The sequence below is a fragment of the Mytilus californianus genome, unplaced genomic scaffold (assembly GCF_021869535.1).
Source record: "Mytilus californianus isolate M0D057914Y unplaced genomic scaffold, xbMytCali1.0.p SCAF_1, whole genome shotgun sequence".
NCBI classification, from domain to species: Eukaryota; Metazoa; Mollusca; class Bivalvia; order Mytilida; family Mytilidae; genus Mytilus; species Mytilus californianus.
Window position 1 is genome coordinate 14239260 of NW_026262581.1, and position 72089 is coordinate 14311348.

General features: G+C 32.2%; 1 protein-coding gene across 1 annotated transcript; it reads right to left on the bottom strand.

Moving 5' to 3' along the window:
- Positions 1-2237: 2237 nt before the first annotated feature.
- Positions 2238-51753, bottom strand: LOC127737995 (pleckstrin homology domain-containing family G member 7-like). Its single transcript, XM_052249391.1, has 17 exons — positions 51339-51753; positions 37078-37203; positions 33273-33349; positions 31825-31976; positions 29433-29473; positions 21881-21979; positions 20997-21149; positions 19972-20067; positions 18819-18920; positions 16993-17109; positions 16261-16435; positions 13921-14036; positions 7171-7264; positions 5180-5265; positions 4632-4746; positions 3355-3452; positions 2238-2531 (listed from the first exon to the last, which is right to left on the bottom strand). The coding sequence occupies exons 1-17, from the start codon at positions 51444-51446 to the stop codon at positions 2310-2312; spliced, it is 1977 nt and encodes a 658-aa protein (XP_052105351.1). The 5' UTR covers positions 51447-51753; the 3' UTR covers positions 2238-2309.
- Positions 51754-72089: the final 20336 nt, after the last annotated feature.

The window sequence follows — 72089 nt, forward strand, 5'->3', positions numbered from 1 at the left end:
CAAGTATTTATTTATATTTTAGTTCCACACATGCAACAATAAAATCTTCGCCGATGAAACATTTCAAACCTTTTTACACCAACATGCCTTCACTGAATTCATTTGAATTTCGTGCTGACCATGATAGTACATTGCATAGTACATCTATATTCACGTGCACACATGGTACGATCTTTCGGGGACAATTTGCTTGTTTATGACACGTCATTTCTGAATGACCAAACGCTTAGCTTCTTTATTTTCGTTTTATAGCATGAAAACAATAAAAGAGGAATGTGCAACCCATCATAAATTTGAAATGGATCAGTATTATGAGATCCTTATTATAAGTAACTACGACATTGTCAGGATAATAACCTAGCGTCAATATGAAAGAAATTAAAGTGGTTCATACATTCATCCGTATAAAAGCGGCACATGTATTTTATTTTATCCTTATATTTTTCATAGTGCGGTACAAGTGCTGCATGCATAATGAATATTACTTAACACAAATTATTAGTATAATATTTCGACCCCACTATTTGAAATTCACAAAATACTAATTTATTATTTCGACCAAAAATCATTGTTTTTTACGTTCGTAGTAACGTAGTACATTCCATTGTCGGTCACCTGTGTCAATTCACGTGCACACAACAATTGTTGTTGTTTTTAAATCTTTCGGCCAATGAAGTGAGACGTTACAAGTTGTTTGTTTGTGATACGCCAGAATGTTATCAATGAATTATCAATCGCTAAACTTGACTGCATTTCAGTGTAAACGTTCTTTACTTGTGTTTTCGTTATGTTTTGATAATCAATTTTTATGACATCGCACGTTCTTTCAACAACAAAAAAAGGATTTAACTGGCTTTAAAAGTTACAATGCATGTGTTGATTATTATCTTTTTTTTCGGACGTCAAAGCGATTTAACAATTGCGGTTGCATGTCCAATTATGTCATCTTTTAACTTTTATCTGGTCAAAATTTTATTTTAGAACGAATGCATGATCAACTTTAAAAAGTGTGCGTACACAAAACATATAGACAAAATATACTTCTGTCCTGTCTTTTTCGTACTTGCAAGTTATTAGACAATAAAAAGGCTATTTGGATTAAGCCTTGTGGAATTTGCATTTACGTTTTTGAATAGGTAAAATGTATAGTTTGGTGAACTTTTCTGCTAATTACTATACTTGTGAAAAACCCTTGGCAACAGAAACATTTTCAGCTTTTTTTTTAATCGACCCAATTTACATAGTAATGGACGACTTCGTACATTTTTTGATCGCAAATAAAATATGTATATAATATACTGTGCACTGTAGTTCGTATATATACTGAAACCCTTTGGCAACCCCACAGTTTAAATGTTTATAATAAATACGTCGTGAGTTGTGGGCGTTACAGACGAACGTTCACCTAATCTGACCCAGTCAATGGGATATTTTAGCGCGCCAATCAGTGGTCTCGCCTACACTGTTTTGCACATGATTCTAATACTGTAAATTTTGGCGGCCAATTTGATAGACACACATTAACCGAAAATATTAATTGTAAATTTTCTTCACTGTTTTAAATTTTAAGGTCGTTTGCCATTTCGATCTATGTTGATAGCTTTCCAGCTGATGAAATTGGATCCGACATCAGAGAGTTCACATTTGTATAATTTATGTTAAAACAGATCTACTATGAAAAGTAGATGCATGCTCCTGATTAAAGACATGTTCAACAGGCAAGATAAAGTTCAATTTTATGGTATGTATGGACATAAAGTGTGGGTGTCCAGATGTAGAGTGAATATAACAAATTGTTTTAGGAACATAAATATACCCTAAAATTGTCTTAAGCATATATATTTTTGGATCCTTTCCAAAGTGGTATGCTATTTCGTGTTGCCACAAACTGAGTTCTAATTTAACCTATACAAAATAACAAACTTAAATATTAGAATTACGAATAAGGACAGGATACCTTATTTCGGTCCGACATTTAACGGCAGAAACGATTGTATATACATCGTTTTTGAACGTACATTTGAATTGAATTTATAGTGCATTGCCATTTTGGAAAACGTTGTCTGCTTTCTCTTTCAAGCAGTTGATTTGTTGTTACTTACTCTTTATTTCAATATGATTGAATCGAAGGATAAGCTTTCATCATAAGAGCACCAAACAAAACAAGTCTGAAGACCACCTTAAAAACAAGACATTTAAACCGTTAAAATATAAACCCTTAATTATTATCTTTTTATTTTAAAAACGAATACAAACAAAACATGTAAATATTCAACAATTTGATTGCCATAACAAATATCACAACAAAGTTATATGTACACCGTATCCATAGAAAGGGATTTCTTGTGATGTGTTTTCACCATTCTTTCCCGTCGTTGAGTTCGAGGAGAAACCTCTGTATCATCACTTAGTTGTGTTTCCATACTCGGAATTTTGGGACTTTTCTCCTTACCAGAATATTTATGAAAAATCATACAATGTTTACAGTTAAACTTGTCTTTTGCGTCCATAATTTTTGCAATCCACTGTTCCTGAAAATTTAATAAATCATGAAATGAAAGGCAACTTAATGCGGTTCTACTATGTTAACAATGTTTAATTTATCATTGATGCTATAAAGTGGTACGATACATACTTTTGTGTTTATACAAGTTAAACGAAGGTAAAAATTTTATCTGATTTTATAGACTAAAAATAAAAACAGTAGTTTTAATATAATAAATACGATGTCGAATAATTTGATTACTACAACAAAAAAGAATTATAGGTTAAATAACAAGTGAAAATTGAAAATACCTTAGTAGCGCAGGTTGCATACTAAAGGACCCCTGTATTTAAACAACGAACGACTTAAGAGTACAACATTTGCGGTACCGACTTGCTGGCAGTAATATGATAAAATTTCCAACTAAAAGTGTTTCTTGAATAATCTTCATCAAGTTCTGTTAACGTGGAAATTTTCGCTTACTTCGCGTAAAATGTCCGAATATATCACTTAGGTAAAAAAAAACCAAAACAAACGATGTTGATGGGAAAGGTGCACCAATTATTCGATGCGCAAATTAAGATATCTCGAAGAGTTTTCGCATATAAATCGCCGATGTTATTTCACGTTAAAAGAACACTTAGGAATGAAAGGCTTGTGAATCCAGATCCTTTTTGGAACATCCAAAACAAAAGCTGCCAAATTTAGTGAGAAAATTGCTACAATAGGTTTAGTATTTTATCAACTTGCCTAAAATATGCAATGAAAAACGAAATGTGTCAAAACTGTGTACCTATATTTGTCTCCCTATATCACCACTGCTATTATAATCTTAACCATAATGTGCTGTTAGAGTTATTTCTCTTTACCTTATTATTATCACAGCTCGCTTGAAGAGTATAAACACCAATTATTTGTTGAAACCGACTTATGTGCACCAGTACAAAAATGCATTTGAGTCCATTTACTGAAAAATATATCATATCAATAAATATCACACTTGGATATATGTCTGTTAATATCAATATTTATTATTGTTAAATACATTTTAAAATTTGGCAAATACTTTGCTTTTCATTTTTATCAAAATTGTCAACTTAGAAAAAAAAAATATCACTATTTAAATGGAACACGTATATACAAATGTTTATGGTCATGAAAATCTAACTTTGAGAAGAACCACACTTATTTCCGTAACAATTACTCCGAAGATGAAACATCATAATGTTGGACGTTTTGGTCGACAACATGTTTGTTGAGTTCGATGGAATGACATTTCAGCAGATAGTCGATATTCCAATTGGTCATTAATTGTGCGCGACTATTGGCCAATTAGTTTTCATACTCATATGAAGCAGAATTATTTCAGAATCTTCTCAAAGACAAAAAGAAAAAGCATCTTGCAACGTTCTTTATTTTCAGTTTCAGATATATTAGTGCTGTTCTGTCAATCAATAACCCACATTTCTATAAGTGCTTGCATCTCATATACCCATGTAAACTTGAAATTAAAGAGACTACCGAATTTACAAGGTCTGCTTCATATCTTGATCTTTTTTTTTGATATCGACTCACATTGACGACTCCAAACTAGAATCTATTACAAACGTGATGATTTCAACTTTTCAATTGTCATTTCCTATTTCTCATCAGTAACATACCCTCTGCCCTATCGTATGGCGTTTACATACCTCAGTTAATATGCTATGCTCGTGCATGTTCATTCTATACGGACTTGATTAACAGGAGTGTCTCTTACGCAAAAACTGCTCTAACTGAGTTATGAGGAAGAATGACTGAAATCGACACAACGTAAGTGTTACGGTCACCATCACGCATTAGTTGACCGATACAATGTTTCTCAACTCACTAGCGATATTGTTTTCTCGGTCATATTTTTAGATACCAGTAAAGTCGTCTGATCTGTAATTTTACCGATTATGTCCTATTCCCAATTGTGACATTTTCACTGGGTGCGAATTCGAAAGACGGGTGATACATGCATAGCAGGAGACGCTTATTCTTGTCTCGCTCTTTTGGACTTCATGCGATTCCCTCCGTTTCTGTTGGTTACCTTGATTTGTCTCTTCTTAATCGATTTGCGAGATTTGAACGTCGATACATTAATGTCTCCCTAATTTAATACCTGCTGCTTCTGTCGAACCGACATCATGCATGCTAAATCTATCCAATGCTATAGGTTGTTGATAAACTTCATAAAACGCATGATCTGTTTGATAGTCATCTGCATTCGACAATTTCTGAAAATAAACAGAATGTACTTTGTTGAAGCGTTATAGACAGATTCACAATGCAGAACATAAACGAAAACTCAAATGATCATCAATGATACTACTTTGATGATATCTCAGTGAAACAAAATATTCAATAAGATAAATCTAAAAGAAAAGAAACCAAAACTCTTATATGTTGTAAAACAGGCATTGCTATTTCATACAAATACGTTTCATCAACAGAGCGGAATATGATGTAATGAAAATAATTGCATACATTTTCATAACTGATATCGTCATATATTTAACGAGATGAAGGAATCATATATCTGGCAAAATTGCAGCAAGCACTGTCATTTATCAGGCGGTATAATTTTGAATGACCACAATTTACAATGGTACAAAGAAGATAAGTGTCAATATCTCATATATTGCTAACAGTTTCAATAATGTTGTTCACCTTTCTAGTTGGTCGACTTTTCATTTTGGTAATAATCAGGTTGTCATCAAATAAAAATAATTGTACTTCAACTGTTTTCGTTGATTCTGAAAACACAACAAGAAATAAAGGTTAATCAAGCAATAAATACTTGTAATTCAAATCTTTTGTGAGTTTTTACAACCCCTGGATTGATGCCACTGCTGATGGCGGTTTCGTGCGCAAGGGTATCGCCATCCTAGTAGTCACACGTCCTGTGCTGACACAAAAAATCATTTTATACGGTCATTTTCTGTAAATGTACTGTTCATAAACTTTAATATGATTCCAAATACTGAGATTTTCTACCCCAGTCTTAGGTGTGGCATTAGTTTTAAAAATGTTTGGTTGTTATTGCCAAACGCTCTCTAACGTTGTTATGGAAGTGTTTTTCACTTATAAACCAATTTAGATCTGAAACAGTCATTTTGATCTGAACAGCTTGAAAGACTGAACAGTAAATTATAACGTCATTTTCAGTCTTTCTATTAATTTTCAGACTTAGCCACTGCGGTTAATTTAGTAGAGTTCAAATAATTCACTTGCAGTCAATTAAGATCTGTTCAGTCTGTGTTCAAACTGTTCAGTAGTCGTTATTTACCTGTACACATCAACAACATACTGAATTGTCTGAAAAGCTACTCAACGGTGTTGGATTGACCGCAAGCGATATGGCTGAACAGCACTGAATTTACTGTAGTTGATAAGTCTGCAAGTTGGCTGAAAGACGTAACATGACTAAGTACTTTATTGTTCAGACTTTTCCGATGATTTTAAGATAAAAATGACCATTTCCGGCTAAAATTCACTGGATTGATGCCAAAACTGGTTTGTATTTCATCCACAATGATATCACTAACCCAGTAGTCAGCACTCGTACTCACAAGAAATATAATGCCTGGAATCTTTTGATAGAATTTGTTTATAGTCTAAGAGAACAAAAGAAAACTAGGTACTTTTAAAGTATGGTTTGATATATCGTCTTCAATCTTTCAACTATGGGATAAGGAAACTTAATATAAGTCATTGTCAACTCAGAAATAATGCTAGCAACCTAAAACCTCATTTGTTTAATCAATTCTTATCCGAGAACACTTTTTGTGCAAACTGTAATCACCCTGTTGAGGATAACCAACATTTCTTTTTTATTTGCCCTAAGTACAATGATGTAAGACAGATCCTACTTGATTCCATTTACTCCATTGCTGATAATGTTGACATAAATATTGAATTTTTACTTTTTGGAAACAGATTATTTTCATATGATATGAATATTGCTATTTTTAGATCTGTTCAGAAATATATCAGTGACACTCAACGTTTTGTTTGAAATTTACTCAATTTTTGTGTTATTTAGTTTTATTTTTCATTTTTTTTCTCCTCCACTTCAACACTAATTCATTTATTCCACTAAGTTAGCTTAGTGTCTTTTTTAAGCCATACATAAATATTCTTAATGACTTATAAAGGATATTTGCATGTTTCAAGGTACTTGAATAAATGATGAGTAATTGCCTATATACTTAAATATACTTTACATTTAATAAGTAACACTGTAAACATATATTTGCTCGTGTGTGCTCATAAGTAGCATGCATGTTCCACTATATTACATTATTTTAAATACGGTTGTTATAATTGAATTATACCTTGTACATGTAATGTGGAGAGAACTTTTATAGGCTGTGCCTGTTGCTCAATCCTTTTCATATCTTGAATAAAATATGTTTAAAATCAAAATCGTCTTCAATCTTATTCAATTGAGGAAATAATATTTTGGGTAATAACAGTAGTTGTAAATTTTATTTCAATGAACAGAACTGCTACAATAGGTAGTACAAATTGCAGTTGGATGCCCGTCTCGTTGAGTTATATCCACAGATATTTCATTTATTTGAAAATAGAAAACTTCCGTAATTTTGAAAAAAATTTGTTTTTGTTATATATTATTTTCATATCTTTTAAATACTTACGTATTAAAAGAAGTGGTCCTTCATGTACAAGTTGGCGATTTGGTGCATATAATAAGTTGGCTGACGGTTGACCTGTTAAACATTGTTTCAAAAACTGAAAATATAAATTGCAAGTTGCTTTAGATGCGTATCACACACACACACACACACACACACACACACACACACATATATATGTATATACATATAAATGAATATAAAAAATTTAATATTAAAAAAAACACAAAACATCACATTGTTAATCGAATATTGTTTCTGTTAGTGCGGTTCATCAGACAGAATTGACGTCGTTAATAGTAACGACTTGTGACGTTACTTAATAGTAATGTACATGTTGTGATTTGGGTGTATGCGAACAGATTAGCTATGCATCAACACAATTAAAAAAAAACCTAATTGAACATACGATTTTCAACAAAAAATGTCACAAGCTCTAAATCTACTCCAGTTTATAAAAGTAATGAACCAAATGTACCGTCTTCAAAATAACTTTATATGCTATTTGTTTTAAGTCGATGATTAATTGATGAAGTTACTTATTGAATTACGTCTTCATAACAAAGAAGCTTATTACATTGTATACGGCTATCTGATACATTCTCAGCTTAACCATTGTTTTCCGAATGAAATGTGTGGATGATTAACGTAATTTAACATGTAAATTTTTGTAGCTCTAAAATCAGACTTTATGCAACTGTATACATTTCTTGAATGAGAAGAAGAATACTTGAACTGTATTATTCAACGGTTATTCAAAGCATTGACGTATTTCTGATAATTTAACCGACCGAACATGTGGTATGATTGCCAATGAGACAACTATACACAAAAGACTACAGAACGAGAATGTTAAAAACTGTAGGTCACAGTACGGCTTTTATAAAAGAACAAAATCCATACCGTATTGTAAGTTATAAAAGGCCCATGCATGCTATGTGAAATGATTCAAAAGAGAAAACCAACAACCTGATTTATGATTAAAAAAGGGGTGAAAGATACCAGAGGGACAGTCAAACTCATAGATCGAAAACAAACTGACAACGCCATGGCCAAAAATAAAAAGACAAACAGACAAATAATAGTACAGATGACACAACATAGAAAACTAAAGACTAAGCAACATGAACCCCACCAAAAACTGGGCGTGATCTCAGGTGCTCCGGAAGGGTAATCAGATCCTGCTAAAAGACAATAGACGAAAAATAGCAGACAGCAACCAAAGACAACCACTAAACTAATACTCCTGTCTTGAGTCGGGCATATAAAGAGTACAACGGGGTTAAACATGAATGTGGAATTTCAACCCTCCTAAACTTTGACAGAGGTGTAACAGTACAAAATAAGAACAAAGGGAAAAATCAAGGGGAATGGGAGTGTAGAATGAAGAGAAATATAAACAATTTGATATTATTGCAAAACTGTAATGATTTTGAATGAAGATGTTTAAGTAGATTTGTAGAATTAAAAAAAAAAACCAATTCTGATTGACACTGCTTATTTAGTATAACTCAGACTTAAATGACGCTCGAATCAAGAAAGTTAAAAAGGCCGAATAAAGTACGGAGTTGTGGAACATTGAGGACCCAAAATTCCTTAAGTTTTGACAAATACAGCTAAGGTAATCCATTCCTTGGGTAGAAAATCCTTTGTATTTTGTAAAATTCAAAGTTTTGTAAACAATTAATTTCATTTCAAACTATGACCATATCTTAGATAATTCATGCAAACATACATAGAAGTGCTTACTACCCTGAATTAGAAAAGAAGAGTATTTCCATTCTCAATTTTATAATTATCATCTTTTTTCTATATCAATACCGAAAGAAAGAACGAAGGATTTGTGATGTGGTTGTTTTAGTGGGAATTTCAGATTTGGCCTGAATTTCAAGTTCCTTTTTTAAGGAAATAGAATAATTATTTTTGCATACAAAACAATCTTTTTAGAAAGCCATGTTCTAGTGGTATATATCAGTATTTGAATGCTCTTCTTAAAGCCTGATTGAATAGCTTTGATTCATTTAGATAAAGTTTCCAGTAATAGTTCATCTAGCTCGCGCTTGTGATGGCACATTCCTCCACTGCATCCATCAGTAAACTGAAGTTCTTTTTCCAGTTGATGGGCTTGGAAACTAGATCTCCGCGTCTCTTGCTAACACTTGTCCAGGCTAGTAATTATTTACGAAGTCAAAGTCCCTGGTTAAAACATGACTATCAGGCCTATATTTGTATGGTGGTGTTGAACAAGAGCAGTTGAGGTTTTAATTTTACATCCTTGAAAGTTAATTAACTTTCTGTTATACATATAACTTAGATAACAAAAAACATCGATAAAAGTAACAGAAAATTCATAATATCATATGAAATCCTAAGAGAAAGCTCAAAGTATTTTAACATGCTGTATGAAATTACACCGTACTACAATCTGATATAGGCGACTGCATTTCGGAGTAAGTTATGCGCCAAAAAAAAAGAAGATTTGAAAAAAAATCCTAAATGTGTTAGCTTTATAAATGATATCAACATATAAGGTGGATGAAAAATATTCTGAAAAATAAAAGCAAGAAAATCCAAATTTTATTGCTATAAAAATCATGAGAAAAAACCAAAACAGTTATTTTTATATGTGATATATATAATATCTCTGTTATTATGGTTTTCTAGTTATAAGAATACGTCGGATCTTGAAATCCAAGACGTTACTGCATGACATCAGCTAAAAAAAACCCAAAAAAACAAAAAAACACAAAAACAAATGAAAATGTTCAACAACAAGAAGGAAACAAAGGAACATCACCATCATGGAAAGGAAAAATAAGCTATAAGAATATAAAATTCGTCCAGTCTGTCATGCATTTTCGTATAAAATTGTCATGAGAATTTCTAGAACAATGTCTTAAATCCAACAATGATTACCTTTTAACGAGTATATTCCAGTTAAATATCTGCAGGTGTTTTAGTGAAAAAAATCTGTCAATTGGTGCTTCCGGTGAAAAGTAAAATAACAAAAATACCGAACTCCAAGGAAAGTTTAAAACGGAAAGCCCTTTATCAAATTTCAAAATCAAAAGCTCAAACATACCAAAACGAATGGAAAACAACCGTCATATTCCTGACTTGGTACAGGCATTTCCTAATGTAGAAAATGGTGGATTAAACCTGGTTTTATAGCTAGCTAAACCTCTCACTTGTATGACAGTCGCATATAGTTTGCCAAAAAACTGCGTTTCAGTAAAACATAAACAGAAAATGAATAGAAGGAATCCTTTCTATGCAATTATTATTGATGCATAATTGTGAAGGTAAATTCTCAAAAAAAATATAATGACAAAAACAAATATTATTTCATCAAAATTTACACTGAGTGACGCCGAAGTAGTAGGAGCAAAAAAACAAAACGACTACAGATATATAGATACACTAAATGCCGACTTTGTGGTCCTAGAAATAAAATATCTGATGTTTATGTAAGACTCAAATCGACATCAAAATCTGACGTCATATTGAAATAAGATTCCAAATTGACTCTCGATTCTATTCCCCTGTACTCGACGTCTTTTTTGGTTCTCAAATCACTGTCCAATATTTGGCTTCTCTAATCGACGTCCTTTTTACGGACTTGCCGCATTGACGTCACAACCCTATTTAATGAACACAGCTGTCTTATTCCTGATTGGATATAGACATTTCCCTAATGCAAATGGTTGGTTGAACATAAAACTAAAAAAAGATTTGATCTAAATCTTGTACAGTTAAAAAAATAATAGTTTTCAGCCATTGATCGACTGTACTTTTTTTATTCTGTTTAGTATTTGAGACTCTGTATTTCCTCTATATGTCTTTCAGTTATCTTTGTTTTTGTGTTGTTGTCTCATAGTCTTATACATGTATTCGCATATCATTTATTTATATGAATATGACAGGAACAAGGTATTTGTAAAGTATAAAGATATATGAAAACAATTAGTTTCTTTTAGTAGCTTTACACAAAGGCAAAACGATACAGACGATGTAAACAAAAATAGAATAAATGATTAAATGATTAAATGATATTGGACATCGATCGGGCGTCGTTTCGGTAATACATGACGTTTTATTGGACTTCGATTAGACACTGGAAAGTTTGAATATGTGTATGAATCCATTGGGAGCCAATTGGCTAAAGAAGTCTAAAAAGATGTGAAAAAAACCATTTGTGGTTAGTTTTGCATTACAGTGTTGCATTTTAGTCTAACGTTTGTTAATTATACAAAGTGTATCAGCTAATACAAAAAATTACGTATTATTACTTATTAATCGTATACAATGCCGAAACATTGACTACTACTCAGATGAACAGTCCAACAGTAAGATTATCGAGTTATAATCAATCAATAGTGAGATATCTTATTGAACCCGTAGTGGTAAATCAATGTTATAGTATCGACATCGATATGAAAAAGTACAAAAGTATCATTTTCGGAATAAATATTTATATTACGTGTACAGGATATTTAGCAGAAACCAAGAATGCCGTCTACAGAATAACTTGATATGCTATTTGTTATTTGTCAATGAAAGACTTGATGAACGTGTTATGATTAGCTACTGATTGGATTCTGTCTTCAGACTAGGAAGATTATAACATTGAATACGGCTATTTAATAAAGTCATTCCCAGCACAACAAATGTTTTCTGAATAATAAAAACTATAACAAAAATACCGAACTCCCTAATATGTGTGAATGATTAACTTAATTTAATGTTTGGAGCTCTAAAACGTGACCTTCTGCAACTATTATATACTTTTTCTTGAAGTAGTTAAAAATAACAGAACAACAAATAAACATCAAGGTAATCGTACCAGGGTGAAAATGCGCCTTTTCTTAAATTTCAATTATTTACAAAATGGAAAAAGTAAAATCACAAAAATACTGAACTTCGAGGAAAATTTAAAAAGGAAAGTCCCCAATCAAATGGCAAAATCAAAAGTTCAAACACATCAAACGAATGGATAACAACTGTCATATTCCTGACTTGGTACAGGCATTTTCTTATGTAGAAAATGGTGGATTGAACCTGGTTTTATAGCTAGATAAACCTCTCACTTGTATGACAGTCGCATTAAATTCCATTATATTGACAACGATGCGTGAACAAAAATGATTGGACACGAAAGTGTTCGATATTCAAATTACTTCCTTCCGAAGTGCCTTTGAAATTATCCCAATTGCTTCTAGGGTTCGCCTTCATCATTAGTTTTGATGATTTCACTAGTAAATCGATTTCGACCTGAAACGATCAATTTGATCAGAACAGCTCTTAAAAATCCGAACAATAAATTATTACGTCATTCTAATTTGTTTCAGTTTATTTTCTGACATATCCACTGCGGTAAATTCAGTACTGTTCATACAATTTGCTTTCAGTCAATTAAGATCTGTTCAGTTTATGTTCAGACCGTTCAGTAGCTGCTATTTACCTGTACACAACTACATCATACTGAATTGTCTGAATTATTACTGAACAGTACTAAATTGGCTGCAAACTAGATGTCTAAACAGTACAGAATATACCGCAGTGGATAAGTCTGTAAATTGACTAAAAGCTGAACATGACTGAATAAATTATTGTTCAGACTTTACAGATCCTGTTAAGCTCAACATGACCGCTTCAGACTAAAATTCATTCACTAGTGTTTGTTATTGACTTTATTTGACTTTTTGTACTTTTATTATGATAATTAGTATGAAGTTATAGTAACGTTGGCACATCTCATTTCCATGAAGATTAAAATTTGGTCCGTAATCTCAGTCAAGGTTATTTACCCTAAAGCTATTCTTAGTTTAAATGTTAAAACTTGTGATTGAATGAGTTTCAGGGGAACCACTAGTGGTTACTCAATGATATTTAATATGCAGTTGTATTCTTCTGTCAATGGATATTATTTGGCCCTGCCTCCTCAGTCTTGGTTCTTTGACTTTGGAATGTATATAGAAATAAGAAGATGTGGTATGAGTGCCAATGAGACAACTCTCCATCCAAGTCAAAATTTATAAAAGTAAACCATTATAGGTCATAGTACGGTCTTCAACACGGAGCCTTGGCTCACACCGAACAGTAAGCTATAAAGGGCCCCAAAAAATTACTAGTGTAAAACCATTCAAACGAGAAAACCAACGGTCTAATCTATATAAAAAACGAGAAACGAGAAACACTTATGAACCACATCAACAAACGACAACTACTGAACATCTGCATAGTTTACAAGCTAATGTCAGGATTAGGTCAGTTAAAGGAAAAACAGGTATAATACTAGTAAGTCAATGAAATTTAGCATGCAGTTGTATTTACCATTGGCACATCTCATTTTAACGGATATTATTTGGCCCTAAGCTAAGATGTTTTGCATAATTAATATGTAAAAGTATTCCCATTATAATATCAACATATGTGTGTAGCTAGCAAAATTACATCACTGCAAGACATATTTCTGTGTCAACAGTTTATTTTAATATGTCAGTCGTACAAAGAGATAACGCAGATTCCAACTGTATTTGGAATTATAGACAAAAAAAACAAAGGAAAGATTTTTCTGATATCTCAGGTATCTTCTTTTCTTGTTTTGTCGCACTTAAAAATATTTGAAAAGTTTTTTTTTATCAAAACATTACTCAAACTATTGTTTGTTACTATACGTAAATACGAGATTATTGGTGTTCTGCTAATGTAAGAAATGATCTTCTAAATTTAATTCCAATTTTATATTCATACCTCTGGAATGTATGCCTTCTGGTCAATATCCGTTATCGAGGGCCAAATGAGATGCTCTTGTATCTCTTGTATTCTTTGATTATTTCTCTCTAACCTGACCTTTTCATCCAGTTGATCTATAAAATGACAAATATCTCTCGTTTATTGTTATCTAATTACCCGATACTAATGCTGTCTAAACTGACATGATACAAAGTAGCTGTATCAGGATCTGGTGACTGCTGTACATGAAAATCATATTAATCAAGGGATAAATGTCTACGTTTGATTGCCTTTTCCAAATTGAAATTTTTTTAGTTCAAACGATATTTAGAATCAGTCGTTAGTGTCTTTTCTGGTAATAGTATTTGATATTAATCCTCCGATTCTTTAACTTAGATATTGATAAACTGTGTCATTCTTCTAAACTCTCCTTGAATTTATCAAAATGTAATTTTGATTCATAGCTCATTTAATTTTATACAGACTTAGATGTCGTGCAAAGTATACCTCAATTGATTTCAGAAATTGATAAAAAAAAATTCATTCTAAGAAGATATAAACAAAATCAAAAGTCAAGTCAAACAGGACATGACTGCCTGGCAGATCTGAAAAAATTACGGTTCAACTCAACATTACAACTTTATTTCAGACTTTATTTCAAAACATTCCTTAATACAGAATATGTGTAATGCCTAAGACAAAATACGGACGGACAAACAGATGGACAATGTCATTGCAGTATATCACCTACTCCGAAAGTAGACGTATATTTATTAAATGTTAAATGTCAACTTCATTAAAAATGTATGAAGTGTATTTAAGAATAGGTCCCTCGTACACCCATTAGTTGAGTATATCATATTGTCGAAGATCTTAAGTTACTTGATTTAATTGCCTCATTAAAAAGTTTTTTTTTACAGAAAATTGTAATCTTCTATGGTGGTTACACATAAGAGAGTTTACATAACACATGATAAAGAAACCAAATATGTTATGTCAGTGTAACATTTTCTCGATACGATGTCTTTTGGGAATATCATATTCCTCGTTCTAAATCGTGAAATGATAAACTGTCTCTAAATTTAACTTTTAGTCCTTAATTTCTACGCGGTTCCAAGACAGGCAATTATTCATATGAACATTAAGATAATTATTGTAAAAAGATATTACCATATATCAGGAAAACAATCTACTCTTGAATGTTCTTGACATAATGATTAGTATACCTCCTTCTATTAAAATTTATATATATCCTACTCTCCAGATATAAATCAAGTGGTTTTTAACACCAAAACATACATGTCTTTACCAGACAATATGTTGCTTATCTCTCCAGAATATTTGTCTTCAGTTACAGAATATGTTGCTTTTATTTATCTTTAAATCCCTGTTCAAAATATTTCAATTAGAAAGCTTGCATCCCGTTGTCCTGAGGCCGGTTTTACATGCGATAATTTGAAATTTCGATTTTTTAAAACGATCTATTAAGGGTTGAAACAATGAAAAGGTACTAGCATGTTATTTTCAAATGTTAAATGTGAAGTCCATAGAGGACACAAATAAATTTGGTGAACATAAACAAGTACAACTGCAAAAAAAACTTGCTATCTTGTCATAGCAAATCCATATATATCTGTAAAGACGAACAGCGTCAGACACGGAAGAAAGTATTTAATGCAATTTTTTTTTTCACCTGTTACATCAACCCTTAGTTGCCCAGGGAAGCAACAATGGGGTCCCCGATTTTTACGGGCTCATTTGTCGGGGAAAAAGCAAATAAGAAAAAAAAAACTCACATTATTAATAATTAACATCTATCTTTATAAATATCATCTATCTTTGTACAAATGTACATGTAGTATAATCTATCTATACATTTTTAATATCACACCAAATATAATCGCTTGAATAAAGTATTCATTCTATCGGATTGTTTTCTCTCAAAAGAGATACCTGTATTTATTAGGCAGTTTCAATTTTATGCATTTTTTTAATATTTCTTTTTCTTTTATTGTTGTTTGTAAGCATGTAATGCTTTCCCTTCTGGACTATATGAGTTCATCCACGAAAATGGGTGGTGTTCGTGCTGCATAATCCTCTGTTTTCTTCGTGGTGTTTTAATTTGTGAACTGTTTTTTGCCCTTTCATATGTTTTCCTTAGCCAGGATGTTTGTTTTTCTTCGACCTCTATTAAAGGTTAAAATCATAGCAACCTAAGGTACATTGCATCGTCTGAATTGTAAGCAATAAATTGAAATGCATCACTTTCCCTTCCCGCTTTACAAGTACTGTTGATTTCACAATGCAACATTAAGCTTCATGGTATACAATTTTGAAGTAAAAATAAGTTGTACTCACGCAAAGACTCTTCCAGCTTGCCTATTGCTTCTGTAAGCAAATTTCGATCACTTTCTTCTGTTGTGTATTTCCTTATTGGTGCTAGCAATAGCGGTAGTTTTGTCGTGTGTTGAAGTGGTGCTACTAATAAATCGTTTAATTTTAAACGGTTGCATCTAGGGTCCTGCTCACACCACTATTAATAAATAAAATGGCGTCTTTTATAGAGAACAAACAATTATAAACAGAAAAAAAATCTGACTTGAACCTCGTGATTATGGAAATTTAGGTACTTTTCCTTTGCAAAGGTAAGTTTTTTTAAAAAACTCAAAATACATACAAATCCAATCTACATTGAGAATTCATTTTAGTTTTAGAAAAAAATAGTTGTATAAATACAAATTCAGACATCAATAACAATAAAACGCTTATTTCATTGGAATCGTTTTTTTCTTATAGCCTCAGGAATATGTTTAATTGGTGATTGCTGAATAACTTACATTCTTCCAAAGTGCAAATTATATGTCTTTCAAAATAGTAGTGAGTATAGGATGAAAAGCTAAACGAATTTTCGAATACAATTTTTGTATATTAGCATTTTCAATTAACCTTGGTTAAGCTAAACGTTATAACATGTTAACATTATTATAGGTAGACATGTTCTTACCAAGACAAAGCTATGGTTTTATTTGGATTTAATTTCTTAACAATTTTAATTTGCTAAGATGTTGAAAATTATGTGTAGTAAAATACCTTTTCAAATTCACAGAAATCATCGTTCTTTCTCAGCTTTTCAAGGGCATTTGCTGTTTTTGAATAGTTAACACAGTTTGTGTGAAACACTCCTCCTTCATTAGATATCTGTGCAAACTGTTAATAGAAAAACTAATATTAATATAATTGCAATATGTACTTTTCAAAACAATAACATAGACATCCGAATTGTTTCTACGGGACATTAAGGGTTCCATGACATAATAGACTTAATAAATACTCGAAAACAATGGGGAACAAAATAAGATGATTAGACTATATGGTCTGTGGAAATAAATCGTTGGCAATTGTTGTAGACAAAGAGAATACATTAGTACTGGTTAGTTGATAAACTGGAATAAGAAAAAAATGCTCGAGATTATAGATAAGCTGTACATCAATTTTTATTACAATATCTCGTTTTCATTAGTGAATTATATGAAATAGAATAATATGGTTAATATATATGTTCTCGCTGGATGAGTGTTATATACATATAACTGATCAATCTCAATATTATATTAGCACCATTGGATTTATCTATGGAGATTGACTCTTAATATTTGTAAAAGATGGGGTTGAATATATGATGTTGACAATTAAAAACATAACAATGACATGCGCACGATAAAAATCGAGCCACAGCTACAACTTGATATATCATATTCCTGTAAATGCTCCAGAAAAGTAAACATTTCAAACCTCAAGTGTCCATCATCTTGTTAAGTATGATAGATTGCAGAAATAAGAATTATCCGGTGACAGGAAAATGGAATGATAAATGTACTTCAGTTATGATACTTCTTAATTCTTAGGTCATATCTTCATGTTTTTGTTATTTGGAGAATTTCGTGTTGTAGAATCGGGGCGATTGTTTAGAGTTTGACATGTTGTAAAGACACCTGTTTATTGTTAAATGGTCGTTTGTTGACCTATACATGTCTTTTGGTTAGTCTTGTCATTTGATTGCTGTTTCATGACGTTTAATCCACACATTCATGCTAAACTTGATGCTTTATTCATGTTTAACTTCAAAGTGTATGCAAAAATTTATAAAAAGTAATATATACAAGTATGCATACTACAAATGCTACCCATTCGAGTCACGTAGTCATATAACAAAATTAATAACACATGAAGTCATTGTATTCAATATAGAAATGGTCAACTTTTCAATTGTACCGTGAATAGTCTTTATGCAGTAGGGTCTTTGGTATCAAGAAAATTCTAATTGGAAAACACGGGATTCTCAAAAAAGCATCAACTAAGAAATTTATACTTGATAAATTGAAGAGCTTCCTTCTGAACTGATTTTCATTCTTAGTTCTCACCACTACGCCCTTGTGTCTATCCTAAGTTACACCTAGTCTGTGTTTATATTCAGAGTTTACCTATCTTCAAGAATTTGGTGTTGAAGATAGTTTTGAAAATTTCCGATAAATCTATTCACAAACTTTCTAAAATCGTGTTACGTAGAGCTTGATATATTGCATAGACACTTGTCGTTGAGTTGCTATCACATCGACGCAAATCCCACATCTATTTTAATTTTTCTCATTGGAAAATACTCTTTTGTCATTAATTTACCGGATACAGTCAGAATTCGTTAGTTACTCGTACAGACTTGAATATTAATTTTCTATTCCATTACCATAACGAGAAGATTCAAAATAGATTGCATGTATGTTTGTAAACTGTCAGAATGGTTAGATTTGTTGTACTGTTTGTTTATCTGTTTTTGCAGGACTGTGTGTGTACTGCCATACAAATATCAAAGCTTATAGGTATGCTTGTCGTTTTGTATGAAGATGTTTATTTTAACGTACCCTTTCCAAAGCTTCTACTAGACTTGATGTATTCCAAATAGTATCGGTTGTTAAGTTACGTAACAGAACAGCAATCAAATCTTTACAGAAAGTATAACTGATCTGCAAATATAAAATAACATATAACAAAAGTGGAAATAAAAGTCAAGCAAGTCAACTGTTAGATTCTTAGTTATTTTGTTTTACGTGTATCACTTAGTATAATATAAACATGTAAAAGTCAAATATCTCTGTAGCTCTATTGTCGAATCAACTTAGTTGAAGATACGTTTATTGCAATAACTGTGTCTGTCTTTATAAATTATCATCTTTTGTCTTCTTTGTGCACTTTCTACGAAACATTTTAGAAAAATCCCGCTTTCTTGTGTCATTGAGTTATCCAAAAGTTTTAGAATTTAGAATTTGACAAATGTTGACTTTACTACCATGTATAATTTGCTTTAAATTTACTTGGAACCTCATATCTCCCACGGGTATTACATTAGTTCGATTTTTAAGTATTCTAGGTTGTATTTTGTTGAAACATGTTATGACTTAGCTGTATATGGATCGTTGTCTATTGAGGGTTATTTTGTCTTCTGTTGTATTGCGGATTCTAAATGTGTTTGACTTTCTACCTTACGCAGTCGATTCAATGTAACGGAAAGGATATGAAAATTTCTGATGTGTCACATAATCATGAAAAAGTGACAAGTTTAATATTGATGTGGTGATATAAGTGTGGGTGTATCTTTTGCTCTCGTAATTTTCCCCGCTAGGTATGCCCTATAATCCTAAAAAAATCCTCATACCTACTAAATCCTTGTTGCTGCAACTTCTTCAAATATGCATGGGCAAGCCTTCTCATAAATTAAAATCAGTTTGAAATATTCCACTCAAACAACATTGTTAGTTTTATTGAGCATAAGTACTCACTCTAACAAATAAAATATGTTGAGTGATGTTATACGTTGCACATGAAGTCATTAAATAAAGGCAACAGTAGTATACCGGTGTTCAAAAGTCATAAATCGATTGAAAGAAAAAAAATCCGGGTTACAAACTAAAACAGAGGGAAACACATCAACTATAAGAGGAAAACAAAGGAACAACGGGAACACTGAGGTACAACAAAAACAAACGCCAACATACATAGAAACGAACTTATACTTACATAACACAATTCATCTAAGTTTCCAAATATTTCGTCCGGTTCTGCGTACATCAAATGACCTTCCACTTGCACATTTTTCAGTGGTTCCATGAAACACTTGAAAATGATTTAAAAAAGTATAAATTGTCTTTAACTGTCGAAGAAAACTTGATTACCATAAAGTAAGTTGAGTAACATAATAAGTATTGTTAACTTTATGATTTTTATAACAGTGACATTCTTTCTTTCATATTTGACCTCTGCTGGTAAACTACTAATCCCTGAGGGAAGTGTGTGTTCACTAGCTAGTGCTCTCGTGTTGGCATGATACAAATGATATATTTAGTTTGTTGAAATCTAGCACATAAAATTATGTAATTTTGTTGGTTTACATCTCTCTGGTAAAAAGCTTTTTCTGTGTAGGCCAAATCACTCGATATAACTTATAAATGTATTTTAACAAGAGTTTCATGACGAGTGATAATTATAGAGTTGGAACTGGTGACCCTTCTAGAGCACCCGGATTCACCACGGTTTTCTTTTGTGAGATTCGAGTTGCGCAATCTGTTTGGTCATGATGTCTTTTTTGTCATTGTGTTGTCTCCTTTTGATTATAATATTTTCAAAGGTTTTATTTTTTTCGCTTTTCAAACTTTTGGTCTCAAACATAAAAGATGAAGTTTATTCCGTAAAACACGATTGACTTATGTTTAGGTGGATAAACACCTGGTTAAAAAGACTGCATGTTGTCCTCAAAGTTTTGTTTGGTCATTTGTGTATACAGGTTGCTATATCATCGACGTATATCTCATATCTTGTTTTATTCCTAGGTTTTGTGCGAACGGAAATCAAATCACAAGGTTTTTTCAGTAATTTCAACTTCAATAACATGTGTTATGAAAATGTAAAGAAGAAACGGAGGAATTTAAAATTTGGAAAACGTGGTTTGACAAACTAACAAAGAAACGAAGAAAAATACTTGAAATTGAACTTCGGTAATTTATATATCTAATAAACAATCATCATAAGTTGAGCTGTATGCTTACATGTTTAAGTACCATCAAATGGTCAACTAGGAAGTTACATTCACAAGTGAACAATTCCCATATTGCCTCTCGTCTTTTCCGTTCTGTTTCTGATATCTGTATTGGTTTAGTATTGTTTTCTGTCTGGGCAATTAGATCTGTCCAGTGGACACTCTGTAAAACAACACGTTATTTTCATGTATTTAGAATGTGTATTAAAGACTATTAAAATCGGTATAATTTAACAAGAACAAAGAGCAATACTGCCAAACAAAATCTAATATTTCACTCCATGTGTCTTTGACCGACTCCCGTTCGTCTCGGGTAGTTTGGTGTAAACATCAATAGTAGTACTTGCAGGAGAAGTCCATTGAGATGTAGATAGAGCAAGGATTATAAAAAAATGAGGATCACTATCTTGCTAAATGTTTAAAAAAAAATCATATGTATTCTAATTTGATAACAGATAGCCTCCTATTAGCCTACAGTTGGGGTGATTAAATGACTAAAAGTCGGACATGTTAAAATAACAAGTACGGCGAAATATGGCAACATGCCAAATTTAACAACACCTTCCTAACTTCGTGGTCTTAAAAACTAACACAATGTGTAGAATGAAAACGCAGTCTGATTCAAACTAGCTCATAGAAGAAGAAAACGTTAAATAGATAACATTTACTGCCTCCAATGTCCTATCCAGTTAGTGAACGTATGATCTATTTCACCTAAAATCCTTTATTTCAACATGTACTTTTAATAAAAAAAAATAATTTTCCATATCAAGGTTGAAGTGCAGAGGTCAAACGATCGTTAATAGATTAAAAAAAATCAATCTCTTCCTCTAGCATTTATTACAAGTGAGTAAAAAAAATGATTGTTTTTAGGTTGTAATTATAATTATATACCTTATAAGCAGCCAGTTCGGCGTCCTGAAAATGGGAAGGCTTCAATTTTGAAAGAACATCTCCCAACTTGGTTAACGATTCTTTACTACGTGTTTTCATCTGTAAATAAGAAAATTTGAAAAAGGAATCTTTTTAAAAACATAAGTAACATAATAAAGTCAAAATTAAAGCTTTATTATTCCTACCTTTATACAAAAGTCTTGTGACGAACGTACCAGGAAAAAGTTAGCTAATGTAATGCGAACGAGATATCATAATTAAGAGTCTGATTGCCGAGAAAGATGTTTTATTTGCTGGTGTATATATGTAAAATATAATAGAGATAAAACGTATCTTTTACAAAAAGATAGCCTGTCCTAGATCTAGGTGTACTATTTATTACAGAAAAAAACAATACTGTAAAAATGCTCTCAATGTCTACGTATCTTTTACTGTTTTGCACACTGAAATAGCAAGCATAAAGCCATAGCTATTCAGACATAAAATTGCTGGCTTGATTGTCGATTTGTTTCCTAATTTTTTCCAAGAATATCCTGTAGCTCTAAATTACTCCGCATAAAAAATGGACATTTGTCTAGAAAAAAAGGATGTAATTAGGGTATTACAAATATCAAATTCAGAATTTGAACCATTAACAGTACGACCTGTCGAGAATTCAATTAGCCCTCAAACTTATATCTTCTGTTCTTTGTAATCAAACCAATAGACAAATAGGTTCCTAATTCATCAGTTGTCTGACGGAACGTTATCAATTAAATTTGTGATTGATACATCTATAAATTAATTAGTTTAATATTTAAGTGAGTCGTCTTCGTCATTATATTTTCGTGATTTATGTGTTAATCTTTTAACAAATTATATTTTAAGGACTATTATATGCTGCTTATAAAATCAATCTTAACCGTGTAAAAAATCGAAGAGTCCGAAATGTTGTTACAGTGAGATAATGTCATGGACAAGGTTAAGTAGTCATTAACTTCTCGATTCGGACTTTGTTAAGATTTGAAAAACAAGTCTTAATCTGTGTCGGTAGGTTGCATGAAATGTATTGAACTGAAAGACATCCACATCAAAGTTATCAATACCTTAATATTTTCGGTCACATTATCCTTTTGAATGTGAAGGTATCATAATAGCGTGCTCGCCTCGAAATCTGAAGTTCTCGCGTTTGATTCCCAACCAGGCAAACCAATGCTTCTCCGCCAAGTTGGCGGGGCTTTAGAATTAAACACAAATTTATATACATTAAGATTTGTATAAAGACGGATCGACTATGGATCAGGATACATGGTCCGAGTAGGGTGACGATAGCTGATCCTGCGGACTGTTTCCTTTATGAAAAATTGCAATTATTGAGTCAGAGAAATTAGATTAAACTATAGCTATAAAACATTAAGATTAATAACAATTTAAAGGTTTTTGGTTGAGAGATGAGGGCCAATGGTTAGTTATTTCATTTTCTCTTCAAAATTGGGACATCATAATCTGAGAAGAAAACTAAAGTTCAATGCTGGAATATAACAAATCTTATTTACGACGACATTATTGTTTCAGGATGTCAGTGACAAGACATTTGACAAGACCTTTCAAAAATGATCAAGTAATTAAATACGCTTTTTCACGTCTTGAAAATTCTTTAAAAATAATAAGTTTACTGCGGGATTTACTATCATGTTGACAAATAAAATGCATTAATTTAAAAAAAGACTGACGTATCACACTAATGTTCATTCTCGCGAGATGATGTAATTACATAGAAAAAAAATGGAGTTGAAAAAAAGAAAACATCTATTATTCTTTCCATGTTGGAATAGACAGAATACGAAAATTCAAAATGTTGTAACAGCCTGAAGACCACACTACAAGAAAAATATATTAAATGCAAAATTGGTAACGGTGGTACATTTATTTGTTAGATTTAAAGAAAAGTAAAATTCATCAACTGTGCGGTTATTACCAGTGCACAACAAGTACAAAGATTATGACCAGAAGAAAATAAAACAAAAAAGCAAAATTATGTATAACCGTACGTCAAACTGATATATTGACAACAATAGTTATTATTAAAACTAAGTTAAAAAAAATAACGATCATGATACTGAGTTATCAAAAAAAGGTATGCATCTGGCACGAGCAATTTTACATACATGTAGGTTGCAATATAGAAAGCCGGAAACAATTTTCCTGACACTGAGAAATGAAAACAACAAGTAAAATCTGTCCAGCTACTGCATTATATGTCTTTTACATCAGCTTGTATTCTTTTCTACATTGTGGTCCATAAATTTTGTAAAATCAACAGAGATAGGCAAATTTAGAAATATTATGAACAAAAATTAACAGAAAGTTGTGTTCAAAAAGTAAAATTCAGCTTCCGACCATAAGATATCCCAGCAAAAACTTCAACTAGTTGTTATCTAAAGTAGACGCAACAGTAGTCTTCCGATGTTAAAGTATCATACATTCATTAAGAAGATATACATTGAAGTATAAACAAAATCTGAGGGAATTGTATGAACTTCACTTTATTTGTGTACTTCTTGGTTTATAAGCTCTTCATCTTTTTAATCATTTTTGGATTTTCAAACATTTTGGCATCGAGCATCACTGAAGAGATATTTATTGTCGAAATGCGCATCTGGTGCAGAAAAAAACTGTACCTTTAATGTTCTGACAGACCTGCACTTTCATAGCATCAACCTACGATTTTTGAGATAGAAACATACAGTTACAAGAAGAAGAAAATAATACAATAACTTTAACTCGAGACTTTAATTTACAGACTTTAATTGACAAAAAAAAAAGCGCTTCGGACGCATAAAATTTAAAACGTGTTGTGTTCATTTTTTTAATTAGAGAGTTGAAAGAAAAAAGAATGAATTCACAGAATAATAATCTGATACAGCAAACCTCACTGAAACGGAAAGAAACTGGTGACATTTATTTTTAAAAGGATATGTGTTACAACTGTAAAGTATGTTCCATCGTGGCGGCCTGGTAATGTTTGAATTAGCAAGATCACAATTTTAAGGCCCACCAAATTACAGTCTACGCAAAAATCAATATCATAATGTTGAAAATTGCATTGAACAAATGTTCATGCACACTTGCGAATACACTCTAGTATTTTAAACTCCCATGTATTTTTACATAATTTAGTGGATTCACCAAATTGTCGTTATGGTGCTATAGAAACATCAAACTTGGCCTAACCCAGTAACTGTACTAACAAATGACTAATGAATTCTTTTGGTGATTTTTCCGTAGCGTTTTGGTGTAAATATTTTGCCCTTTTTGTCAGATTTGTTAACTGGTGAAAAAATAATACTCATTTGTATTTTAATATATTGAAAAGTAAAAGGTTCACGTCATAATATGAAAGTGCCATAGAAGCTTTCATTTAGTTTATTTTATCCACTTGGTTTTTTCTCAATCTACAATATAATCAATCTAATTTCGTATATCTTAATTGACAGAGCATGCTCCAAGAATTCATTATGTTTTATGTCATAATGTTTTTTTGGGAACAGGATATACTTGTGATAAACATGAAAGTAGTCGTATAATTGTTTTAGGGATAACACGAATAGAATATTGATGAAATGAAAAAAGGCAATTGAATGTGATCAATATTCAAACAATCATATTATGGACAAAAAATATGAATTACTGAAAACTAATTTAATCACTCATCTGAGCAAATAATTGAAAAAAGTACGAGTCTAGGATTCTTGGAAATACAAATTGCTTACTCTGTGATATACGACCATTTTAGAGGGATATTTTCAAATAAAACGTATTATTCATCAACAAAACTGACGTTTCACGCGATTATGTAGTCTGTTGGGATAAACCAGTAAGTAATAAGAGACTGCAATATTTCAAACGTGACCCAAATGTCTAAGAGGTATAATATCCATAAACAAAGGAAATATAATGAATTAGGGAAAATTACATTATTGTTAAGATACACTAAAAGGAGTGTAAATAATAGAAATGGGTTTGTTTCCGCAACAATTATAGCAGAAGGTAAACAAATTTGATAAACTCGAATAACAAAAAGATTACCGTAAAAAAAGTAATTTCATTGTAGACATTGTAGTGATGGCCTAATATCACAATATTTTTGTATATATATGTTTTTACAATTTGTACGGAACACCTGAACAGATCAATAATGCTTTGATATCAATATTGCCTGGATATCAATGCCAGTCCTAACAAATATCAGCTCAACTTCAAAAAAGGATATCACGAACAATTAATTGTAACATCATGGATTATATAATGAGAAAATTATTTTATAATTTCTAAACACGATTCGTTTACAGAATATTATTGCCATCAGTCTTAGGAATAAGAAGAAAGGACCTATTCGTTTCAATCCTGTTGGTAATCTGTTTTTGCTGTCCATTTATTATTTAAATAAAGGCAACAGTAGTATACCGGTGTTCAAAAGTCATAAATCGATTGAGAGAAAACAAATCCGGGTAACAACCTAAATCCGAGGGAAACACACCAACTATAAGAGAAAACAAAGGATTGACAGGAACACTGAAATGCAACAAAAACAAACGCCAACATACATAGAAACGAACTATTTGATAACAACTGCCATATTCCTGATTTGGTACAGGACATTTTAAGAAAAAATGGTGGGTTGAACCTGGTTTTATGGCTAGCCAAACCTCCTGCATATATATGACAATGCTAAAAAATATCGCTAAAATAACAACACAACGTGACAGAAATACAGCACAGACACACGTAAGAACACTCATCTCAGAGAAACGCACAAACAAATAATATAATAGTCGACACAACATGCAAACCGCAAAACCACAACGAACATCTTCCATCAACGACAGACACCACAGGACATCACAAACAGTGACGCACTTACGTAACGAACATGCATTATTTAATATATATGAAAAATGTACTAACAAATTACATTCTCATTTTCAATAGAATCAACATATACTTAGATTTAAAAATTCATAAGGGGTATCGCAGAACCATGTGTCTCGCCTGCGATCGCTGCTGTTAGTGTAAAAGTGTAATTTTGACTTAAAAAGTGAGTCTATTAATCAGTAAAGTATAACCATAATCATAAACAAGCTTCTGTCAAATTTCCTAAAATTCCATGAAGGTTTGACAAAGTTATTGATGTCTAAACAAAAATTTAAACATCAGACTGAAACTAAATGTTGACGCCGCGGACGCCGACGCCGACGATGGAATCTAGGATCGCTATATCTCGCTTTCGCGAAATTATGTCGTATGCTCGACAAAAATGAGAAGAAGATACATTTGGGCAATTCAAGACCAACAAGTCGAAGAAAAAGAGTCCTTAACCAAAGGAAAACAATCAACAGTCCAACAAAATTCTGCACAGAAAACGATTGAATGACACTAACCTCAAAAACCAAGAAAGTGGAGACGAGAGTCAGGTGCTCCCGACGGGTCAGCAGTTTTTTCTCCTCTATCGAAGTTGTATTGCAAATATATGAACAGTTTGAATGGACGTCGGTCATCCTGTTGATAACTATCACATGAACTGTCATTTATAATTTTGTCAAAAGTCATCTACAGAAATCTTTAAGTACAACGCATAAATCTATTGACTGTGCCGACTTCTTACTTCTAATTCAAGGTTCAACATGCTAATATTTTAAATGGTTGGATAGCTATATCATGTTATACAACGATACCAATTGTTCAATCAACTATCTAGTTCGCAGCCCAGCCGCGAGATTTGTCTATAGATTGGAATTGTCGATAAATGGTTCAATTAGCGCACCACTTACAAAGGCTACATGCTGAATAACCATGTTCATGCTGAATAACCTTGAAGAAAAGTTATAAAATCAGATAAACTGCAAAATAAGAATATCATCTAAAATTGCAGTGAATAAAGAAATATAGGGGAGATTGTACTCAGCATGAAACTGCGTTGGTTCTGCTGTTATTAAAAAATAAAAAATTCGTATTTTCGCAAACAGATGCATTGTTATTTGATTCAAAGGAATGCGGGTCGTTCCGTCTTGAATCCCATTGGCTCCGTGCTTCTTTGTGCTGGAATTCCCGTTTGTCTCGGGGTCGTTTAGTGAAACATAGGTAATGGAACTTGCAGTATGTCCGATGAGAACATAATGTCAAATGTAGATAGAGCAAATGATTATTAAAGAAAATGAGGATCCATATCATTATAGATATTAAGATTAATTTCTATTCTAATTTGCTAACAGCTAGATAGTGACCTATTGGCTTAAATAAATGACTTACAGTCGAGCATGTTGAAACAATCTACTTTAATTTTTTACATAATAGTCAGAAAACGGCGAGTATGACAACAAGCCAATTTGAGGATCTATAATTTGTTAACAGATATTGACCTTTTCGATTAGATAAATGATTTATAATCAAGCATGTTGAAATGATCTACCTTGTCAGAAAAGGGCGAAATATGACATCAAGCCAAATTTTCTGACACTTGTAGGCATTAGCAGTTTCAAAATCTGATGAATATGGAGAATGACAATATCCTATATGCTTAATGCACATCAAAGGTAACTAATATACAAATATGAAGATGTGGCATGATTGCCAATGAGACAACTTTTCACCACAGATGTATACAACAGATTCAGTCTGATTCAAACTAGCGTAGAATAGAACACATTATATTGATAACATTTACTGCAACAAATGTCAAGTCAATGAAAGTATGGTACACTTTATCTTACCTCAGAAATTTGAGGTAATCGCAATAAAAAAAATAATTGGCAATATTATATTATTCCAAATCCTTTATGTCTTTTTCTATTATAATCGCGATTGCGCGGCTACCTCTCTACTATATCAAAAAATAAACAAAAACAAAAACAAAAACGACCAGAGTTTTTGTTTATTCCAGATCACCTTTAACTTTAAATATTTTTCTTACCGAACAATGCGACTTATAGCCTCCCCGTCGTATTAGCGATTTTCCAAGAGGTGACCTTGGTATGGACGACTACGTTTTTGTTTATTCATAATATAATCAAATTGTCAAGGAATAGAAGTTCCTTTATAATATTAGTTCCAAAAGGAATAAATATTCTGGATTATTATTTCCAATGGAAGAAATTTTACAGTATTTATTCCCGACAGAATAAAGGGTATATATAGAATATGCGTTCCAACATAAACAAATATTATAGCATTATTTATAATAAAGTTTCCAGAGGAAATTCTTTTAGAAGGAACAAATACACGTCTACAAAAGAAGGTTTGACAAAAAGACATTTGATTTGTTAAAGTAATCTACCTAGACTTTCTTTTTACGCATGACTTTTGAAAACGGAACCTTGTCTGACTCCTGCATTGATTGCTTGATTGTTGGTTGCTTAACGTCCAGTGGCAATTGACTCCTGGGTGTCAAGAAACTAAACCTAAATTGAAAGGTACACTTTAAGAAAAGATATCGTATCTTTAAAGAATGTGCGTTTAATACTGTGCAAGCTATTTTACTTTAAACATTTAATATCCTTAAACAAATAGTACTTACAAATTTCCTGAATGAAAATGACTGCCTGTTCTTTTTGGTATCTATAAAAAAAAAAAACAAAAGCGTTGAATAGCTTATTCCATTTTGACATGGAATTCAATTTGCTGTGATAATTGTTTAAGTTTCTATTTCAGGTTTGTAAAATTTTCATACGATTTGCTTGACGCATTGACAATTAAAACAATCTATGATAGTTGTATCAATTCGAATCTCTATCGCAAGGTAAGTAACGTAGATATGTTTATATCTCAAGAAAATCAATTGAGAGAAAGTTTACTGGTTAAAAGAAAACTAGTCTCTACGGAAAAGCTTGCTGAAGAACCAAACAAATTCAATTGTGCAGACTAAAAGTAAGTAAACTATAGAGAAGGAAAAATTATTTTGAATGGAAAAGATCGTCATCTAATTATGAACTATTCCCTTTTATATTAAAAAAAACACACAATCATTGTTAAGATAGAATTTTAAAGTAAAAGTATATACAAATAAAAGATGGATGTAATAGTTTCTATTTTTGGTTTCCATTTCTTTTTGAATATAAATTATGCATCATCCTTTTGCTGAAAATATTTTTGAATTACTTGCAAGAACATTTCTCTGAATAAATAACTGGTTTAATTTGACGGTCTGTTGGGACAGCTTTTGTTACTTCACAATTGGTTTTCTTCATCATTTAAAGTAGTGAGGTTATACAATTAAGGGTTCAACTCTTTGCGAAAATAATTTCAAAACCTTCAAAGATTTAAATTTACATATTTTAAAAAAATTAAAGTTTTCAAAGCGTTGAAACAGAATCTTGTTTTAAAAAGTAGTTCTTAATTAAGATATAGAAAATGCAGAGGGATATGTTTTAATGATATGTAAATGTATACATTTGTTAAGCATACGAACATTTACAAAGCAGTACCTCGGATTTTATTGTTGTTTTATTTTCAATATTATGCAATCATTTTGTAACTTATGCAAAGAAAGAATTCCTGCTTATTTGATGATATGCACAATGATAACTATAATTGTATTGCATTACTATCTTTAAGCAGTATTTTCCCCAAAGCAATTGATCAGCTAAGTTTACTCTACTATTCCTTATACTCAATGTGAAAGACCGACTACATCGTATCATTAAACAGAGCTTCGTCTCAACAAATAGGAAACGTAGATACTAATTCTTTGTTCTGTGACCATGAAAAATCTTAATTGTGAAGAACCACACTAGTTCCAACATCAAATACACCGAAGGTGATGTCATAAAAAGCTGGATCGAAAACATATTTGTTGAGTTTGCTAGTTTGATATTTACCCATACAATCAGTATTTCAAGGGGGTACTAATTGATTTGTATTTGTACTCATATGAAGCAGATTTCATGCAAACCTTCTCAAAGACAAAATAGTATGTTGGAAAGTTATTTAATTTGACTTTCAGATATATTGATGATGTCCTGTCTTTCAATAACCCACATTTCAATGAGTGCTTACATCTCATATATCCAAGTTAACTTGTTATTAAGGATACTTCCAAAAGTAGAAGGATAGCTCCATATCTTGATATGTTTCTCGATATTAACATAGATGGACGACTTCAAACTAGAATCTATGACAAACGTGATGATTTCAATTTCCTATTGTCAACTTCCCATTTCTCAGCAGTAACATACACTCTTTTCGTCGTATGGTTTTTACATATCTCCGTTAATACGTTACGTTTGTACATCTTCACATCATGCGGACTTTGTTAACAGGGTGTGCTTCTTTATTTAAACTACCCCAACAAGAGTTATGAAGAAGAACGACTGAGGTATACACTACAAAAGTTTTATAGTCACCATCGCGAATTGGTTGATCTATACTATGTGTCATGGTCAATACTCACTAGCGACATGTTATCGTGGTGTTAGACTTTAAGTGATCTGTTATTTTGCGTGATATTTAGACTTATATTATGGATTCGCTTGGCTGGTGATGCATGTATAGCAGAAGACTGGTATCCTGTCGACGCACCCGGTTCGCTCATTTTGGAGTTCATACGATTCCATCAGTTTTAGTTTGTTACCTTGATTTGTCTCTTCTTAAACAATGTACGAAATCGACACATTGATAAATTACTGTCTCATTAATTTAGTAGTAGTGTTAAACCTCTACACCGTTCTTACGGGTTTGCGGGTTGGATTCTTAAAGGTTTGATTAATCGTTTCGAAAACCATTGTGCTTTATTCAAAAATGCAAAGCTCCTTCAAATTTAATATGGTTACACCTTTTCTGAGCAGATGCCATGTCTTTACATGTATTCAAGAAAATATGTCTTCATATTGAGATTACTTTGTTTGGAAACCTAATATTTTTGATAATTTAGTGTAATACAAAATTGCTAAATCAAGTATTATCAAACACACCATCAAAATGTCCCGGTTGATTTTGTTCCCTCGACCTATAGAAATCTGAAATTGTATTCCTTTTCAACAACTTTTTTCTTTTATCTCTAAGCATCTGTTCCCGTTGATAGTTATGGTTCTCCAAATCATCAGAACTTTTTCTACGATTGCGCCTGTAAGATAAAATCAAGGACTTTAACCACTAAGGGAAAGTTTAATTTCCAGTGAAAAGGGGGCTTAACACAGTTATATTTGTACCCTCTACCATCTACTCAAAATTGTCTATCCTAGATACCTGTTCTAGAACAAACATTGTTGACAACATTGTTAACAACATTGTTAATACCTGTAGACCATGGCGAATAATTATAGATTATCTATCGTTCTGAAAACGAGAGAGAGAGTTTATCTGCTACAATCTCATCGACTTGAAAGACCATAGATAATATGTTCATCACTATTCATACTACAACTGTGCTATTTGAGCAGTCATATTTAATGAATTTGATTAATCCTTTGACCGCGAAGTTTTTAGAATGAACTTTCTAGCGTTCGCGGCATTTTGCATACCTTTTATGTTTTTCAGATGTTTTGTTTTGCCTTCGTGAAATTTAGTGCTTATGGCAGATCTTGGTCAGCCTCTGCTAATTGATGAACAAAATTTTCAGGTGAATTTTTACCTTGGCATGAATACTATATTGTGGAAGACCGCATGTATATGTTGGATTGATTTCCCATTGACATTTAACCCATATCTTATTTCATTCATGAAAACCCAAGAAGAATGTTTTGTGTAAAGTTAATGGATGAAACGTTTCGATGAAGAAATGCCTTTACACGAACATGATGACTTTACTTATACCAGAACAAGACCACTATATTAACACAATGACTAAGACCGGAACACTGTGTTATTAAGTTTACCAGATCAACTTCCACTTTACTACCTGATCCTACATGTAGCACCAAACTACCGTATTTTAATAGATATTTTGGTGGGAATAAGGTAGCCAGTCACACACAATAGAGCGTTCACAACGCTGACAAAATACCCAGCAAAAAAAAATTAACATCACCAATACAAATAAACCTTATAAGTTTGTCCTAAAATCCGAGAAAGAATATTTCAAAAATACAGTAAAGTTTAAATTACAAATTAGAAAACGTTGTAATATTTTATATAATCCATATATAACCACTTTGTAGAGGGTATCAGGCGGACCATTACACCCGTTGAACGTACAGATAAGAATACATTAGTATTTTAAGAGTATAACATTGTAAACGACTAGACCTGATGCAATCAATATCCATTTACAAATAAAATGTACATTCCTGCATCAGAACAAGAAAATTGCATTATATCTACAATTTAAAAGCTTGACTAAGTAACTGATATCAAATATTCTACAAATTTACGATCTTCGACTTCTATTATATCAAAAGTAAAATATAAAAAAAAATGTTACCTGTTTTCGTCTTCATCACAGGACGTATTCGGCGTGGCATCAGATGACATTGGAGTCGGCGATACGTCACCTACGTTCTGTAGAAAATGATACATGGTTTTAAAAATGTATATTTACAAAATTAATGTAAATATTTGATACCATTTGTAAAAGAGAAAGTATCACGAAGAAAACAAACTATGATAATTGTTTTACCCTAAAAACCATTTTGTATATATTTATTCCTTTCTAGAGAGAAAATCTAACAAGAAAAGAAACATTTATATATCTTCATTTCATTATCTTTACATGAGCATAATATGAAAAACCAAATAATAAAAAACATATCGCACACTTATCATTGTAATCCGTGCAAATAAAAAGCAAGTACGCCTATTTTCAAAAGTTTTCATAGAGACATGTATTACATATTGTTTGATATATTTTTAAATAAATCATCGATTAAACTATTTATTCCGCATCTAAATTTACGCTTTTCCTGTATCCATGCTTTATGTCGGATAAGTTAAGCTATATTATACATGTTATACACTTCACGTTCACGACATTGTTTTATCCAATCTACTTGAATATTGTAGAGGAAAGCAATCCCTGTTACAATGTCTTATTGATACTGACATTAGACTCAGAAAAACACACCACAGATACATATATTAAGGCTTATAAGTTTTTTTCATGAAATCGCAAGAAGAATATGAAATTTAAACATAAATCAAAGTTTAATCAGATAAAGCAGTAATACTTTCACATAATTGTACGTGTATATCAGTATTTTATAATGTACAATAATGTGGTAAAATCTGGATTCTATAACTTAAGATTTTTCCATTTTGCAATAACGTGTATTATGTAAGTAAGAGGCAACAATTACTGTTGTCTACCGATGTTCAAATCTCGTTCAAATCTCGTAAATCCATTTTGAATATACAAACCATTATAAAATACTGAGATTAATAGCAAGTAAAATATGACTGCATTACGCAAATCATGCTACATGTTTCTGTTATAATTACGGATTGACATTTAAAGCAGGTCTGATTATCTGAGGTTAAGAATAAATAATGCAGGTGTTTCAATATTGTTCTTTTATTAACGTTAACTAATCCATTGTATTACACCAATATGGGCCTCATTTCCTAAACATGATTAAAATTCAAAATAGCAAAGGTTGATTTCTTTGACAAATAACATAACGTTGAAGATAAAAACATTTTATTTAACTAGTCCATTTGTTTGCAGAAGCAAGAATAATTAACAGAGAACATTCAGTTATATAAGAGATATGACGCTTAATTAATTTCAATATACAATTTACCCTATAGCTAATCCCGTCTATTGTGAACATTTTGGTTTCACGGAATTAATTTTTCGATCATGCAACGAGAATTTGACAGACAATGGTAATTTTCCTTAAATTAGAATTTTATCAAAACCAAAATTAAAATCCAGTGAAACATGAGAAAACATCGTAGAAACGACATAAGCATACAATATATGGAAATACCATACGATCATCAAGTTCTTTCACGTATAAAGTTAATGAAACTAGCTTCCTTTGTCGGAGGATGAGACAAAGAGTAAAACTTCATACAGCAAATTTAATTACACGAATAAGCAATTTCGCATGTATAATTATAATAATGTCATCTATCATGCATATTTTTCTATAGTTAGGAGATGTGGTATGACTGCCAATGAGACAACTATCCAACAGAGTCCACATAACGATTTACACTGTAAGCAAGTATAGGTCACCGTACGACCTTCAACAGTGAGCAAAGCCTATACCATATAGTGAGCAATAAAATACCCAGACATGGGAAATGTGAAACAATTCAAACGAAAAAAACCAACAGCCAGATTTCTGATAAAACAATAAATAAAAAACAAATATAACAGTCAGCAAACAAACGAAAACCGCTGAGTTACAGACCCCTGACATAAAGAATGTGGACGGGTTAAACATATTTGTATAAGAGAGGTGATAGATACCAAAGGGATATTCAAACTCATAAGCCGAAAACAAACAGACAATGCCATTGCAAAAAATGAAAAAAAAAATATAATTTTTATTTGTTATATTTACCATGATTCATGCTTAAATGTATGAACAGTTTAGTTTACGTGTATACTGATTGAATATTAAAGCTACATAAAATTAATTTTGAAAATTAAATAGAAAAGAAAATCTGTATTGTTTTGATTGGAATAAGCAATGATCCGGTTTGATTGTTGATATTTGGCTCAAGTTTGTGACTCTTTGAAATATTTTGTTAAAAACTAACCAAAAATTAATGGCTTCTTATCATTTTTGCTATAATATGAACTGACTTCTCTGTTGATATTTCTTTGAAACCACCAAGGGTGACTGGGGAATAGAAATATGGTCATCAATGATCTTCCTCCGACGGCAGTAAAACCCTCGCCAAAGTTGGGCGTCTGTTTGGCTGTACGGGATGTACTGGTTCGCGGCCACGTCCGGTCAGAATGGGGACGTTAAATCCGACGCCTCGTGTAAAGAGAGTGCCACGCTCTTTGTATGTTAAGAACCCTTGCAGCAACTCTTTGAGGGGTCTGTAGTAGGTCTGTTGCAAGGCAAAATTTCTGTCCCTATCCAATATACCCTCATTTTCCCGTGGCAGTCCAAATTTCCCCGACCTTCATCCCGGGCGGCCTCTATTACAGGACCTACCTATTGTATCTATAATTGTTAATTTGTTCTCAACCTGAACATACATGAAATATTTGCCATTGGACGTTAAGCAACCAACAATTAATCAATCAATTTTCTTGAGAAAGGTGCTAAACTTTATTTAATGTTGACAAAAAACAATGCTAGATAACTATACGATATACAGTTATTATAATATTTAAATACCTTTCGTTAAATGTGAGACTTTGTAACATTAGCAAGATTTACGGCGATTTATTAAATATTTACATGTGATACATTCAACTTTATATAACTTTTTTTCAAATCAACGACATCACTTCAAGATATTTGTAGTATCATTTCTGTCTCAGTTCATGTGGATTATTGTTTCGTATAACGTTTAGACCTAAAATGCTTCAATCACAGAAGAACCTGTTTGCTTATCATTACATAAAAGGCTTTTATCTGTGAGAATATTGCAAACTCTTTCTTAAGACAAAACAAATGTTTTAGAGTTACTCAGAACGAATTTACAAAGCTATATACCTATTGCTCTTAATTTGAAATGCACATAATTAAACTTTAATGGTATATAAAATAAATACTTATTATTTTTTTTATATAGAGTCGCTGCCTTAAAGAAATGTATCTTTTACGGTTGTATTGTATATTTGTATGCATACGATGAGACGTAAATAAAACAGCACAGACAACTTTTATTGCTTACAACCTCTCTCAGTTTTATTTAATTGTATGTCGACTTTCAAATAAACCTTGACATTTTCGTAATCTCCTAAACCATGCAGTACAAAATGTATTTAGGTATTTAGTACGTAAATATTAATAAAATGCTACATGTATTTACTTTACTAAAAGGGAAAAGTTAATGAGATGTAATTAAATGTCATTTTATGTTTAAATGCAATAGCATAAAACCAGACATATGTAAAATGTTTGTAAACCATGTCTTAAATAAATATATGACCAGCTTTGATAAATCATTCGTAACTGAATCATAAAATAAGATTTATCGATTATTTCAGGAAATTTTCTGGTTGTCCCTTTTCACTATTATGAAATGATGGAAAATAATTGACTGCGAGTTGTCATATGCAGGAGTATAATAGTTTACTACGTAAAGCAAGTTAGTACCTTTGTATCAACTATGGCTAGGCGTCTTCCTCTTCTTGGTATTGGTGAGGCTGCAGATTCCTCGGAATGCTCAGATGTCAAACTTGACAGACTGGACGATGCTCGCCTTACTAATGGTCGTCTCTCCTGTTAACAAAAAGTTAATCAATTCAACGTCACATAAAACACTTTGAAGATTCAGAAATAAAAAAATCTAGAAGGAAATTATTGTGTATAACATCAATGCGAAACCGTTTCAAACGTTTCTTTATAGCTCAGTGATTAATCTAAGGTAATAATCATCTTACAAACAGGATATTGACAGTTTTGAAGTTATCCTTAATTTGTTTATAGATAGATTTAATTTAAACGTGCACAAATATGTTCTTATATTGCTATGATCTAACCAAAAGGCATAGAATACATGTTCACATAGCATGTGAAATAACAGCCCGCTAATGTGACGAGAATCATTACGTGTCACATGTAAATATGTTAGATGCAGATATTCTTGTAACAATTAAATGTATACAGGACATCAAATTAGTAACCCATTCATTATTGGAGAGTTGGGCAGGTAAACACGTCTTTACTTGCCCTTCTCATCATCAGTTAATAAATGCCGTGGCAATATCTCATCAACGTTGTTCATTAATTGACACTGTTATGTTATTTTTTTGTTACCAAAATTATGAAATATATATGTATAATAGTAAAAAGCTTCGTTTCAACTTATCGTTGGTACAATTACGTCCTCTCTTCATCGATTGTGACATTACCGAATCCGACTTATATATATATATATATATATACAAGTCTAAGTTGAAAACAACGTTCAAACCTATAATTGCGTTGGATAAAAACCGCAATTTTTATACGTGTGCATGCAAAACAAATTTCTTGTTAGAGGGGTCTAAATACAGCACAAACAACATTTTCCAAAAGACCAAAAAAGTGAAAAAGTATATTTTAACAAAACGCATTTGACTGACTAACAGGTCGAACAACAAATGTTCTTAAACCCTGCTGACTGCCATTGGCAATTACCAAATAAACGGATCACCGATGTAATAATATGGATCTTAATTATAAATTTGATACTAAACAGAAAACAATCAACTTGCGGAAAAGATGGTATACCGCAAACAAAAGGTGCAAAGGTTTTTGTACACATATCCGGATTTCGACAATTAATGTCTCTTCAGTGATTTTAGGAATCCAAACGGTATTTGGAAAGCCATACAATTTACCTCAATTTAGGATAGACTCTTGAATATATATATATATATATATATATATATATATATATATATATATAAGGAGATGTGGGTATATTGCAATTAAACAGCAGCCGAATGGCACAAAAACTCAAAAAAACATCAAGGCATAGATCGGACGAATGAAATTTATAAAGTGTTGTTTTCCTTTTTATCAACATAGTACAGTCAACAACAAAATATACATGTAGTAAGCATTGATCGAAACTGTACGTTTATCAAGGTTTACACAGGAAACCAATCAACCTTGTCCTTGAACTTAGTAGAGAATGTTCAGATGTTATATTAAGAAAAATCTGGATTATTTAACGACGGCACGTCGTCATAGAATTTGAAGATATTGGTGAAAATTTCTATCAATTGATGTTTTGTTTGGGTTCCTCGTGAAAGAACATTAACTGCATGTATTGATAAAAGTAACAGAAAAATCTGCGACAGAGTGGCACAGTTTTAGTCACCATTAGAATACCAATCACGGTTATCTTTATTTATATGACGAACATAAATATTATCAAGTAAATTCTGAGGACTTCTACTCGTTATGAATAAGCGAGGGAAGATAATCATTGAACATAATTATGTGCTATGCCTTAATTGTATCTAAGACTAAAACCGAAACAAACACATAAAGTTTATAAGGTCAAGGCCTTTGTTTGTGTCGACTAATTAAGTTTCAAAACGATTTGTTTACAAACTTATTCCTGTAAATGCATAAACAACGCTTGTAAATTCATAGCATCATAAAAGTACTTCATAAAAGCGTTTCTTGTCCAATAAAAGATATTTTATATAGAAATGTTTTTAATGACAAGTGTTGTTACTAATGGTGGACAATAAACATGAATGTGATGATATTAACGAATTTAACATGGTTTCTACTAACCGGGATACAACAGGGAAGTTAATGGTAATTCGTTTTATGGAAGTGTTATGGAATTATTCGTAATTACAATTTGCTTTGCTAGAATAACAGGGTTACTGTCCTTCAAAGAAAATCCAATGTTTATTGTACAGGAATTAAATATAAATATGGACACATAAGTTACTTGTGTTGTAACTAAATAGAAAATATTGTAACAGACTCGTTTGGTAGTCAATCTAGGTTAATTGACACTAACAAATACACTTTGTCATAATTACGATCGAAATAATAACACATGCAACATTTTAACTATAGATATTACAAAAGGTCTAATAAACTGACATTGTAATGACCCTTAACTTATTTTATGAAGGGCATACGATACAGTTACAGGGGAGGTAATGAAGTTACTAACGTAAAATGTTATTTTTCACTACGTCAAACTGTGACATATCGGGAAAAGATACATTTTCGACTGATTTTTATCATTCAGACTGATTTAACTTAAAAACGAGTTCATGGACCCCTCTTTTTTAAAATGACATTTGGCTTGATTATGTATGAAGATTATTTGTGCCAATTTTTAAATCACCGATGAAATTTTTTAAAATTAGATAAATATACAGCAAAAAATGTCGTTCTTTAACTAAAACCCTGAAAATGTGATAAAAAATAATAATTTCCAAAGAATTATTACACAAATTCAAAGCACACTTATGTAGAGAAGATATTCCAGATGCTTTTACAAAAATCCGCTTGCGTTTATCTTTTGAAACAAAAAAGTTAAGTATGTCTTTCTAAAGGATAGAAATGTCAAAGAAACCGTTGGTTGATATAGTCGAGAAATTGGTTTCGTTAGTTTTTATGAAATTCCACTTTTTGACTTTACCTTGGAGTTCGGTATTTTTGTTAACGGTTACAATTTTTGTTAGTTTTTGTGTGTGTTTTGTGTCGATCTGATGAGTCGTGCCTTTTTCAACAGATTAAAACAGTTTGTTTTTATGTTGTGCTGCTATGCCACTGACCCAGATAAGGGAGAGGTTTGGATCCTGAAAATATGTTTAACCCCGCCACATTCTGCATATGTCTGTCCCAATTCAGAAGTCTGTAATTCAGTGGTTTTCGTTTATTACTATGTACTTATAAGTTAAACCAGGCCTTTAGATTCCAGGTTTGTATTGTTTTACATTTATCATGTCGAGGGCCTGTGTGGTATGGGTTTTGCTCATTGTTGAAGGCCGTAGAGTAACCTATAGTTGCTAAATTCTATGTCATTTGGTTTCTGTCGAAAAGTTGTCTGATTGGGAATCATTATACCACATCTTCTTATTTCTATATCATTTTGAAACCAGCCTGCAATAAAAGATTTTGCACCCAAGTTAAAGTATTTGTCATCAAATTTTATGAACATTTTATTTCTAAACGGATTATTTTTTTACAAAATCAAATGTTGCATATAACGGTTTGACGCAACAATTTGTACTTTTTACTTTAATTTACTACCAATATATTGATACACGTATCATGTTATCTTCATTTAATGTGTTTGTGAGCGTTCCTTATGAAGGTCAATCTTGAAAAGCGCTTCGGACACAAACATTTATGAAGTGTTATATTCATTCAATGTGAAATTAAAAAAAAAACGTAGTACCGCAGGTCATCAACAAATGCTTTGCAAATCTATATTAGAATTGTTAACATAGATAAGAATGTGTCGGAGATCGTCTAATGGAGGCTATCAAATAGACAAAAGAAGATATTTTCTATTCAATATCGCACGACATTTTCTATTCAATATCGCACGACATTTTCTATTCAATATCGCACGACATTTTCTATTCAATATCGCACGGAATTTTCTATTCAATATCGCACGACATTTTATATTCAATATCGCCAATTTATATTCAATATCACACGACATTTTTTATTCAATATCGCACGGCATTTTCTATTCAATATCGCACGACACTTTTTATTCAATATTGCACGACATTTTCTATTTTCCCTGTTTGCATCATGTTTTATTTGAATAGAATGCTTCATTCTTTTTAAATACAATAATTACAATGAACCCTTTATATCAGAACTTTAATATCTTATAGTATCAGAGTCCATTATAGTTCAGATCACGAAAATAACATGTCATATATAACAAAATGGAAATTATTTTTAGCATAGAGAAAATAGAAGAATTGACATTTAACAAGTAACAAGGAATAACAATCTTATATAATATTGTTGTTAAAGAGAGGCGAAAGATATCAAAAGGACATTCAAACTCAAAAGTCGAAAACAAACTGACAACTCCATGGCAAAAAAGAAAAAGATCAAAAGACAGACATTATTACACAAAACACAACATAGTAAACTAAAGACTGAGCAACACGAACCCCACCAAAAACCGGGGTTGATCTCAGGTGTTCCGGAAGGGTAAGCAGATCCGTCATCCGTTAAGTTTCGTCATGTTTTCAAGTTGCACATCATTTCTCCCGAACGCTCAAGAGAAAAATTATTCCTTATCTGATTTCGAAAACCGTACAAGATTAAAATAATTATTTATTTTCAATCACATTTTACAAGTTTTTGCAACTGATTACGTAAAGCATACATGCAAGAATTACTATTTTACATTATACTATTCATACTGAACTGGAAAGGAAATTGACAATTACAGAAATACAATTATTACTTTGGCTGATCTCAAGGCGCCATCTATCCCTTAAGTTATATCTTTCCAGTTTTCATTGATCATAAGGGAATTTGAAGTACATGTCTTGAATACATTTTGAATATCTGTAATATAATAAGTGGATCAAAATGACACAATTTAAGCAAATGTAAAACTTTGGTGATTTAACGACTTTCTAGAATATGGTGGGACTTGTATGTGCTTTAATGAAATAACATTAAACAGTTCCGTTCCCAGTTTACTGCACCAGATGCCCTTTTTGATATCACTTCAGTGACTCTCAAGGCCAAAATTCAAAACCTTATAAAACGTTGACGAGATTATACAATAGAAAAAGAAAAAAAAAAAAAAAAAAAAAATAGCCGAATAAGGTCGGGAGTTACAGCTATACAGGAGGAAGATGCATTCCTTATAAATTAAGTGTTTTGTTACATTATTTTGAAAATGATTGTTGGATTGTTTATTATCTTAAACAAGCTCTTTGATTTATGGATGTATCTAAAATGAAAGTTGTGAACAGACTGGAATATCCACAAACTGGTACCAGATACAAACAGAAAGCCTCGTTTGTAAATTTATATGGATGAAAATATATTTCAGAAGAAATCAAAATAGTAACGTCTTTCGGCTCAATAAACTAAGTGACAACTGTTGCAATCAAATAAATACATTTTGTGTTTAATCTCTAAGCTAAACATTAAAAAAGGGGGATGGATTCATTGATATGACACCTAAAGTGGTACAGTTATCATTTAGAGAGTAGATTTCATTATCAACAGATAGACATTACCTTTGCAGCTACATGTGGCAATAATGATTATTCCATATTGGTATTATTTTAGGATGTTTTTCTACATGAATTTGATTTTGAATAAAACAGCATATTCAACTGCAGAAGAGTTGTATTTGCTGCGCTAAACGTCACGTGATTTTACATGTATAATTATGGTAATATATTTCATATACAGTTGGTTTTGGTAAATAGTTTTCAATGAATACAGTTTTTGCTCTTGAAATATGGAATAAAACAATATGTGTCTTTTGTTTCGGTTAATATGTGGTTTGATTGACTTTTGAAAAACTGATATTAGCTTCGACCTATGGCCTCAGTGAATATGTTTTTTTTTTAAGTCAATAAAACCATATTTACCTCATCAAAAGACAATAATTGCATAAGACTTCACGGTTAGGTGTATTTGTAGTTGGTAGCTATGACTGTGTCATCTTTAATATCGATTTATTTTATTATATCTTTATTACCTATTTTATTTCGTTTCAATCGGTTGATATTGATGAGTAAGCACACAACTAGAATTTATAAGCCGTGGGTTCAGTCAGTTATTTCACGTGTCGCTCTTTGTAGATTGAAAAGAGCTGATAATTTATTCACAACTTATTTCCACTCAAGTTTAGTCAAAACAAATGTCCATCAATGAAGATCGTGTGGTGACCACTAGATGTTTATTTTTTTTTTTATGAAAAGCCGTTAAGTAGATCTCCAAATGACATCTTCATATACCCACATCTCCCCTATTTCATTTATAAAAAAAGGTGTATATAGATATAAGAAGATGTGGTATGAGTGCCAATGAGACAACTCTCCATCCAAGTCACAATTTGTAAAAGTAAACCATTATAGGTCATAGTACGGCCTTCAAAACGGAACCTATATACATATATATAGACTAGCTAAATAAACATTGTTGGTAACTTCAAATACAGTAAATAGACTTCAGCTGCCGATGTATCATGTACAACATGTTCTCGTGTTAGTATTCTTATGTAGTAAGACCATATGAACGTTCCATCACTGATAAGAATCCCGATATCAATAAAACGATGTCGGGAAAGCGCTTTTAGAATTCTAATATAAATCTATTTGCATGATGAAGTTCTGTTGTGGATCTGATCTTTATAAGTCAAATGCTTGTCTAGTCGGTTTAGGTTTGATAGCGGGTTTCAGATAATATCTATGGCTACACGTAGAGAGTAATTATGCCCAAAAAATGGTTTTAGACTATGGCACCGGATTATTTAACACATATAGAACGTTAAAATCTATACACACATCGAAAGAATTATATTCGAACTAATGTTGTAGTCATTAGAGATGATATCAAACTATACAGTATTGTATACCAATATATAATTGGCAGTACTAGCTGCAGGAACATTAGTTATTGATAATTTGAAAACTTCCAGTGGGTCTATCTGGAGAATGATCAAAATATCAATAATAATTTACAGATAGTAATTATTGCTTTATAGTAAGACATCTTTATCGTACACATAAATAATTCATGTGTGATATTTACATAACAAATCCTTCAAATAGGCGGCCTTAAGACTATAGACAGACTCTGAGTTAGAACAATTTTTCCCTATCGGGTGACTTTCTCACTGCAAACTGTTCAATTTCAATTGAGCTAGTTAATTGAATATCAGACTCAGAGAGTCAGTCTAGTAACATTCAAATTAATATGTTCACATCCTAAATAAGGCTGATAGTAAAATATCAATGTTCAATATTTTAATACTTAGCTACCTTGTGTAGTGTGCCTATCGTGATTGATTAATGCGCTGTCGAATTTAAGTTAACCTTTCGGACTAGTTCCTGTAAAGTATGCATCAGCTACAAGTAAGAAATGAACAAACCCTTGTTCGTTGCATGACTTTCTGGGACCAGACATATAGTTAAGATTAATTTTTCATTATTCATGTGTGAAAGAAAGTCTAGTTCGATTGCTTTTCCCTTTCTAAGGTCATTTTGCATTTAAGAAGTAAGTATAGTCGAATTTAACAGCAATTGTTTTTGTATTTTTGTGTAAAAATCAAATAAAAATTCAACCTCATCATCAAAAACCATTAGATTGCTGTCTTTCTGTCACTAGCACTCTAACAATAATAAATAGCCCCAAAATTCAGATAAGCTTTTTCGGAAAAAAGCTTATAGCTGTTTACTTCAATAGTTGTTAATGTTGTTAGGCAGCCACTGATTTTAAGATTGTGAAGGATGGTCTATACTTATATCTGTGTATAAAGCAAATAGACTAACCCGGTATATAATGTAAGATCAGATGATTACGAGACAAACTTAATGCTAACCAACTATACTTATTTTCGCAGACAAATCTTTTACCTAAAAAGTCAATTAATTTTTAAAAATTGATCAAACATTTTGGTATGTTCACTCAAACAAAGCTTAAATGTAATTTACAAACAAAAAAAAACAACCCTGCAAACCTTCTCTCCTTAGAAATTGGGTTTGTTAATCTTAAACATCCTTTATCCTGTGTTTGCAACAAAAGTGGGAATGTTTACAATTGGACCAATCATGGCAAATTACATGTTACATAGATTTAAATTATTAAAAAAAAAAAGAATAACAATGGGCGTACTAAAACTAGAGTGCATATTAATTATATTATATACGTTTTAATAAACTTTTACACGAATATCGATGTTAAAACGAAGACGTATGATCACTTAGAAATACTTTGCATTGATGTTTTGCATGTAGACGCCATGTGAGGAAGTAAATTTCAGGAAACTGTCTATTATTTCGTGATAAATATGATCGAACTGAGCCCTTGTAGAATTTTAATCACTCCATCTGACAGTCGTAAAACTGGTTTTAAAAATATTCTTGCCAATATATGATTGTGTTTACATAAATCGCGTTTCAAGGGAAATTAGTTTCCAAGTTAAAAATGTAAAATTTAATATCCGAGGTACTAGCCATCGGTTTATTTATTTTGGGAATATGATTATCCAAAGCGGACATGTTTGTACAATTTGAAAAAAAAATACCAAACAAGCAAACAAATGTGTCCAAATAAACAACCATATTTCACCAAAAGAGATAAAAAGCATGTCCGAGCTTGTAAAACTGGAAATATAGTTTAGGTATCTTTTCCTGAAACATTGTCCCAATAAATGGTCATACCGCCAGTTAAAGTAAATGTTACGTATACATGTAGCATATAGAAATTATATTGTATCAAAAGTTCTAGAGGTTTGAACTTTAACATTTTGTTGGTAGATACCGAATGGGAAAAGGCACACACGTTTGAAATAATAAAAAATAGATTGATCTTTTCAAAGTTTATTTTCATGCAAATTGCAAAATAACCCCATTTTGATAATTAACAGCTGGATTCATGTTCAATATATCCACCCAACTAAGCATTATATAATGATTTACATATCTTTTATAAAATATTAAAAATCATAATGTTCATTCTCTGAATATATTTAGATTTTAAACATCATGGACACTTCTGAATTTTGTTGTTGTAACAAACCACAATGTTTACATAACTGAGAAAAATAAATATGAATAACTGTGATCAACTGAAATTCAGGGGTGAACAAAATCGAACTGAAACACGAATTTAATCCTCGTTTTAATCCGAACCTTGTTTAAAGAATAACATTCGTGAACTTAGTAATTAATACAGTTATCGTGAGATGTGGCGTCATTGATATCACATACATTCAAATCATTTGACAATAAGAAAAATAAACTAGTGACGCCTTTACTGTATATGTGCACTAAGAGACTTGATTGGATGCTTTTTCTTATAATTTTCCTCTTTTTTTTTAACGGAAATTATTTTTAAATGACAAGCATTGCCACATGAGGATACTTTACATTGATGTATTGCATGTTACAATCAGGAGAGGAAACAAACTTAAGGAAACCGTCTATTATTTTGTAATTAATATCATCGAACCAATCCCGTAAACAAGTTCAAAATTGCTTTATAGAAATAGAATGTCTTATCGATGAGTCTATAAAATATAATTCCTTGGAAAGAAATTTAATTACATTATATTTTGCCAGAATTGGGTTTGCATCATATAAATAAATGTAATGCAATATGAGAAACACTGAGATAATTTGCTTTGGTAGTTAATATGTAAGGTTCCTACTCCCTTAGACAAAGTAGACATCAGATGCATTTGGCTATTCTTTTTATGTCACTTTTGGTTATAAAGCTTTTCATGTACTTTAACGTTCTTTTACAACAATATAACCGATACTAAAGAGAGTCAACCGTTGTTCCCACCCATGTTGGTTTTATCTTTGGTTGATGGTTGTTCACATCCTTATCGGTTTGTTTTTTGGTAGATAGTTTACTGCTGGCAATCACACCACATCATCTTTTTATACTCTTAGTTGGAATCTAAAATAACCGCCATACAAGAGGAGGGCTTGATTTTATTTGTTTTGTGGACTGTTATTTTTTGTGTTCGACTTTTTTCATTGGACAAAAGTGTTGTCATACTTCATCTCACATCCCCCCTTCCCATTGATTTCTTTAATTGCCCCCCACCCCCCCCCCCCCACCCCCCCCTTTCCCATTGGTTTCTTTAATTTCAACTTCTCTTTTTCATTTGCAAAGTGACTGACACTGTGCCCAAAGTCATGAATATACTGTAACAATTTAATGTTTATGAAGGATAATTATCACATATCAAAGGAACATTCGTCCTTGCTTTCATTTATATTCTTCGTCACGACATTTTCTGGGAAACCTCTAAGGATAAGTAGCTGGAGATGATAATTCAAAAGACCCTAGCGATGGCTAAACGATACTCTTTGATTTTGATCGATAATCTCAATATGTGTTGCAGACGGTAATTGTGGAAGAAATGCATGATACACAGTAAATTGTCTCCCTCGTATTAACCAATCAAAATCTAGCATTTTGACATGAAGTATAATAATATTATATAGGGGCAATGTGTTATTAAAAATACACAAACATTTTAACAGTACATATAGATGTCTTTTAGTATACTTCAACCATGACCGATTATTTTCAAGAATAAGAATGGAAAACTGTTTTAATGCGTGACATAACTATGTCTTTTTATAACATAAAGGTTCCTTTGTCAAGATGTTGAACAACAATAAAAGTACCAGTACTTTGATGTATATTGTTTTCCAATACAATTGTTGTCTTATGTACATCCGACCAACATCCCTTACTTTCAAACAGAAGTCGTATACTCTCAGTATAATAGTTTTTCCGTGTTCAAAGCTTCCTTTCGTGGTTTTGTAATATCCTTTGTCAAATCTAATCATAGTTTGGTCTAGCCAAATATCATATGCTGGATATAGTTTATCAAAGTTTTCATGTAAAAAAAAAGTAAAATAACAAAAATACCGAACTCCAAGGAAAATTCAAAACGGAAAGTCCATTATCAAATGGCAAAATCAAAAGTTCAAACACATCAAACGAATGGAAAACAACTGTCATATTCCTGACTTGGTACAGGCATTTCCTTCTGTAGAAAATGGTGGATTAAACCTGGTTTTATAACTAGCTAAACCTCTCACTTGTATGACAGTCGCATATTATTTCAGTATGTTAACAACAATGTGTGAGCAAAACAAAAAGACATATTTTATAGTGTGTCTTTCTATGTTGTGATGATACACTATTGTTTCAGGTAGGGTGAAGGTTTGCGCCTATTAAAACGTTTAAACCCGCTGCATTCGTTTGCACCTGTCCTAAGTCAGGAACCTAATCTTCAGTGGTTGTCGTTTGTTGATGTGGTTCATAAGTGTTTCATTGAAGTGCATTTTGCTGCTTGTTAAACTTTTATGCTTTTCATGAGCTGTCTAACGAAACTACGTTCGTTCATCAACATTTTTGAAGGTTCATATTAAGAAAATAAAGCTTATTATTATACTTCATGTTAAACTGCCAGATTTTAATTGGTTAATACGAGGGAGACAATTTACTCTATCCCATGGCAAATACTCTATTACCCTTCACGGAGACGCTTGATCAAGTGTGCTCTTTAATAAATACGGATGATTGTTATGTACAAGACGACATAGTTTATTACTTCGGATTTGAAATTTAATAGACAGTAATAACAGAACATTCAGTAAAATAAATTAAATAACACATATCTGAGAGGGTTATAGAGCAGATTGTTACCCCTCGAAAAGACATTGTCAACCTTGGCTTCGCCTCAGTTGACAATGTTTTCTCGGGGTAACAATCTGCTCTATCACCTTCTCAGCGATGTGTTATTTATATAATGTCCCTTAACGTAGACCACACATCTTGTTAGTCATTCAACTTAATCTATAATATTTCACTAATTTATTTTATTTTTCCTGACCCCTCTTTAAAAGGGTTCATACTTTATTTCTTTGTGTATAGTATTTCTAACAGGCACACACACCCATATTTAAAATATATATATATATATATACAAGTCTAAATTGAAAACAACGTTCAAACCTATGATTGCGTTGGATAAAAACCGCAATTTTTATACGTGTGCATGCAAAACAAATTTCTTGGTAGAGGGGTCTAAATACAGCACAAACAACATTTTCCAAAAGACCAAAAAGTGAAAAAGTATATTTTAACAAAACGCATTTGACTAGCAGGTCGAACAACGGATGTTCTTAAACCCTGCTGACTGCCATGGCGATTGCCAAATAAACGGATCACAGATGTAACAAAATGGACCTTAATTTTTAATCTAATACTAAATAGAAAAAACAAAAAACTTGCGGAAAAGATGGTATACCGCAAACATGAGGTGCAAAAATTTGTACACCATATCCGGATTTCGACAATTAATGTCTCTTCAGTGATGTTAGGAATCGAAACGGTATTTGGAAGGCCATATAATTTACCTCAATTTGGGATTGACTCTTGAATTTTGAAGAGTCGAAATAGGATGAACGGATCATATAAACCCGAAGGCAAATATAATACAAGCCCAAACGAAAAAATATAAACAAGTCTAAATTGAAAACAACGTTCAAACCTATGATTGCGTTGGATATATATATATATATATATATATATATATATATATATGTTTTTGAGATGTTATAATATCAGTCACCAGTCATAGACACATACATATAATTGACAAGATAACCGTATACTCGAAGAGACACAGAAACTATAACAGCACTATAGGGAAATCATATATATTATATTATTTACATTGAGCTAAAAGCATGAAGCACAATAATCGAAGACTGGACAATTGTTCGATAATACATTCAACACTTTTAATGGTTTATATACAAAAAAGAAAGGAATTTTAGAATCAGTGTCAACAATGTTGATTCGTATAATGTATATTGATTGATGAACCTTCTTTTTTGTCAGAGTGCAGGAATGGCTATGCTATGATTTTGTGTTTTTAAGTTTTCTTTAAATAAATGTTTCCATATTTTATTTTCTTACATTCATTCATCGACAAGTGATTGATGAATACGTGTTGCACACTAAATGAGTATATATTAAACGAATTATGTTGTTGTTTATTTCTATTAAGATATTATGCAATTTTAAAATTAGTTTAGAACGTTTTGAATGTATCGTAAAGACAGTGCAAATAATCCTTCGAAAAGTTTTCCCCAAAGGTTGATTTCCTTAATACATCACAACGAGACTTAATGTCCCTAAAACCAGATATTTGAAGGACGTAATTCATCAAATTTAAAAAAAGGAATAACAATTTTAAAATTTCCAGATTTCTAATTGTGTTTATTATTATCCTTTCCTAATCTATAGACTTGTGGCGTACTGTTAAAAGAGCTTAATTAAATAATTTGGACACACTTTCACGTAAAAATGGAAAATTATGGGTTAACTTTGTAGAAATTAGTTTTTTTAATGTCTTAAAATCTCAGCTTTCCATTATATTTCTCTATTTATTTAACAAATGTTATAAAATAAAAATAGTGTATGGCTCTGTTCTCGTAAGATCGTTTATCATGCGAATCATTTCACAAAATGACTAAAGTTCCTCAAAAACAACAAACCTCAGTGAAACGAATGGAGTTCCGGTTGTTTTTTAATAATTGACAACACATAACTATTATATATTTTTAAGTTTAAAAATCCGCAAAACAATTATAGCATTGCAAGTGAATTTATATCTTCTTGGCGCCGGTATTTGATGGTTTTCGAGGAGTGTTTTAACTCAACTTGGAAATTGACTTTCGCCATGTCACCAACTTTGTCCCTCCAACACTTCGTTTTCATACATGCTATTTTTTATTACTGACATTTTATGCCATTTTTAATTCAAACAAAAGTACTCTATGTTAATAATCATCAGAGTGATCTCGATTAGGAAAAAGCGGATAAGATTAGAATTTATGACACATCTGGTGAGAGAAACTCAGAAATTATCAAATGATTGCCAATTTTATGATACTTATAAAAAGAATCGGTTCAAACAGGTTAATTAAATTATTTTGTTCATGTTTGGTTTTACAGTGCGGAATAGTTGTTGCTTTCAAAAATAAAATACAATGTGCGTTTTAGACGAAATATATTTTAAAACAATACCCACACACGTTCTGCAAAAAAGAAGGAAACAACTTGTTGACTAAATACCCGAACATCTATAAGCACTTCAAAAAAGAAAGAGAAAAGCAGTATGACTGTACCTGGACATCAATATCCTCTACTTCTAAGGATAATTCCTCTATTGTGCTTCCATGGCGTAAGTTTTTTAAACGTTCTCTGCGTAAATTTTGACGTCGTCTGACCGACATTGTTAAAATATGTTGTTTCTTTTCAGAATAACAATGCTTAACTATCAAGCCATAATGCCATGTCCAATACTTTGTTCTATTATCAAAGTCGTGATAGTTGATTATACTTATCTCAATTAATCATTTCTATTATTAATATCATTCCAATCACTTAAACAGAATATTAGTTAATTACTCATTTTAGTCCGTTTTGTACATTATGCCTAATATATACTAGTACCACCACCGACAAAATTGGTCTGATTAAAACTGATGGCGCGTTAGGATAACACAAAGCCACTCGAATAGACACAAATCGCTCCGTTCAGATTGAAATGATTGGCTTGAATTTGGTACTTATAGGCCGATTACTTATTGTACAAACTAGGTGGAAAATCGAAGATGCTACATTAGCATAGAATCTGCCTATTGGATTGTCCGTTACATTGTGATTAAATCACTGTTCGTGGTATATTGGTTTTTCAGAAGAATATATCTCATTATAAGCATTATACCTTATTTTGCAAAGTTGAATTCACTGTAAAATTATATTCAGCTGATGAATGGATAATTCGATATGTTAACTAATCAAGGGTTATTTTTTTTGTAAAGATCTGGGCTGATATGCATAAAACCACTTAAGTTAAGATATCCAATCGTAGTACTAATCTATCGTAGGAAATGTAGAAAAATCCGTCCGTTCGGAACAAATCTTAACTTAAGTAGTTTTATGCATATCAGCCCTGGGGTGTACGGCAATAGAAAGTAACCAAAAAACAACAAAAATAGACATACATGTATCCCTGCATGAGATTGAATGAACATGACTGTAGCTTGGTTGAAAAAGCATATATTATCAGATATGAACTATAAGCGGTCATCAAAGATACAGGTCTTAATTGTATTTTTTAATAGGACTCGAATGGTGTTCGAATCAAATGAGTTTTAAGGTCAAAACAATAAAAAAAACGTAAAATGGTTTAAGTAATAGGCATTTTAACAGTGTGATATGTAAGATTGCCAATGAGACAACTCTTTATCAGAGACCAAATGACATACAGAAGTTAACGACTATAGGTTACTTTTAAACTTTTAAAAGACTTTTTGGATAATTATTAAGCTGTATAATATGATCTTTTTACCAAATAAGTTATCAAAACGCGTTTTGTAGCGTTCTGCAATGTAAATGCGGAGCAGCTATTTTTGTTTGTTTGTTTTTCCGTTTATTATAGCCCGTTTACGCGCGTAATTGCAGTTATAGCAACCAAATTGTCACTGCATTGTGGCGCTTACCGTAACTAATGTTTCTATCGCACAGACTTTCTGTCTTCATGGAACAGAACCCTTTTTAATGAATTAGTTCTACATATATCGCTAGGCAGCTGTTTGTAAAAGGCAACATTTAAAATCTTTCAATATGCATATCTTCTATTTTGTAGTTCCTTAAATAATCGTTCATTTGTTTTCTTGATCATGTAAGAGAGAACCGATATCCAAAGAAATAAATAGTTTCCTTCGATGGTGATAAACCATAAAAACTGTCATAAAAATCTCAAGACAATCAATGAGATGTCACTCAAAATTTTAACTTAAAGTTCAAAGGAATACAATGCAACTTACAGTATCAAAGTTAAAAATCTTGAATGGATTATTTTATGTCCTGCCTGATATCAAATCCTGCAATAATTTATTGTTATATTGGAATATTTACATTCTGGGAGATATTCCGTGACTATCAATTGACTGTTCGACATATTTACTACATTATTCAATGTCATTTATTTAAATAACTATTCAGTAAACTTGGAAAAATCGATAAAACTTATAAAAAATCTTAAATGACAATTATTCGTTAGGATTAAAATAACCCGAAACTTTTAGGTTCTGTATTGTTATTGAATCTCTTGGGAATAAGACAGTAGTTACAAATTTAATTACCATGCATGATGATTAAATATTATAGTGGTTAAATGATCCAAATGTTATCGCTGTCTAGAATAATCAACTTAACTATTTATTATATATGTGCAGAATAAATGTCAAATTCTGAATAGTTCCATTGGGTGAAATTACTGTAGACAACCTTGTATGAATATTTGCAGGTTAAATAAACATTTTACTTGACCTTCAGACCAGTAATTAATGCTTCTCTAGCTGAAGACCACGGACGAAAAACACAATAGAAATATGATTACAAAAATACATAAACACCGCCATTGCTCTGGTATAACCCCAAAATCGTTAATAAAGTCATTTTGTTCAGTGTTCAGGATGTAGTTAGGAGAAATTAAAAAAAAATCTTGAATTTAAAATTGATACTATAAGTCAGAAGAGCATTAGTTAAAGAACAAAATCAGCTAAAAATATTGATAGGTTATGGAACTCCTTTTGAGATATTTGATTTAAAAAAAAATGGCGGGAAAGGATGACTCGGACTTTTACCTCATATTTAGCATTAGCTTTATTTGGGTCTGAAATCGTAAGAAAAAAATCTAAAATCTGCTTAAATTTTTGAAATGACCTTTTTACGAGCTATTGAAGTCTTCTATGAAAAGGAAAGTGGGTGATATGAGGCAAAATATTTTACCCTGTATCGTAGGAAAAAAAAACAAGGAGTCCGAACATCTGACAAATATTCCCAAACCTGACCCGACAACATCCAAGTCTTTTGTTTTATGCGATATCTTCTAGTTTTAAAAAATCGAAATAAGAAAAGAAAACAATTACAAGAAAGTACTTTGTTGCATCGAATGACTATTATACATGTATGATTATACAATGTATGCCATTGATGTAATTATTCTAATATTCAGCATAATCACTTCATTATCTCCTTTCAACATGACCATCCTCAGATAATAATGTTGATATAATATACATTGCAAAATTTGTTTTGTACAATTAAAATCATTATCACCTGATTTACACTTCCATTTGTATAACCAATGTTTGTGACGTAAGGAAAAGGCATAAACTTTAATGCGTCTCTTCCTAACAATTATAGAAAACCAGCTTAATTTACACGTTGTTATTGACAGCTGTTTCAAAACACAAACTGCACAATACGCATACGCCTTCAAACTAATCTGAAATATTTGTTCTTCAGATTATTTAATCTTGTTAAAGTTTTACCGACTCAACGTAACAGCCATTTTTTTAGCAGCCATGTTTTGATATATTTAAAAATAAGGAGATGTTGTATGATTGCCAATGAGACATCTATCAAATGAAGTGGATATAAGCAAGTATTGTCGGTTATAAAATGCCCCGACATGAAAAATATGAAGCAATTCAATTAAGAAAACTAACAGCCTACTTTATAACAAAACAATTTACGAAAGACAATTATGCCAGACATGAACCAACGACAACCACTGAACTACAGGCTCCTGACTTGAGACAGGCACATATAAAATGTGGCAGGGTTAAACATGTTTGAAGGAGCCAACCGTCTCCTTACCTGGGACAGTGGTTTAACAGTACAACATAAGAACAAACTATAAAATTCAGTTAAAAAGGGCTTAAATCAACAGATCGATACAAAGCAGAAAACATCTCTAACAAAAAATACAGACCGGACGTGGCAGTGTATTTATACATCCCTAAAAACAAACTAGAGGCTCTCAAGAGCCTGTGTCGCTCACCTGATTCTACTTTGGTTTTGGAAATCATGTAAAAATAGATTAAAATCATAACAGATACCCTAATAATGAGTGAGGCCAAATTTGGTTTAATATTGGTCCTGTAATTTAATAAAAAATCCTGGTGGCCATCTTGAACAGTAAATCGGCAACAAAGTAGCAACACTTAATCAGCACCTCATAAGAAACATTTATGCCATGTTTTGGTTTCATTCCATTCAGTGCACCTCTAGAAGAAGCATTTGTATGTATTTCCCATAGGGTCTTATGTTAAAGGAAGTCCCCCTATTGGCGGCCATCATGGATGAAGGATCAGCTTCAAAGTAACAAAACTTAGTCAGCACCTCATAAGGAACATTCATGCCATGTTTGGTTTCAATCCATTCAGTATGTGGTTCTCTAAAAGAAGACATTTGTATGTATCATCCATAGGGTCCTTTGTTAAACATTGTCCCCATCTGGCAGCCATCATGGATGAAGGATCAGCTTCAAAGTAACAACACTTGGTCAGCACCTCAAAAGGAACATGCATGCCATGTTTGGTTTCATTCCATTCAATGGTTCTCTAAAAGAAAACATTTGTACGTATTTCTCATAGGGTCCTATGTTAAACTAAGTCCTCCGCTGGCGGCCATCTTAGATTATGGATCGGCTTCATAGTAACAACACTTGGTCAGCACCTCATAAGGAACATTCATGCCATGTTTGGTTTCATTGCATTCAGTGGTTCTCTAAAAGAAGACATTTGTATGTATTTCCCATAGGGTCCTATGTTAAACTAAGTCCCCCGCTGGCTGCCATCTTGGATGATGGATCAGCTTCAAAGTAACAACATTTGGTCAGCACCTCATAAGGAACATTCATGCAATGTTTGGTTTCATTGCATTCAATGGTTCTCTAAAAGAAGACATTTGTATGTATTTCCTATAGGGTCCTGTGTTAAACTAAGTCCCCCGCTGGCTGCCATCTTGGATGATGGATCAGCTTCAAAGTAACAACACTTGGTCAGCACCTCATAAGGAACACTCATGCCATGTTTGGTTTCATTGCATTCAGTGGTTCTCTAAAAGAAGACATTTGTTTGTATTTCCCATAGGGTCCTATGTTAAACTAAGTCCCTCTTTGGCGGCCATCTTGGATGATGGATCGGCTTCAAAGTAACAACACTTAGTCAAGACCTCATAAGGAACATTCATGCCATGTTTGGTTTCATTGCATTCAGTGGTTCTCTAAAAGAAGACATTTGTATGTATTTCCCATAGGGTCCCATGTTAAACTAAGTCCCCCGCTGGCATCCATCTTGGATTATGGATCGGCTTCAAAGTAACAACACTCGGTCAGCACCTCATAAAGAACATTCATACCATGTTTGGTTTCATTCCATTCAGTGGTTCTCTAAAAGAAGACATTTGTATGTATTTCCCATAGGGTCCTATGTTAAACTAAGTCCCCCGCTGGCAGCCATCTTGGATTATGGATCGGCTTCAAAGTAACAACACTCGGTCAGCACCTCATAAGAAACATTCATGCAATGTTTGGTTTCATTCCATTCAGTGGTTCTCTAAAAAAAGACATTTGTATGTATTTCCCATAGGGTCCTATGTTAAACTAAGTCCCCCGCTGGCGGCCATTTTTGATTATGGATCGGCTTCAAAGTAACAACACTCGGTCAGCACCTCATAAGGAACATTCATACCATGTTTGGTTTTATTCCATTCAGTGGTTCTCTAAAAGAAGACATTTGTATGTATTTCCCATAGGGTCCTATGTTAAACTAAGTCCCCCGCTGGCGGCCATCTTGGATTATGGATCAGCTTCAAAGTAACAACACTCGGTCAGCACCTCATAAGGAACATTCATACCATGTTTGGTTTCATTCCGTTCAGTGGTTCTATAAAAGAAGACATTTGTATGTATTTCCCATAGGGTCCTATGTTAAACTAAGTCCCTCACTGGCGGCCATTTTGGATGTTGGAACAGCTACAAAGTAACAACACTTGGTCAGCACCTTGTAAGGAACATTCATGCTATGTTTTGTTACATTCCATTCAGTGGTTCTCTAAAAGAAGTCATTTGTATGCATTTCCCATAGGGTCCTATGTTAAACTAAGTCCCCTGCTGGCGGCCATCTTGGATGATGGATCGGCTACAAAGTAACAACACTTGGTCAGCACCTCCTAATGAACATTCATGCTATGTTTTGTTTCATTCCATTCAGTGGTTCTCTAAAAGAAGTCATTTGTATGCATTTCCCATAGGGTCCTATGTTAAACTAAGTCCCTCACTGGCGGCCATTTTGGATGATGGAACAGCTACAAAGTAACAACACTTGGTCAGCACCTTGTAAGGAACATTCATGCTATGTTTTGTTTCATTCCATTCAGTGGTTCTCTAAAAGAAGTCATTTGTATGCATTTCCCATAGGGTCCTATGTTAAACTAAGTCCTCCGATGGCGGCCATCTTGGATGATGGATCAGCTACAAAGTAACAACACTTGGTCAACACCTCCTAATGAACATTCATGCTATGTTTTGTTTCATTCCATTCAGTGGTTCTCTAAAAGAAGTCATTTGTATGCATTTCCCATAGGGTCCTATGTTAAACTAAGTCCCTCACTGGTGGCCATTTTGGATGATGGAACAGCTACAAAGTAACAACACTTGGTCAGCACCTTGTAAGGAACATTCATGCTATGTTTTGTTACATTCCATTCAGTGGTTCTCTAAAAGAAGTCATTTGTATGCATTTCCCATAGGGTCCTATGTTAAACTAAGTCCTCCGATGGCGGCCATCTTGGATGATGGATCAGCTACAAAGTAACAACACTTGGTCAGCACCTCCTAATGAACATTCATGCTATGTTTTGTTTCATTCCATTCAGTGGTTCTCTAAAAGAAGTCATTTGTATGCATTTCCCATAGGGTCCTATGTTAAACTAAGTCCCCCGCTGGCGGCCATCTTGGATGATGGATCGGCTACAAAGTAACAACACTTGGTCAGCACCTCATAAGGAACATTCATGCCATGTTTGGTTTCATTCCATTCAGTGGTTCTCTAGAAGAAGTTCAAAATGTAAAAAGTTAACGCCGACGACGAACGACGACGGACGACGCCGGACGACGCCGGACGACGACGGACGACGGACGACGGACGCCAAGTGATGAGAAAAGCTCACTTGGCCCTTCGGGCCAGGTGAGCTAAAAAGACACAAAAGTACAGATCTGAGAGTACTCACAGTTACTAACAGATAGTTTAAACAAATGTCTACCCATTCCCTGTTCAATGAATGGTAAATTAATAAATATAAATAATATATATTATATATATATAAGACGTCTTAAAATCGCAAAATAAAACAAATGTCTTCTGCACCGAGGACTTTGGTTTGACGTGAATAAAGAGGTGTAGTTGCATACACATCAATGGGACAGCAACCTAAGTTAGGATATGATATTAAGTAATTAATAAGAATTGTAAAGGAACAGCCAAACTTAAAATTCAAATCTTTGTATCTAAGATAGAATTTAGTAAAAGTGAAATGCTTGTTTGTAATCTTGGAGAGAAGGTTTAAATATCAATGTTTAAATCACAAAACACAGTGTTCAATTAATAAGATTTTATCAGTTATTTGACTCAATTTCAAATAAAACGCTACAGAAATGCGACCAATCTTTCCTACATTACATATGCTATGATAGGGAAAGACTTAGTATGCTTTTTCCCTTACACTTGTATGTCCTCACTCAAAAACCTACATTTAATGCATAATATTAAAAATAACATACTTGCAAATAGTTTTTCAGAAATTGACACGAGCCAATATCATGGAAAAATGAGAAAATATCTATTCAAAAATATATATTTTAAGAACAAGATGTTAAAAAAGAGTGAAAAAACATGCTTACCTGCTTGGTTAAGACAAAAGGAACGTATCAATGTAAAGAAATAGATGTAAATTATTTACATTATCCCGGTAAGTATTTTAACATTTCTATATCTGCAGTTTCTCTTACTCACCAAAGTTATTAATTTGGCATCAATAGGTCAAGAAAAAGCATGTAAACTAATGCATTCTGTAATAAAGATAAGCAAGTAGTGGGAATTAATAATTGCATTCATACAGTTTATCCTCATTTATAATGTATAGTATATGGATCTATCAAATCCCCTGAGATAAAATACTGCTAAGTAAACCCTAATGACTTAAATGACGTAAATGCATGTTGGTTATCTATTTAAAGAAGCAAACATAATTCTTTTATATTTTTGAATGAAAAAAAGTAGTTCGGGCAAATAGAATATTACATAACCTATAAAACTCGAACTGTCAAAAGGAGAAGGGACACGAAGGTTTAAATTAGGGATCCTAAATTAGGCCCTTAAATCCGACTTTGTAATAAACTCTCTAAATAAACATGATTTTTTTTATCTAAGATATGCATATTTATTGATGATGTTTTCTCACTAAATAATTCAAAATTTGGTCACTATGTTGAACGCATCTATCTCATCGAACTTGAGATTAAAGATACAACAGATACAGTTAAGTCTGCCTCATATCTTGACTAACATCTAGAAATTGACAAAGATGGTCGGTTGAAAACAAAATTTAACTTTACGACAATTGTGAACTTTCCATTTCTATGTAGCAACATTCCAGCAGCGCCTGCCAACGGAGTATATATCTCCATGTTGATACAATATTCCTGGGCTTGTATTTCCTATCATGATTTCCTTGGTAGAGGGTTGCTGCTCAGGAAGCTATTAAACCAATAGTTCCAAGTGTTGATAGTTGAAATCATCCCATCGAAAATTCTACGAACGCCATCACCAGCAGTTGGTTGACCGTTAAGAAATACCTGTTTCACAGATGACGACGGATATGTTCCAATTGTCGTAACTACAATCGCGTCCTCTTTTCCCTGAATGTGACATACTGAATTAAACTTATCACCGAGTTTGTACTTACATGAGCAACACGACGGGTGCCACATATGGAGTAGGATCTGCTTACCCTTCCGGAGCACCTGAGATCACCCCGTTTTTGGTGGGATCGTGTTGCTCTTTAGTTTTTCTATGTTGTGTTTTGTGAACTCTTGTTTGTCTGTTTATCTTTTTCTTTTTTTAGCCATAGCGTTGTCAGCTTATTTTCGACCTATGAATTTGAATGTTTCTTTAGTATCTTTCGCCTCTATTTTAGATAAGCTAGAATTTTTTTCATCACACATGTATACCCTTGCGGCCGATAAAATGTTTGTCTGTATTTTTTTCTTTTTTTAGCCATAGCGTTGTCAGCTTATTTTCGACTTATGAATTTGAATGTTCCTTTAGTACCTTTCGCCTCTCTTTTAGATAAGCTAGAAGTTTTTTTCATCACACATGTATACCCTTGCGGCCGATAAAATCAAAACAGTTAGAAAGCAAACCAATTCTAACTTTCAAAGGCATACGAGTTTTCCAAGGAAGACATGTCTAGTCTGTTGTTTCAAAATAATATAAGCAGAAATGGAGAAGTCCATGTTTTTGGAAGGGGAAACACAACAATTTCTTTGTAAAAAAAAACCCAAAATAACAGCTGCAAAACGTAATACGATATAAGCGATCCTTGTAAGGGTTTTAAGGTTCTTAGGAGACGCAAAAATTTGGAAATTTTGGCTAAGACCATCTGCTCCCAGGGTAGACAAAACCGTAATGTATGATTTTAACATTTTAAGAACAGTAGAACTTTGTTAAACCTCGTCTAAGTAAATTGCAAAATTCGGTTTTTGTACCAAAAGATGAGGTTTACAACTTCGAACACACTGTTTAAATCGAGACGAATGAATCATTTATTACTAGTTGCTCTTGGTTTTCAAATGACCATTGGCAAATATTTCAAAAAATAGTTTTGTTTAGAATATTAAACGTTTAAAACTTTTTTTTTTTTATGCTGTGAAAAAATAGTTTTTTTCATAAAGAAAGGCTGTAATAAAGACAAGTGAAGAATATCTTGATTACAACACCAAATATGAATGCAATACTATTAGCAGAAGACAAACGAATATATGCACAATGAAGAAGAAATCAATTATAATTGATAAACTGTGCATTGTTTCGAGGAAAAATTGTATATACTTTCGTTAGTGCATATACACAGATAATTTAAGCTGTACTGCAATTGACTTTATTTCTAAAGAACTTAAAATTGAACATCGAAAGACTTAAGCAGTACAACAGAAACACAAATGGGTATGAAATGAAAAAAATACTGTGATTTACATACCAGTCCATGTTTTGTATGTGTTGTAATTGTTCTAACCCAGGATGTACTTCCCTGACGAAAAGAAACATCAGATAATATATAAATTAAACTTCAGAATGGAACAAAACATTTAGTTACTTGGAACATAATTCAAAGAGGAGCAATACAAATATAGTTCATTAGACCATTTAGCTTTAAAAGTCTTATATATAGCCTTTATAGCTTGCTGTTCGGTGTGAGCTAAGGCTCCATGTTGAAGACCGTACTTTGACCTATAATGGTTTACTTTTATAAATTTTGACTTGGATGGAGAGTTGTCTCATTGGCACTCATACCACATCTTCTTATATCTATTTACATCTCACTTTCGAAATCGACACACATTTAAATATCTAAATATTTAAACGGTAATAGAAGAGAGATTTTCCTCACAACATAAATATCCATGTTCTACATATCATTCAAATCCAAAAAAATAGATAAAATATGTGAGTTTGTGTTTTGTATATTTAAAGAAAAGCTTTTCTCATTCCGATGCCTTTAACGTCATTTTAAGGATGCCTATCTGTTACAATGTTGTCTTTGAAGTCAATACGGATTAATTAGTAAGTTAAATGTGATAAACAACAGGGTTGATATGCATAAAACACTTGAGTTAAAATATACAATCGTAGTACTAATGTATCGTAGGCCATGTAGAAAAATCCGTCCATTCGGAACAAATCTTAACTTAATTAATTTTATGCATATCAGCCAAGTGTTGTACACCATTGACGAAAAATGGCGTCATAGACGTTTTTATTGTTAGTGAAAAAAGACAATCAGACCGTCAGACTCTTTGAGATTGGGAAGAGAAAAATTGTCCCATTCAACTGCTCGGCTCCTTATAAACGTTTTGCCTTCACTATTTCGTGCATATTTGGCGTAAAATTCATTTCAAGAAATGGTTTGATATATATTTAATAAAGATCTTGTTTGATACAATGTAAATAGATCTTATTGTAATAACGTCATATTTAACTCAGATATTTGATGCAGGCTCCAGGGCCATAACAATGAGACAAGCTTACATAATTATAGACTCGCTTTACTGCGATCAAAAGAGAAATCATTCTACTAACTTTGCCCCTGAGCCAGATAATAAAGATTCAAAATCAAGCCATGTATCCTAAATTCCCAGCATTGCTATTTAAAGAATTCATAATTCTGTCGAAACTATATAAATTAATCAAATTATTCAGCCAAATTGTAGAGCCGGTATTTTGTTCCATATTTGTATTCTAATATTTTGTATAACTGTAAAATATATAAATGTCTGGTGTTTACTGTGAGAAGTACAAACTCTGGTCGCCTACCTAGCAACCTAGAAACATGAGTATGAAAAACAGAGTACACATTACTCCCTTTGGGTTAATGCGTGGCAGAATGGAGTTTGTTGTCTCGAAATTCCAGTAGAATTGATCCTGCTACATATAGGCCTGTGATGAGTATTGAATTTTTAATTGAAATGTGTCTTTTATATTAGTTTGAGAGGGAAAGATCAAATATGTGTCCAGTTTTAGAGAAATTATAGTTGTCCGACAAAAATGATTAATTGCATGCAAATTTGTAGCAGCCTGCAGTTTTTTTTAATCTTTTTTTTTATAGTAGATCTGAATTTTTTTATCTTCTCAAACTGTTGATTTGAACAATTTTACTGAAATAATAAAATTAAGAATGGAAACGGGGAATGTGTCAAAGAGACAACAACCCGACCAAAGACCAGAAAACCCCCTTATCTATAGATGTCCCAATATTTTGCATCGCCTCTCTAGTTATTCCATTTTCATGTTTGTTTTTTTTTTAAAGCTTGACCTTCATTTTTTATTCAGTCTGATTTGATAGACTGAAAGTAGTTAGCGGTTTATATTTTTACTTGCAGATGAGCATTTTCAAAGTTTTAAAATGATCTAGTTAACATTCAAAAATCTTTGGCGGCCAAGAAATGAATTGAAGGTTAAGGAATTCTATCAAATAAGATATTATTTGTACAAATACACAAAGCTGCTACAAAAATCTGTACGCGAAAGGATACCGACGATATAGAAATTGCGTCTTATTTTTTAATTGCATAAAGATTTATAGGGAACGAAACAAGATATTTTTTCTTGTATTACTATTGTTACAGTTACATGTAAATGTCTCTTTTACGTGTAACCCCAACAAGTTTTGTGCATAAAAGGTACATATTCATACAAAAAAATCCAAACAAACAAAAAAAAAAAATTAAAAAAAAGACATAGTTAACAATTGCACCCACTCACCCAGTGTCTTCATTAGTCCAGTCACGAAAATAATAGACATCGCAATATCCAAAATAAGGAGAGAAAAGCTTTTACAAATATAAACAAAGACAACATAAGTCTATGTAATCCTTGAACAATTGCAGAATTAACTTGACAAACATTGAGTAACAGAATTTATTATTTACCAGAAAATAATACGCGGTAATCAGTAAAAAATGAATACACGAAGAAGAAAAAAAATATCACAATAAAAAGATAAGGTCGAAGTTTTATGACCTAGTGGACTGTTTATTCACGTCTGTTTCATTTTAAAGAATAGTCTCATTGAATCTTACTAATTACTTTAAAAGACACAATCATGACAGTACTCTCCAAACGGATATTCTCAATTAATGAATGTTTCCTTTACTTGGCAATTTTATAGTTCATTCAGTTTAATCATGAAAGTAATATTGATTGCCAATGAGACAACTCTCCGCCAGAGACCAAATGACGTAGAATTTAACAACCAAATTTCTATAATTTGAACTAAAAACTTACTCTAACTGTTTTGTTGTTGTGCTAGATCAAGTTACTACTGTAGCGATTTTCCGAAAAAAAGAGTTTTTATAAAGTAAGCTATCGACGTATTTGATCCCTGGTAGATAGTTGTCTCATTGGCAATCATACCACGTCTCCTTATTTTTGTATCCACCATATTTGACATCTGAATCGCCCGAGTCTGAAGATCAAGTTAAGATATTGAAATCGAATCCGAATTCAAAACTGATATTATTGAATTTCGAATCTCATATGGTCCATCTAGACTTTTTCAGTTAACAAATAAAATAAGAACATATCGGTTTTGCATTGGCTTCCTTCTTATCGCTTTTCTTTACTTACATTTCTCAGATGCATTCGGTGCCAAAAGTTCAGAGATCAAATCATACATAAATAAATCAAAAGCTTTTAAACAGAAAAATAAAATAAAATAATTGTTATGAGTATTATTTTTGTTTTTCTATCAGATCCTTTGCCAACATATAACTTTGTGTGTATGCATTCTAACATTTATCATATACTTAGCATTAATATGATAGTTTTTGCATACATGTATGTGTCACGAGTGGAAGTAAACCAGCCACAAATTCACACCCAGGCCTATAACCCATATCAGGTGCCTCTCGTGCAAATAACCCGGTACTGTCAGTTCCTCTCGCGCAAGTTACTTCCGGTATATCTGGTGTCGTCTGTTTACAACTATTATCAGACACACAAAGATATGACAGAGAGTGACGGGTTACTTAATTTTGCAACTGTGATATTTGAGCAGTCAAATTGCGTTGACCGTATATTCATATGGATATACAGTCACTGACCGTAAATCGCATTGTTTATGACGTTGTAAATGTGTTTCAGTCAATACAGAATACAGGTTCGTGGAATTTTAATAACGTCGTCTGCGTCAAATAAAAAATAATAGTTTTACCACAAAATACTTCATTTAGAACAGTTGTAAGAGTTGCAGTATATAAAGAATAACTATTCAGTGTCTCGAAATATAAATTTTATTTGTACTCGGCTCAAAAAAGATTTATACATGTGATTTGCCTCATCTAAAACAATTTGTTGGAAGCATATGTCCTTTCCATATCGGCCAAGGTATCATCCTCGACCCACGTCTCGTGCTGATATGGGGGTCTCGGGATGATATCCGGGCCGTTATGGAAAGGGCTATGTATTAATCTTTATTTATTGCACATGAGCTAGAGTTTTGAAGTCGATAACATAATTTTTTTATGTTATATTCTATTCGTTGTATTTATGTCAGTTCTCCTGCTTTATACTTTGTATGTGACATTTGTACGACTTTGCCCCTAGCAGAGCTATAGAAAAACAGTACAATAACGGGTGTTACACGGACACTTTTTATGAAGTTACACGGACACTTTTTATGAAAAGAGTCACTCGTGCATTCAGTAAGTTTATAGGCACTTTATCGTTCACCGTGTAATTACCTTGTTTTATAAATATAATTCATATGAAAAGTGTTCATAAAAATTATATTTATAAAAAAAGCTAAATATGTCCAAAAATACTGAAATTAAATAAAGTGTCTACGAAGTTACTGACTGCAAGAGTAACTGAATTAATAAAATGTTTCCATATACACACCTCTCGTGGGTTTACTTTGCAGTTAAGCTGAAATCTTCTAAATTGAACTATACGGATGATTTTCCCTTTCGTCTTCATGTTCAAGGAATTTGCTTGAGTCGAATTGTGATGGCACAAAATCAGTCTCAAGACAACGTCAATAAACATCCACCCATGTTGGATATACAGTATGGATTCTACTTCGTCAAAATTATCTGCCCATTACGCCAGTTAATTCTTATAATCGTAAAAATGGAAACCATGGTAGGGATGACGCGCTGCCAATTTAGCTCTTGGAAACCGATAAATTTATTCACATAGCACCATTACGATCCTTATATGCCTGTTGCATTTTAAAAGACAAATGTATCGACTAGCTATTGAGCATCATTTAATGTACTTTCTTGCATTCAGTCAACTTAAAACTATTGTCTGATCGGTTGTCAGGTGGAATTTTCGAAAGTTCAAAAACATTTAAAAAAAATTCTAATTGAATATTTCGTGAAAGAGCAGACTAAAAATTTTCAGAGGTTGAAGACTAATAACCCTAGATAACACACACAAAAATGAAGTTTTTTTGAAGTTATGGATTTTTTCAGATCCAGTTGTAAAGTCTGTCGTCAAGTAATTTTAGTAAAAAATTGTTATTCGAACGAGTCATAACAACAGAGTAGGTGTTACTCTGTTGTTATGACTCATTAGAAAGGTATTTCACTTGACCCATATATTTCATTCTTGAGTACTGTGAATTTTTAATGTTATTAAATCAACCTGTAGCCTTAATATATAAAAATAATAGAATCTGAAGCGAGATGATGTTTCAAATATATTTGCTTTATACGTTTTCATGACAGAATAGTCAACTCAAACACAACCGAACATAAAAAGGTGCACTCGACTTTCTCTTTTCGAAGCAATTATTGTCCATTTTTTGGATTTTTTCCCCAAAAAACTGTCGACAGGAGCAGCGATGCAAATTAATGCCTTAAAAAGATCAATCTTTATCTTTCTGTGGAATTTTTTTCGGCGGGATGTATGCTTATGCACAAAACAGATCCACTTGGATTTGAACCTGCCACAGTAGAAAGTTTTATGAAAATTTGTCCATAATTTAAGAAGTTTACAAATATCTCGAAGCTCCATACTATAATTCAAGTAAAAACACGTATATAAGATGCATAAAATCCTAAATTATGCACCTTTATTAAACTTTTAAAGCCCATAGATGTAAACAATTAAAATATACCAATTTTGCTTTTTTCACCTTCTCTAACAAAGAGCTCCATTTCTTTTGTTAAATTTCAACTGGGTTTCCGCCTGTATAGGGATGGACTACTCAAATATCACATTACTGTTATGAGCATGAAATTAAACAAACAAAAATTGATTTCGAAACTAAGTCGATCAAAAAAATTAAAATGAGACAAAATAAATTATTGTTCATTGCATATTATTCCCCATAAAAAAGAGAAACAGATTTTTTTATATTTATATATTTTGTTCTTTACTTTATTGATTTTGACAATGTTTATTCATGTTGTATTTACGTTTGTCTGATTACTCTTTTTTATTTTATTTGCATACGTCTTTTGGTTTTTTTTTTTTTGGGGGAGGTGTCGGGAGCCATGAGCCTGGAAAGGGGACATTTGCCGCTGCCCCCTCCCACTTTCAAAATGAGGGATGGAGAAGGCAAAATATATTCCTTTGTTTGGCTTTGTTTGTTTGTATGTATGTATGCTTTTTTCTTAGTGTGGAGGGGTATATACAAATGCAGGGGCGTAGGAGCTATAAAGAGGACCATATAAAAATAAGGATATGAGGTATGATTGCCAATGAGACAACTATCAACCAAAGTTCAAATAAAGTGGATGTAAGCAATTATAGGCAACCGTACATCCTTCAACAATGAGAAAACCCATACCGTATAGTCGGCTATAAAACGCCCGACATGAAAAATATGAAACAACTCAATTGACAAAACTAACGGCCTAATTTATAACAAAACAATTAACGAAAAACAAATATGACAAACACGAACCAACGTAACCACTGAACTACAGGCTCCTGAATTGGCACAGGCACATAAAGAATGTGACGGGGTTAAACATTTTGTGAGCGCTCAACCCTCCCCCTAACCTGGGACAGTGGTATAACAGCACAACATAAGAACAAACTATAAATATCAGTTGAAAAAGGCTTAACTCATCAGATCGATACAAAGTAGAAAAACATCAAATATAAACACAGACCGAACGTGGCAGGGTATTTATCCATCCCTCATCCCTAACAACAAAAAGGACACTAAGTACAGATCTGAGAGTACTCGCAGTTACTGAGAGCTAGTTCAAAGCCAATAACAACTAAAAATCAAAGTACTGAAGTACTGAACATCGGATGACCACAAGTTCTTGAGGATGGTCAAAAGCATTTGTCTCAGAAAAAAACAACATATCTCTTTACCTAAAACTGAGGTTAATGTACAGAGATATATTCTAAGACAAGTGTATACACTGAGTTGTTGTTTATATTATATTAAAATAACAGTTACATATATATATATGATTTGAATCCATTTGTATATCATTCTATTCTACTATTCTAAAAATAGTGCAATGCAAGTGCATGGTGGACACTTTTCTGTAAAAATTCGATTTTTCTAAGATTGGATACGAGTAGGCATTCATATTTTCCCGCAAAATCAATTACAGAGTTACCGGTCCTTGACGGTATTTTCACAAAACGTTCTTTGAGATATTCTTCCGCATGCTTTAACACAATTTTTCGGTACGTGTGCATTGATATTATCAATGATTTTTGACTTATATATATATATCTAACTACAAAACATTTTCATATTATTAATTTATGTTGTAAACAAAAATATTTTTATCAGTATTCATTGAAGAGATGTATTTATATCAAACGATAAGGAATGTTATTTTGCACTCGTTTATGTGCGCGTATTTATCATGTTTATAGATCGGTTACAAACCCAAAACTAATTTACATAATGGAAATCTAGGCGATAGCAATACATCGGGATGACTCAAGGTCATCGCGATGTAAAAATCATGTATCTAAGACTAAAATATCAATCAGTACACATCCAACATCCAATGGATTTAGTGTAAAGACGTCACTAACAATCAGAGAAAAACATGACCTTGTGTAATGCCAAAATAAAGGTATCGACAGATTGTAGTACCGTTAAAGTGCATATGTGTATAACAAAACTATTTAGTATGATTTTAATTTACTGATTACAAAATCAATATGTATACCAATAAAAACAATATTCAAAGATCTATTACAGTGTTGAATTGGTAACCTTTACGAATAAGTTTATTTAAAGGATTGATAAGTTTATCCGGATCGTATATAAAGTTCCGTGTTCGGTAAACAACATCACCGTAAAATTTAGGATGTGCTATTCCGTCTGAAATAAATTTTTTTACAGGTACAGCCAAACTTGCAAACCAAGTTTTCGGAACAATGGAAGAATTTAGTAAAGGTTTTAAGTAATTTGTGGTAACGAAATATCCGCATTACAAATTTGCAAAGATGAGGCAATTTATTTTGTTTTTAAAATATAAAGTGGCTACGAAAGGTGACATTAACTTATTTCTAGACTATTAGACTATTATGATAGAAAGTATAGATTAAAGGTCTTTGTTTTTTGCTTGTCACTTTAATAAGTCCTCCCTTTTCTCAATTTTTCAATCTATTCATACTTATTGATATGTATCAAAGGAATAAGCAATAACTTTACTCGCACACAGCCGATAGAATTGAGAAGCGCTAGTGTAAACGCAGAATTCCTAACTTATTAAAGACTAAATATCTCCAAACATCGTGGTACATAAACCGGTATGCAATTTTTTTGTGTTCAATCTTTTTAATTATGCAATCGTCTTAAAAGCAAAATGTATTACTTTCTAATTAAAAACGTCGTACAAGTCAGATACATAACAAAAGTAACAAAATAAACGGAATGGTAACAACAAGTCGTATATTTTTTCTGCACTTTTCTTGGAATTCATAGTTTTACAGTGGGTTGGTTTAACACCCTACACAGGGAAATTTCACTCACATGAATTAAGATTTATATGAAATTCACGTGAGCAAAATTTGCCTGTGTTATTGCCATACTGTTCTCACAAATTGATGAATCTATCTACCAAACTGATTTAAATAAAAAAAAAAGGCAACAACATTTTTTGTTTTTAATTTCTCTTTGTCATATCAGTTACATATAGTTACTGTAGCTTATAATCTTTATTAAATATATACACATGTACCTGTTTATCATTTTTTTTCCATTCTTTAAAATTATTTTTTTCGGTATGTAAGACATTTTTTTGCCTGGAGATATTTTATGGGTCTTAAAGTTTTTAAAACTTACATTTAAACATAAATTTTTGTGTGATAAGCTTGTTTGAAAATTGAATTTTGATTTCGGATCTGCTCTTGTTCAATCTACTATTTTGTGATGAGTAAATATAAGCTTTAATACACACACGATACATTTACTAAATATATAGATATTGAAAGGAATGAGATAAGACAAGGCAAAAATATTTTTCTCATCAAATTCGGAAATTACGAAGTGTTCAAAATGAGTATTATTCTTTAAATTTAGCTAATTCACCAATACAAGTCTGTTTGCTTATGGCCCTTAAAGCATTATGGGAAAACTGAATTTTCAATTATAGTTATTTGTAAAATTCAATGCACATGTCTTCATGAATGAGATTATTATTTTGAATATTACAAAACATTAAAAAGTTAACGTATTTAAGTCAACCTACCAAACTGTCAAACGCTGCATTCAAATTGAATCATCATTCGTCAAATAAATTAACATCTTAAATCGAATATCTTATATCTTTGTTATATAGTTAAGTTGGTACAGATGCTGCTTTCAGAGTGTTGGCTAAAAATTTTAATTTGCAGGTTGTAAGCATGCCCTACTTTTTAAAGCAACTTTGAAAGGACTGAATTAATCTAAAATTGTCATTCAACGTAAACATTAGTGAAAGAAAAGGTAGTTATGACATATGTGTTTATTTATTGCTTCTTTTTAGTCCGATACCATGCAATTCAGCTGCCTGTAGTCGATTCTGTTTTCTTCTGGGTATATGGATATTGAAAACTGTAGAACTGCATCAATCAATATAAAGTTGGATAAAATTTAAACTTTTATATCTTTAAAAAGAAAATGAGACTTTTATAATGCAATGAAAACTGTATAAACCTTTACAATTTTAATAGAAATACATTTGGTCTTCGACTATAAAAATAGTAAATTGATTTCTTACCCGCTGGCAGGGCATTCTCCGTAAATCGAATAATCTTTAGGGGCAGTGTTTACATATATTCATTATAAATTATAAATGCACTAATCTATACTATTTATTTATATCATTTGTCAAACAATTTTCTAGAGATTCCAAAAGGCACAAATCACGTTGTGTGAAAATCAACGTACATGTACGGTTTACAACCAAAATCCCATTTTTATACAAGTAAAAGCGTTTTAAGGTATCTCTTGATTGTGCCAGATTTGAAAAGTGTCTCTGACATTATTTTAATTTTGTTTACTTGCAGTTTTCACAACAATGCCATAGCGGGCGCATGGCATTTGCGCCAATTTAGAAAAAAAAAAATCTTACTGTACTTCACTTGCGCCACAAATTAAGTACTAAAAAGTCTTATCCCCGGCTTAGTATATTTCTAGGATTTTGATTGGTTAACGCACGTCGTTACAAAACCCATAGCCCCTGGGTGTTTCTAACCCATATCCCCGGACGTTGCTATCCATTACCCCGGGGGACGTCACGCGCGTTTTCCTTAGTTCCATGGTTGTTCCTTATGAAATATAGAATTCTGTAGATTATTCATGATGTCTGTAATTAAATATTTAATCCACTAACGATTTTATCTTATTTTGTCGATCATTTACACTCATTTTAGTAAATACATCACTTGGCTGCCACATTGTCTATGAATGGGACTACTGACCTAGCTATGCAAATGACCCACGTTGACGTCACACCGTCTATGATGTAACTCTCACAACATTGAGCGCCAAATTCGACCCACTCCAGTTTCTCTGTCTCCGTATCAAAAACGTCCTATATTTGACTACCTGTAGGGTTCTACCAAAGGTAGTACCCTATACCCCGTTAAAAATATGTCATATTCACAAATTTCAATAAAAGATTTTTAGAAAATGAATAAAACGTTGCTTTCACGTTACACTTTGTGGTCGAATTTCTCTAAAAATCGCCAGATTTGGACTAAGACCGGGGATAAATTCGTTATCTACGTTCATATCCGTAGATATGGATATTTTAACACCCT

What these genes read in the sequence shown, in the direction of transcription:
- LOC127737995 (XM_052249391.1), bottom strand. Translation starts at nt 51,446, where the DNA reads ATGTCGGTCAGACGACGTCAAAATTTACGCAGAGAACGTTTAAAAAAC. An exon ending in TAGTAGAAGCTTTGGAAAGG is followed by an intron (nt 17,110 to 18,818) that starts GTACGTTAAAAT and finishes TTCTATTAACAG; the next exon opens with TTTGCACAGATATCTAATGA. An exon ending in AGGACCACTTCTTTTAATAC is followed by an intron (nt 5,266 to 7,170) that starts GTAAGTATTTAA and finishes TTGTGTTTTCAG; the next exon opens with AATCAACGAAAACAGTTGAA.